Source organism: Lissotriton vulgaris, chromosome 3_2 (genome assembly GCF_964263255.1).
Source record: "Lissotriton vulgaris chromosome 3_2, aLisVul1.2, whole genome shotgun sequence".
In the NCBI taxonomy this organism is placed as follows: domain Eukaryota; kingdom Metazoa; phylum Chordata; class Amphibia; order Caudata; family Salamandridae; genus Lissotriton; species Lissotriton vulgaris.
This window is the reverse complement of record NC_141690.1, coordinates 49690222-49762310: the sequence shown is the minus strand read 5'-3', so window position 1 is coordinate 49762310 and position 72089 is coordinate 49690222.

Here is a 72089-nt window from a genome sequence, read left to right as displayed (position 1 = left end):
AGGACGTTTTCCTAAATTTTCCTCCAAAACCATGGGAAGGACCATGCAACGTGTACAGACTGATTCCGCCTTACCGACTGAGACTGGTTAACGCGTTTATGGGAGCACTTACTATAACTGGATCTCCCACATGTAGGGAGAATGATATTGGAAATTAATGAGCCCCATAGGTCATAGGTGGCTGCTTTACAAGAGAGTGACAGATCACCAGCACTGGCCAGAGGAAAAGTTAGGAAAACGTCCTGCTATTATTTTCATCCTGAAGAAGTCCTTGGGGATGAAACGCGTTGGCTACGGTCACGTGATTTGCAAGAAGATTATAAATAAAGAACCTGTATACAAAGACCTGCTGAATGGATTTTAATATTGTTGAACTTGATCATTGCTTACTTTGAGTGGCGTGCTGGACCATTGTATTTCATTATAAATTGTGGGAATTTTCCTTGAAAATTTAGAGGTATTGAGCTTCAGGTCCTTGGCACCCTGAGATTAGGATTACCTATACCAGATTATCAATAGGTGCAGTCATCTTGCCTTATACCCTGTGTTTTTTTGTTGTTTATAAAATGAGCCGAACAATATTTACACACTAAAATATTGCCAATAGATTATCCAGGGATACAATATCAAAAGTCTTATGGGCATATAGTAAAGGATTTACGAATCCTAATTCCACATACACATACCTTGATACGCGTAATGCTGCACTATCTCTACTCCCTACCATGATTTAAAAACACCTTTTACCTGCTTTTTCGATTAGAGGGCTTTTTTATGCTGTGAGTTTGGCATGATTTTCATTTGGAAAATATATATATATATATACACACACATGTACATGTCACTAAGCTATAAATGTGGAGTTAGGTTTAGAAAATCTATACCTACTTATCAGTTAATATTTTGGATTTGATATTTAGTCCTCTGTAATGTATTTGAATGCCTCGATATTCTGGATTCAAAATTCAGGCTGTACACAAACTGGAGTATTCATAATGGGAAACTATCTTTCTTACAGCACTGTTTCAAACATTATACTACTAGTGGCCATCCCCAATACAATCATATTTGTGCAGCTATCAATAGCCAATGCTGAAGGGTAAAAAGTCACTGCCTACATTCTGCCTATAGAGGTGCCCCAGAGGGAAGCATCAAGTTCATTTTCCATTCATCAGAGACAATACTTAGGATGAGATCTCTGAAGAAAACGAAGGCTGTTTGAGTAGAGTCTCATGAAATCTTGGTTATCCATGCTGTTCTGTGATTCTCTGAAGGAACTGGAGGAATCCTTGCCAAGGGAGGCAATATAACTCTTTGTATTGCTCAAGAAGATGAAGAAAAAGCTTTTGGTTGGTTCTGGATCTCAAAGAACTGTATAGATATATGGGATCAATATTTTTCAAAATGGCAATATTCCAATGCATAATTCAGTTGACCTCTAAGTAAAAGTAAATCCATTCAAAATCTCTGAACCTAATTAATGCAATCTTTTATAAACAAATAGGAAATTTCTGTCAGAGCTGTATCAAGTTCATCGAGATGGCCTGTGATGAATGGAGTGAAACGTGCGTCTTGCAAGCTCTTTTGCCGCCGGGCCAATTTGTTAAAAATTCTTCATCATTGCCTTGCAGACCTGAGGGGCAGGGACTGTTGGCATTGCACAGTGGAGTCTCAGACACAAAGACAACTGGAGGAAGAGCCACAGGAATGTGAACTGTCCATTCTCTCTGCAAACCAATGGAAGATGGCCCAAGACATGCTGAGCAGCATGTCGCAGCCTGGTGGGAAAAGCAGAGAAAGACCTTGCACTGCTGTACTGATTTACAGTAATTCAAATGCTCCATACCCTATCCATGGTCTTGCCTTGGGCCCTTAATTCCCCCATTCTAAACAGCCTGAATTACAGCTGTGTATCCATGCAGCTGGAGGAGCCATGCATGGCATGGAATTGGTAGTTGTGCCAAAGCCTAAAGGTTAAAGGCTGATCTGAACCTACTCCCACTGACGAGCCAATTCTAGATATCTGTTGATGACAGAGTGGGGTTCCCCTGGCATTGGTTGAGGCCAGTATACCTGAAGAGAAAGAGCAGGTCATTGAAGCCTGCAATAAACTCCGTCTTTTAGTATTCAGGCTCCAGGAAAGATGAACACGGACCCAGTAAGTTTTGTGCAAAAGATATTTACTACAAAGTAGTACCACGCACCGCCATGATGCGTTTCGACTTAAATAAGCCCTGCTAGCGCCTTGCACCTCTCACTGCTCCTGCTTTGTGCCAGTCTTATATCGTTGACTTTTCTGGAGGATTAGTTTTATTCTGTCTGTGTGTTTTTACCAATGATTACCTTGCTGCTCTGTACTGTGACCAATGTTACCGCTAATTTTTTTCCTCTGTGTGTGGCAGTGGAGGGTCTCTGTGCGCTGCAACCATGGCTATGTGTGCCAGGAACCAAACCGCGCGTGTCTGCGGCGCCAAATGGCACTCGTTTTTGGTGCCCTTCTGCCCTCTGTCCCACTCATTTTTTGTGCCCTTCTGCCCTCTGTCCCACTAGTTTTTTGTGCTTTTCTGCCCTCGTTCCCACTCGTTTTTTCGTGCCCTTCTGCCCTCTGTCCCACTCGTTTTTGGTGCCCTTCTGCCCTCTGTCCCACTCTTTTTTGTTTGCCCTTCTGCCCTCTGTCCCACTTCTTTTTTTGCCTTTCTGCCCTCTGTCCCACTCATTTTGTTGCCCTTCTGCCCTCTGTCCCACTTCGTTTTTCCCTGTTTTTCAGCCCTTTTGCCTTCGGTTCCGCTCATTTCCCCAGCAGCGGTGCACCCTGCGGCCCCGTCCCCTGACTGCCTACTGTGGCCTTTTGTTTAAGTATTGTTGTTAATCAGAGCCCCTTCACGGACTCCGATTAACATCAATACTTAAACAAAAGGCCACAGTTTCCCCCGCGCTTTACTAACAAAAGCGTAGAGACAGTACACGCTGTGTTTAGAAACTGTCTCTACGCTTTTGTTATTAAAGCACATGGCAGACTTTGGCCTTTTGTTTAGGTATTGATGTTAATCGGAGCCCGTGAAGGGGCTCTGAATAACAGCAGTACCTAAACAAAAGGCCACAGTCTGCCCCGCACTCACACATTGCCACAATTCCTACCAGGCCCCCGTCTCCTTACCTGCACTCCTCACGTGCCCCATGTCCGCTCTTCTCTCCCGCGATGTCCTGTGTGCGCGCTCCACGCGAGGCGGTGCGCGGTGATGTAAGGGCGCGCCCTAGAGGGAACGTAGACTGTGACCCTTGTGGTGATCTGCACTTTCTTCTGCGTGTTTGCATTCCTGGGCCGACCCCGTTCCGCTGTGGCTGACTTGTCGTTTGAGGAGGGGGCCGACCCTTCCATTCCAGCCTACACTTCCGGTAGGACGCGGTCTAGTCGTCCTCCAGAAATACAGTATTTAAACTCAAGATGGTGCGGGCACGCAGCGGACTTAAATAAGCCCTGCTAGCGCCTTGCACCTCTCACTGCTCCTGCTTTGTGCCAGTCTTATATCGTTCACTTTTCCGGATGATTAGTTTTTTTCTGCTTGTGTTTTTAATAATGATTACCTTGCTGCTCTGTTTTTAAATTTACCCGTACTGTGACCCTTGTGGTGATCTGCACTTTCTTCTGTGTGTTTCACTCCTGGGCCGACCCCTTTCTGTCGCGGCTGACGTGCCATTTGAGCGGAGGGCGAACCCTTCCATTCCAGCCTACACTTCCGGGAGGACGCGGTCTAGTCGTCCTCTGGAAATACAGTATTTAAACACAAGATGGTGCTGGCGCGCAGCGGACTTGAATAAGCCCTGCTAGCGCCTTGCACCTCTCACTGCTCATGCTTTGTGCCATATCGTTCAGTTTCCTGGAGGATTCGTTTTATTCTGCTCGTGTGTTTTTAATAATGATTATCTTGCTTGGTTATTTACAAGATGGTGCGGGCACGCAGTGGACCTGCGCTGCTGGCGCGCGGAAGGCGCGCCTAATGCAAGCCCGTCTGCGCCCGTCTGTGCCTGGACCGCGCCTAGTGGCCAAATTGCTGGTTCCTTGACCTCACGATTCGTTAATTATTCTGCTGAAGAGCTACATTTCCTCAATAAAACAAAGGTAAATTTCCATGTGGTAGGGCCGGGGGACAGCACTGTTTGTTGTGCATGCAGGTTTACGCTCCCAGAAGCAGAAAAAATCACTGCCCTAGAACATCCCCAGAAGGTTCAGACTGATGACTTTAGATAATTCCCAGGAGAGATCCATGATTCATGGGGGCCTTGTTAATGTTAGATTGTTGGGAAAGCACAGATACGAAGTAGCTTACACCGTAGAAAATCTGGGCTTGGACTTTCTTTTTATAACATAAACGTGGGCAGTTGCTGGTTCAGACCCTGACTTTGTCACTGCCACTCCCTCGGGTTTTAGAGCGATAAGGGTAGATAGGCCTTTAAAAAGAGGTGGTGGAGTGGCTGTTATATTTAGAGAACACTTCTCAGTCGCCTACCACCCTATTTCCACTCCAGTTTATGAGGCTCTTCAATTCACATTTGATCTTAGCGCTAAATTGACCTTTAAAGGCATTTTATTGTATCGCCCACCTAGCACGAGAAACACTTTTTTAACAAATCTTGATACCTTGCTTGTTAAATGAGGACTTTACCATTCTTGGAGATTTTAATTTTCATTTGGAAGATATAGATAACAGAGAGACGGCTATGCTTCTAGATACGCTAGGGCAGTTGGACCTGTCCAATTAGTGGCATCACCTACACATGAGACCGTTCACACATTGGATGGCGTCTTCTCCTCAGCCCATGGGCTTATAGTTAAAGACCTTTTTCCTCTGTCATGGTCCGACCATTCACTCATTAAGTTTAGTCTGCCCTATAGCACGGTCAGACAAGCTAGCAGTATGAAGCTGTGTGTCGCTTCCTGTAAAGCATGGAGTGAAGTAGATAAATCTGTCCTTCATTCCCATTTGGAAGCCTCATATCCTCAATTTCAGGACATGTGGATTTAGCGGTCACTAAGTACACTAATTGGATCTCTGAGGCAGTGAGTGCTGCGGTTCCTACAAAAAAGCTATCTGGTAATAGGACTTTTCCATCAGCCCCTTGGTTTTTTGACTCACTGAGGAAGGAAAAAAAGAGTTGTCGCCGTATAGAACCTCGCTGGCGAATACAATACTATGACTCAGATAAGCAAGCGTACAAGATGGCCTTAACGAACTACAAAAAACTACTTATAACAGCAAAGAGAAACTATTTTACACAACAGATTGAGTCAGCCAATAATTCCCCTAAGGAACTTTTTTCGGTCATTAATAAACTCACCCTGCCCAATAATACAGGAAAGAAGGGCAATCAAAAAATCTGTATCGACATTGCAGAAACCTTAAAATTAAAAGTTCTGGATATTTTCAAAGCTTTTAACAATGGATCTGGGCCTTGCTTCCTGCCCCAAGAGCATGGTCTGGACACTGACAGAAATACCTTGTTGAATTTTTCCCCTGTTTCTTCGGCAGCAGTCGGAAAGTACATCATTGAATCCATGTCAGGATCTCCTCTGGACCCATGCCCACCAGTTCTTCTTGGAGAAATAGCGAATTTGGTGAGTCCCGGGCTTGCGGACATTTTCAACCTGATGTTTGTGTCAGACATCTTTCCCATCAGCTGGAAGGAGACGTCCATCCTTCCCCAATTAAAAAAGCCGACATTAGATGCCACCAATCTGCTGAACTATTGACCCATTGCCCGACTACCTATACCAGCCAAGATTGTGGACATAATCATGAACACTCAACTGTCACAATTCATTAGTGAGAACAGTTTGTTGGATCATTCCCAGCTGGGTTTCCATAAGGAACAAAGTACGGAAACGGCGCTCATTAAAACAACTGAAGAAATCAGAGTGGTGATGGATGGAGGAGGCACAGCTGCTCTTGTGCTCCTCGATCTATCTGCCGCTGGATCATACTCTCTTGCAACATCGGTTGAAAAAGTTGGGAGTGGATGGAATGGCTCTGGCACTGCTGTCCTCTCTCCTTAAGGATCGGATATCAACGGTGTCACTTGATGGCTTTAACTCATCCCCCTATATTCTACCATGTGTAGTTCCTCAGGGCAGTTCGCTGAGCCCTGTTTTGTTAAACATCTACGTTTCAGAACTGGCCCCACTGATTGTGAATTTGGGTTTAATTTGACATCATATGTCGATGACACCCAGATTGTGGTATCTGCGTACAAACATCAAACCTCTCCTTTCCAGCAGTTTCAAAACTGCATGAGGGCGATTAAGAAATGGATGAGCACACACTGCCTCAAACTTAATTCGGATAAGACAGAAGTCTTGATGTTAGGCAATATGCAGCCTACATGGAGCAATATGTGGTGGCCAGCAGAGATTTAATTTAATTGCGGGTTTATATAGCGCTAGGATCGACTCCCGGAGGAGTATCTCCGCGCTTCGACCGCTGGGGAACCCGTCCTGGCTCACCCTGAGAGATGGTCCCTAATGGGTATCTCTAAGGTGCGACCAAGCATCCCCGGCGGTCTGGGGGGGCCGTTGTGAAGATGAGGCAAGCTAATGCCCAGAGTTGCCGAGTGTGGTCCCTGACTGGAGTAGGCACCGAGGCAAGAATTATCGAGCCCGCTGACCCTGGTCCACGACCCTGCCGCGTCGGGAATCGAACCTTGGTCCCAGGCCGTCATCTGCTTACGGGTCTGCTGCCTCTAACCAGTGAGCCACACCCCTGCCCCTCCTAAACCTGAGGCTAAAGTAAAGAATCTGGGGGCACTGATCGACAATAGATTAACACTCTGTCAACAGACTAATGCTATTGTATCAGCCGCATGTTTTCTTATAAAGAAAATAAGCAAGGTTCTTCCCTACATTCCAGCGGACACTAGGAAAATAGTAGAAACATCTCTTATTCAATCCAGATTGGACTACTGCAATGGGCTATACCTGAATGCCCAGAAGCAGTTCCTAAAGAAGCCCCACATGGTGCAAAAATCTGTGGCACGCCTATTGCTTAATCCTCTCAGGCATACACCGGTATCCAATCAAATCCTTGACTTTCACTGGCTACCGGTACGTCAACACATTAAATTCAAGGCGCTGTGTCTTGCCTATCAGGCCTTGCATCATTCAGGGCCAGCTTTTCTTCACTGGGGGGGCCGTGGTTTTCACTACGCAACATCCAAACTTTGGAACTCTCTTCCACCTGAGCTTAGGAGCGCTAGAAACTTGAAAACCTGGCTGTTCCAGGGCTAGGCGTATAGCTGGTTTATTTTAGTCCTCAGTGCCAAGACACAATTAGGTATTGGTGCGCTTTTATACATTTTATTAACAATACCAGAAAAGCCATGGCGCTTGAACCCTGTGGGTAAAATATGCCTCACCGGAAGCTGCGGGTGAAGTAAGGGATACACTTAAAATGTCCTATGTTTCTGTTGTCAGCACCTCCTGCCAGAGAGCTGGCCAACTATGCAGTCGATTTAAAAACTGAATTTTATTTTGAAATGCACTTATTTTAAAGAACCAAACTCTCTGTGTCACCACACATTTTTAAAACGTGAACATTTACTGTGTTATCCAAGTACTCAGCGCTACCTATGTTACTTCGCCTCAGCCCTGAGTCAATAGAGGGAGGACGACACCTCTGGTCAGCAAGGAAGCCTGGGCTCGATTTTCACTCCTGCCCGCCCGGTCCGACGCGGTAGCTAATACCGTTGTGCGGAGGGCGGGTCTGGGAGAGCCAGGCACTTCCTGTGGGGTGATTGCTGGAGCGGTTAGTGCTCTAGTTGCCTGCATTTCTCTGGGCTATATAGCCCTCGCCCCCTCCTGAGCGTGCAGCGGTCGCGCGCAAGGGAGCCGAAGCTACGCCGAAGAGTAGCCAAAGAGTTGCCTGTCTGCACCCGTCCGCCACTGGACGGGGCTAGGGGCAAAGGACTAGATACTCTGGTTGATCCGTCATGGACCCTACGGAGGGCCTCAGACTCAGGTACACCTCCCAAGCGTTGCATAACCTACGACCTTAAAGGGAGAGGGGCTGTGTCCGTGATCAATGGCCATGTCCGGAGGGTCCCTTTTCGTGCGTGCAATGTAGATTTCAAGCAACTCTTACCGCTATCTCCATTGGACGCGCGGTTAAGGAAACGCCAGTGTTTAAGGGCTGGAAAAGTTTTCTTCTCAATGTATGCTCATTGCCCAAACACTAACTTGAGATCTGGGATGTTATACATACCGCCAGTCCCGAAATCTGTTTCTTAACAGAAACCTGGTTAAAATCTCATGCCACTCCAGCTATAACTCTAGGAATTCCGGAAGGATATAAAATCCTTAGGCTCGACCGCTCGATTAAAACTGGAAGCGGGATAGCTATAGTATACAAAGAAAAGTCACTATAATTGAACAGAGTTGTTCCCCATCAATGGATGTGATGATTTTTAAGATAAAATCAGGCTCCAAACAAAATTGGAAAGGAGCCTGGGCCAAGTAATGAATTTACCCTATCCTTAACAGAACTATTAGCACAACATCTGAAAGCTAAAGAAACCTTTCTGTTAGTAGGTGATTTTAACTTTCACGTTGACATTCCCGACCATCCTGAAACTCTGTCCTTGCTCTCTGACCTTTCCTTGCTAGGATTCCAGTTACAAAATAATGGACCCACTCATATAGGAGGCCATACCTTAGATTTAATTTTTTCTAACGGCCCCACGATATGTAGTCGCCCCCCTACTCGAGTTAATTGGTCAGACCATTGCCTGGTCGAATTTACGCTTCCCGGACTAGCACAACCAATCAAAAAACAGTCTGCTCCTCCGACATGGCACAGACAATGGCACAAGGTTACACTAGAAGAGATCCAGAAAGTATGGAAAGAACCGCTTATTACAGCAACAGATAATGCGGAGTCAGCTCTTTCCAAATACAATACTGCCCTTAAAGAAGCTGTTGATCTCCTAGCTCCGCTGAAACTTAGGAAACATTATCCTACATCAAAACAGGAAGCATGGTAAACCGAGCAACTTAGGCTAGAAAAGCAGAGTTAGTACGGAGAAAGACACATTCTGAAGAAAGCCGGAAAAATCACTCAGAAGCTTTAAGTTCTTATTATAAAAACATCAGGCTAGCTAAAAAGAACAGCTTAACATCACAGCTAGCAGAAGCAGGGAACTCTTCTAGAGAGCTGTTCAGGATCTTACAGACCTTTGTAAAGCCCTCGGCCTGTGAGAGTCCTGATGAATTTAACCAATCATTATGTAATGGGATTTCTCTCTTCTTTGAGAATAAAATAGATGCAATTTACCAAAAGATCACAATGGTCAAAAGCTCTGGGGCTGGCATTAAAAGCACTCTGATACCTTTCGATAACAATCAACCTAAGTTGACTGAGTTTCCTGAAACCAGTCAAACTGAAATTCTATCCTTGAAAAGTAGCATCAAAACTGGCTCCCCACTAGACCTCATTCCAGCAAAAACAACAGCCTTAATAAGTAACCTTCTGTGCCATATGATACAGATGATTATTAATCTATCTCTCAAAGATGGACAAATCCCCCAAGAATGGAAAATGGCGGTAGTAAATCCCATCCGTAAAAACACGGCCTTGCCATGGTCAGAAATGTCCAACCTACGCCCCATCTCCCAACTACCACTCTTAAGCAAATTGGCCGAGAAGCATGTGAACATTCATGTGTCAAAATTTATAGAGGCCACAGGCGGTCTGGACCATTCTCAATCTGGGTTCAGACCCAACTACAGCACCGAATCTGCGCTCCTCTCCATGGCAGATAACATCAAAATGACACAGGATAGAGGAGGCTCCATGATTCTGGTGCTGTTAGACCTGTATGCACCCTTTGACACTGTGTCACATGAGATTCTTCTCGGCCGTTTGCAGCAGGTGGGGATTGGAGGTGTAGCTCTGTACTGGCCAGAAGTTTTCTTATAGGCCGCTCTCAAAGTGTCAGCTTGGGCTCCTATCGTTCCATCTCCAGGTAGCTCACTAAGGGGGTTCCACAGGGCTCATGCCTAAGCCCCACATTATTTAATGTATATGTGGCCCCCCTTGCTGACATTGTGAGGCCATATGGGTTTACCCCTGTGTCGTACGCCGACAACACCCAGCTCTTGTTCCCTTTCCAGACTTTAACCTCAGAAATCAAGAACTCTTTTGCTGAGGGCATGAGAGCGGTATCTCACTGGATGGCTTCCAATTGCCTCCGGTGTAACGTGGGCAAGACAGAAGTCATGCTATTTGGGAAAGCAAATCTCCTATGGTCACCAGACTGGTGGCCCATGGAGTTAGGACCTATTCCTTGCCCAAAACAATCAGTCAAGAACCTGGGACTCCAATTGGACCAGAATCTGGTTTAAAAAGAATATGTGAATCTGGTGACTGGATCCTGTTTCCGGACAATTGGTCTCCTAAGAAGGGTTTTTCCCTTTCTATCAGACGTTTACAGAAAGACCTTAGTCCAAGCACTTGTAATAAGTTGGTTGGATTACCGTAATGGCCTCCTTATTTCGGCGAATGAACATGTAATCAACCGACTCCAAGTGGCCCAAAACACCGCGGCCAGACTGGTTCTTAATGTCCGTTCGAGAACACCATCTAGGCCCCTTTTGGAAGAGCTTCACTGGTTGCCTGTACGCCAGCGAATCAAATTTTAAATTTGCTGTATCATTCATAAGAGTCTTTTCGGATCTGGCCCCCACTATTTGACTCAGAAATTTCAAATTCAAACATCGGAACGACTTTGGCGCTCCAACAGTCAACTTCTATCGAAAATTCCATTCATTAAGAAGGCAAGGCAGGGTGGCTGTGCATTCTCTTATGTAGGGCCTTTCCTCTGGAACAAACTCCCTGTGGACATACAACATAACACCAACCTTCTCACCTTTGGGAAGGCACTTAAAACTTACCTCTTTCGGGAGGCTTAGACTTCCATCTGCCTGCACCTAAGGCACTGTTTTTTCTCTACAGCGAGTTAAGCGCGGAGATGCCCCTTCGGGGGTCGAGTCCGGCGCTATAGAAGCAAATAAAATAAAATAAATAAATAAACGTGAAAACGTTTGGCTGCCCCCCACTCTACCCTGTAAATAATGTTGGCAGCAACCAGTAATGACAGTTAACACGTTCCATTTCTGGGACAGTAATGGAAGTGAAAGTCTGCTGCATTGCTGGCTGTCTGAGGGAAACCACTAATTACCTATTTGGCAATTATATGTCAGACACTTTTGCTATAATTATCATGTTTTCTCCTATCTAGGTACACCCCTTTATTGAGCTATATGTTGATAATATAGAGACAAGCGACAAATATAGAATGCATGCCTATTAATGCCATTATTCTGGTGTTGGATCTAGCCCTGATCTCTTGACTGGGTGAGAGCTTTCTGCTTAATTCAGAGACTCTGTCCCTCACCACCCCTTGTTGTAAATATTTTTGTCCACCCTAAGCGTGGAAGGGTATTCTCAGATGTGAGACCCTTGCTCATTGCACCATCAGGATTCAAGCAAACCGGGCCGAAGACGGCTGTAATGCCAGAAACCGGTCCCCGGGAGCTTGTTTCCTTCCCAGTGTAAGAATTGGCTTTTGTAGTTTGGTTTGCCCTGTTCCCATCATGCACTGGGACAGGAACAGACTAATTTGCATACAGCCAGGTTCTGAAACTGGGATGGTGCAGTGAGCTAAAAAACGGTGTTGGATCTAGCCCTGATCTCTTGACTGGGTGAGAGCTTTCTGCTTAATTCAGAGACTCTGTCCCTCACCACCCCTTGTTGTAAATATTTTTGTCCACCCTAAGCGTGGAAGGGTATTCTCAGATGTGAGACCCTTGCTCATTGCACCATCAGGATTCAAGCAAACCGGGCCGAAGACGGCTGTAATGCCAGAAACCGGTCCCTGGGAGCTTGTTTCCTTCCCAGTGTAAGAATTGGCTTTTGTAGTTTGGTTTGCCCTGTTCCCATCATGCACTGGGACAGGAACAGACTAATTTGCATACAGCCAGGTTCTGAAACTGGGATGGTGCAGTGAGCTAAAAAACGGTGTTGGATCTAGCCCTGATCTCTTGACTGGGTGAGAGCTTTCTGCTTAATTCAGAGACTCTGTCCCTCACCACCCCTTGTTGTAAATATTTTTGTCCACCCTAAGCGTGGAAGGGTATTCTCAGATGTGAGACCCTTGCTCATTGCACCATCAGGATTCAAGCAAACCGGGCCGAAGACGGCTGTAATGCCAGAAACCGGTCCCCGGGAGCTTGTTTCCTTCCCAGTGTAAGAATTGGCTTTTGTAGTTTGGTTTGCCCTGTTCCCATCATGCACTGGGACAGGAACAGACTAATTTGCATACAGCCAGGTTCTGAAACTGGGATGGTGCAGTGAGCTAAAAAACGGTGTTGGATCTAGCCCTGATCTCTTGACTGGGTGAGAGCTTTCTGCTTAATTCAGAGACTCTGTCCCTCACCACCCCTTGTTGTAAATATTTTTGTCCACCCTAAGCGTGGAAGGGTATTCTCAGATGTGAGACTCTTGCTCATTGCACCATCAGGATTCAAGCAAACCGGGCCGAAGACGGCTGTAATGCCAGAAACCGGTCCCCGGGAGCTTGTTTCCTTCCCAGTGTAAGAATTGGCTTTTGTAGTTTGGTTTGCCCTGTTCCCATCATGCACTGGGACAGGAACAGACTAATTTGCATACAGCCAGGTTCTGAAACTGGGATGGTGCAGTGAGCTAAAAAACGGTGTTGGATCTAGCCCTGATCTCTTGACTGGGTGAGAGCTTTCTGCTTAATTCAGAGACTCTGTCCCTCACCACCCCTTGTTGTAAATATTTTTGTCCACCCTAAGCGTGGAAGGGTATTCTCAGATGTGAGACCCTTGCTCATTGCACCATCAGGATTCAAGCAAACCGGGCCGAAGACGGCTGTAATGCCAGAAACCGGTCCCCGGGAGCTTGTTTCCTTCCCAGTGTAAGAATTGGCTTTTGTAGTTTGGTTTGCCCTGTTCCCATCATGCACTGGGACAGGAACAGACTAATTTGCATACAGCCAGGTTCTGAAACTGGGATGGTGCAGTGAGCTAAAAAACGGTGTTGGATCTAGCCCTGATCTCTTGACTGGGTGAGAGCTTTCTGCTTAATTCAGAGACTCTGTCCCTCACCACCCCTTGTTGTAAATATTTTTGTCCACCCTAAGCGTGGAAGGGTATTCTCAGATGTGAGACCCTTGCTCATTGCACCATCAGGATTCAAGCAAACCGGGCCGAAGACGGCTGTAATGCCAGAAACCGGTCCCCGGGAGCTTGTTTCCTTCCCAGTGTAAGAATTGGCTTTTGTAGTTTGGTTTGCCCTGTTCCCATCATGCACTGGGACAGGAACAGACTAATTTGCATACAGCCAGGTTCTGAAACTGGGATGGTGCAGTGAGCTAAAAAACGGTGTTGGATCTAGCCCTGATCTCTTGACTGGGTGAGAGCTTTCTGCTTAATTCAGAGACTCTGTCCCTCACCACCCCTTGTTGTAAATATTTTTGTCCACCCTAAGCGTGGAAGGGTATTCTCAGATGTGAGACCCTTGCTCATTGCACCATCAGGATTCAAGCAAACCGGGCCGAAGACGGCTGTAATGCCAGAAACCGGTCCCCGGGAGCTTGTTTCCTTCCCAGTGTAAGAATTGGCTTTTGTAGTTTGGTTTGCCCTGTTCCCATCATGCACTGGGACAGGAACAGACTAATTTGCATACAGCCAGGTTCTGAAACTGGGATGGTGCAGTGAGCTAAAAAACGGTGTTGGATCTAGCCCTGATCTCTTGACTGGGTGAGAGCTTTCTGCTTAATTCAGAGACTCTGTCCCTCACCACCCCTTGTAAATATTTTTGTCCACCCTAAGCGTGGAAGGGTATTCTCAGATGTGAGACCCTTGCTCATTGCACCATCAGGATTCAAGCAAACCGGGCCGAAGACGGCTGTAATGCCAGAAACCGGTCCCCGGGAGCTTGTTTCCTTCCCAGTGTAAGAATTGGCTTTTGTAGTTTGGTTTGCCCTGTTCCCATCATGCACTGGGACAGGAACAGACTAATTTGCATACAGCCAGGTTCTGAAACTGGGATGGTGCAGTGAGCTAAAAAACGGTGTTGGATCTAGCCCTGATCTCTTGACTGGGTGAGAGCTTTCTGCTTAATTCAGAGACTCTGTCCCTCACCACCCCTTGTTGTAAATATTTTTGTCCACCCTAAGCGTGGAAGGGTATTCTCAGATGTGAGACCCTTGCTCATTGCACCATCAGGATTCAAGCAAACCGGGCCGAAGGCGGCTGTAATGCCAGAAACCGGTCCCCGGGAGCTTGTTTCCTTCCCAGTGTAAGAATTGGCTTTTGTAGTTTGGTTTGCCCTGTTCCCATCATGCACTGGGACAGGAACAGACTAATTTGCATACAGCCAGGTTCTGAAACTGGGATGGTGCAGTGAGCTAAAAAACGGTGTTGGATCTAGCCCTGATCTCTTGACTGGGTGAGAGCTTTCTGCTTAATTCAGAGACTCTGTCCCTCACCACCCCTTGTTGTAAATATTTTTGTCCACCCTAAGCGTGGAAGGGTATTCTCAGATGTGAGACCCTTGCTCATTGCACCATCAGGATTCAAGCAAACCGGGCCGAAGACGGCTGTAATGCCAGAAACCGGTCCCCGGGAGCTTGTTTCCTTCCCAGTGTAAGAATTGGCTTTTGTAGTTTGGTTTGCCCTGTTCCCATCATGCACTGGGACAGGAACAGACTAATTTGCATACAGCCAGGTTCTGAAACTGGGATGGTGCAGTGAGCTAAAAAACGGTGTTGGATCTAGCCCTGATCTCTTGACTGGGTGAGAGCTTTCTGCTTAATTCAGAGACTCTGTCCCTCACCACCCCTTGTTGTAAATATTTTTGTCCACCCTAAGCGTGGAAGGGTATTCTCAGATGTGAGACCCTTGCTCATTGCACCATCAGGATTCAAGCAAACCGGGCCGAAGACGGCTGTAATGCCAGAAACCGGTCCCCGGGAGCTTGTTTCCTTCCCAGTGTAAGAATTGGCTTTTGTAGTTTGGTTTGCCCTGTTCCCATCATGCACTGGGACAGGAACAGACTAATTTGCATACAGCCAGGTTCTGAAACTGGGATGGTGCAGTGAGCTAAAAAACGGTGTTGGATCTAGCCCTGATCTCTTGACTGGGTGAGAGCTTTCTGCTTAATTCAGAGACTCTGTCCCTCACCACCCCTTGTTGTAAATATTATTCTTTGCAACATGATAATTAAGTATGCTTGAATATATTCACATTAATAAATCCAATTGTAATACACTGTTATAAATATTAGTTATTGAGTTATTGAAAAAGTTTAATGGAATTGATAATCTCATTTATGATCAACGTTATTTAATAGTGTGTACAGTTTGATTGGATGTAAATAAGTAAAAGGGTACAAGGGCTTTTTACTGCAATTATTTTCTTCTGAGAAAGTTCAACAGGAACATTGTTTTATGTAGACAGAACGGATTGCACTAGGTGAAAAAGGAACTTTATGCCAGAAGAGAAAGGTCATGCTGAATCCTATCACCTACTTTTGCTGAAGGCTAATCAGATGCACATTTTGCATTTGCTTGTTGTTTTCATAAACCTGCTTGCCAACTCAGACTAGAATACCAAACAATTCGATTGCATTTAACAATAGTTTTATTGTTCACAACAGGTATGGAGTGTTGTCCATCTTTGAAATTTAAATTAGGCCCTGCCTTTGGTGGTAAAATCTGTTTTGTTAGCTAGACAGGTGACTATTGGAAAGTAAATATATATGTACATTTTTTCATCAATCGAGTGCAGATACTTGCGTGCCGCCAAAGCACCATAACCCAATAATTTTCATCTTCATAAATCGAACGAGCATAGAGCAGCATTCAAAATGTTGGATCCCAAAGAATTTTGGTTAGGGAAGAGAAAAAGTCTAAGGGTTTCTGTTGTCCAGTTACAACGTTGCTCACAACAGTGAATGCCATTATTGTTTCTCCTTTTGATGCAGAAACATAAAAATAAATAACGGGAAGGCTCAATTCATTATGGTTGCAATCGTTTAACATGCTTTTTGATTTTTCATATCCAGTGAGTTGCACACTGTAATTAAATGAATCCTCAAGCATAAATCCAGAGAGAAATACTGGACAACTGGACAAGCAACACTTAATAAATCTCTGTCCAGCCAGTAATGTGTCATCTAAAAATTAAAAATACTCTGTTACAAACTCCACTGAATACCACATTAAAAGTACAAAATGGCATGTGGAAATAACTATGGTGACGCCCAATAAAATAAATACTTGCATTCAATGGCGGGGGCACAATAAAGAAAGATCTACAGGCCAGGTAGCCACTAAAATGTAACCTGGTTCCCTGAGCTTGGATCACCTTTAACAGTCTGTGTACCTGCAAACCTAAAAATACAATAACACCCCTGTATACCTATTTACAAGCCCTGTGCACCACTAGAACTTCACTTTCTGTGATGTTCCAGTGGCACAAAGGACTTAGCCACATCTACATAACCCTTTTAGATATTGAGTGAGGCAACAGAGTGCATGTCACTGCATTGCCTCACATTATGATGGGAAGGGATTTCATGGGCATTATGGTGGGTATTCCCTCATAACACCAATAGCATTCGACACATTCCCGGATTTACAACAAGCTGTAAACCTGGAAGAGAGTCATAAGCCTACGCCTCTCCAGGGGAGGAATAGGGGAGGTGCAGTGTGAAGAATTAACATTATTTCACCTTTTTTCCCTCTTTCTATGTGTGCTACTTCCAGCATCACACATAGAAAGCGCAAAGCACCTCCAGTAATTTTTTTGGGTGGGAAGGTGTCATTTCCTGCACCAAAACAATCATCCTTACAATGTGGATACCCTTGCACCATGGAGCAAGTGTACCTGTGTCGGCGCATGGCAGCCAATTGAGTGCCAGCACAGTAACAGAGAACAGCAATGTGCCATATCTCACAGATAAACAGCATATTTCTGCCCATTTCTTATCACGTAGGGCAGCGCAGCAGGAAGGATTGCAGCACAACCATACCCACAAATGTTTGTAAATGAGGCCCTAAGAGTCTCCTTCGTACCACTTGATTCCAGCTACTGAGACAGGAGAGTCCAAGCATTATTAGAGGGAGGTGCTGTTGGCTATAGATTCAGCACACAGGGACACAACAAGCAACACTTAATACATTTCTGTCCAGCCAGTAATTTGTCTTCTAAAAATGAAAAATACTCTGTTACACACTCCACTGCATACTATACACAAATTAAAAGTACACAATGACATTTGGAAATGACTATGGTGATGCCCAATACAATAAACTTGCATTCAATAGGTGGGGGTACACTAAAGAAAGGTCTACAGGCCAGGTAGTCACTTATATGTAACCGAGTTCCCTGTGCTTGAATCACTTCTAACAGTTTTTGCACAAGCAAACCTAAAACTACAATTACACCCCTGTATACCTAACACAACCTGACCTCACCTTTGTCAGGGTGTCACCACAATACATAGAGAGACAATTTTAGATCCAAAACAAAGTATAATCAATACTGAAACATTAAATTATGTGTTTCATTTACGGTTACAAATATTTGCATTAAGAAACTGTCAAATATGCATATGTCAACAAAATACAAATGTTTAACATTAATCAGTGTGACAGTTTTCCACTGCTTTTATATGAGCTGTAAAGGAACCAGAGAATCTAGAAACACATGTTTATGCATCCCAGAGCTATGAAACTAAAAATCATAACTCTGAAAAATGGAGACTAATCTCCCCACGAAAAATGTCTTTTTTCCTGAGAGACTAAGCATCCCAGTAGGACATTTAAAGGGGTAGGAGCTAACTATAACTTGCACCCCACCAAACGCTGCAAATGATCTCAAATATTACTTCACTCATTACACATTCTATGACATAATTTAAGACATCACTGATGCAACTCAAATAATAGTTAGCTTTGCTAACTATAACTTACGAATTTCTGTTTGCTTTACAGTCAAAATGTTAATGTTGTCACTGACATATTCACCTAACTACAACATTACTTTAACCTTTGTTTTTTTCAGTGAATATCTAAAGTTTTCTTTTAAACAAAATCAGATCTTTTTAGCACACCTAAGTTTAATGTTACTTTAGCCTTTGGCTTTTCCAGTGAGTTCATATGTTTTTTAACATAGTATTTTAGTTCCAAACTTAAAGCCAACCTGCTGCCTGCAGACCTGCTGCAGGCCCTGCAACGAAATCCCCAGCTGGTACCCATCCCTATGCTGCTCAAAGTCTTTCATTTACGCAGCATAAAGCTGGCCTTTGGGCTCCAGGGAATGCCATCTGGGGTCATAAACAGAAAAAAAGGGGAAGGGGTATACAACACCCCTCCCGAGCCTTATTAGGGCCCAGAGCTCCCATCCCCAGAGGCGATACAAACAAAAAAGGGGAGGCATGTGGCCATATCCGTGAGTGTCATTAGGCCCTGATGTTCCCATCCCTCAGGGCCTCATGTATTTGAAAGGGAAGGGGGGCCTTGAGCCCCTCTCCCTGAGTCTAAAAATGGCCGGCATGGTCTCATTCCCTTTTGAAATATTTAGTGCCCCAGGGATGGGTCCCTGGGGTGTTTAGAAGTTCAAAGAAGCATCCCATGCAGCCCTATCCCCTTCAATTGTAATTATTGGGGCTAGCAGTCAGCATCCAGGGCCTTCAATGGCTTGGGAGGGTCCCTCTCCCCTCAATTAGATATTCAGGCCCTGGGGGATGAAGTCCATGAGGCCTTTGAGGTGGCCAGGAGAGTTGTGTGTCCCCCTCCCCTTTCCTTGGTATTTTGGCCCTGGTAGTGGGCTCCCCGGTGCCTATAAAGGCTCAGGGAGAGGAGCCATGTGCCCCTCAATAAAGTACTATGGACCTAGGGTAGGCTTGCGGGCTATAATATTTGGGGCAATAGGGGCTCATGCCCCTGGGAGTCTGACTCCTCCAGGAGCAAATCGGCTCTTGAGAAATAAGGCTCCCTGGGCCAATCTGAATGCTTTATTTTAAAATTGGTGCTCCCGCACAAGTCTCTGGTGCCTCCCGCAGACCCATCTCTCTAGCTGAGCAAATCATTTCTATTTTGTGTGAGGGAGGCTGCGTGGCCCACTGCCTGATGCCCTGATGTCTGCCACGCCCAGACCCGGTTCCTGCAGTGTTCTGGGGGAAACAGCCATTACAACGCGGTCATAACCACGTGTGATCGTCACCACAAAGCCATTAACACGTGTGGCTTTACCACGCATGATTTTACAACTACTATACATTTATCACGCATGATAAAGGCATAAGCATGGTAATGACTTTGTGGTGACGGTCACACATTTTAATGGCTGTGCCTTACGTGCTTCAAATTAGTTTTTAGGTATGCCTGTGACCAAGTCTGATAAGATCTGAGGCCAAGGACAAACACTGTGGTGTCTATGGCAGCCAAGTGATGCTGTTCTCATTAGGAGCACCAAGGAAGAACTGCCATCAGGGTGGGGCTTTTGACGTACACGCACGCATTCAAACGGTGCGCGATGCGTCCTCTTCTCCTGGGTGTGGCTCAGCTATAAAAGGCCACACCCAAGATTTCTCGATGCTTCGTCTTCTGCCACGCTCCCGAGGACAACGCACCTGAGCGCTCTCTGGATTCAAGACGACCGCCAAAACCCGGAAAGCTCCAGAGGGATTTCGAGTTTCTGCACGATCTTCAGCGCGCATCCCTGCAGAAAGAAAAGACAAAAAGCTAAGTGAAAACCTTTCTATATTTTATTCAAGGCGCCCAACGCAAGCAAGCAGCAAATACTTTGAGACTTAAACTCACCTGGTACTTCTTCAAAGACTTTTTTTGGAGCATTTGAGAAAGGGACAATTCACATCCTGAAAGAAAAGAAAGACGCTTTGAGAAGAATATCAAAGTAATAGATAATTGTTGAGACAATAGTTTGGATATCGATATTTGCAGTTTGTTTCTTGTTAAGTATTGTTCCCATCTAGGTGGTGAAGGCGAGAAGGAATATCACAGAGTTGTATAAGTAAGTGTTATGTACAAGTGAAGTGGGAGTGATTGAGAATTTAGATAGAAGTGAAGTAGAAAGAAGTAACTTATTCATACATGGTTATTTTTACTTAGGAGAAAGAACAGATTTCTCCTTCTTGAATTCAACTCTTGAACTTCAAGAGTCCACATCACCTCAGCCCTCGACGACAACACGGACGCGACGCCTAGAATCCTATTGTCGCAGGTAGGCCTTTTACAAGTTTAAAAGGAGGACTGAATAGAGAAGTGCAAGCAATAGGAGAGTGCTGGAAATAAGGATTAAAGTTACATAAGTTTCTTTGTTGCCTCGCAGGTCGACAACCCAGCAACCAGGTAGCGTCCATTATCCGGCCCTCCTCCCTATTTTCTATTTAATTACCTAGGTGTTCTGTTGAAATTCATTAGGTGTTGCCTAGAAATTTGGGGAAGTTGGTCCATAACGTCTCTGCGAAATCACCCTACAAGCAACTCACAGGTAAGAGTGCTTGTGGTCTTGACAGAAGACGAAGCCCACAACGATTATTTCGCCCAGACGTTATGGAGGAAGCTTCCGGTCAAATTTCTTTGCAAGACATTGCCAACATGTTAACTGCAATTCAGGAGGAAAATGTGGCCCTTCGTAGGGATGTTACGGTAATTCAGCGTAGTATACAATCTGGACCCAGTACTTGGAGTTTTTCTCCTAGTCAGAAATCAGTATTGAAACCAGCTACCTTTCAACCAGGGTTTCAAACCTTGCACTCAAGCTCTGACTCTTCTACAACCCCAACTCAAATTCAAGTTGTAACTCCTGTGCCTGTTCCTTTAGCACCTCCTGAAAGGTTTTATGGGGATAATAATAAGTTTTCTATCTTTTTGAACCAATGTCAGTTACATTTCATCGCTAAACCAATTGCATTTCCAGATGATTCTTCCAAAATAGCGTTTATTTTATCCTATTTAGGTGGTGACGCAGCTCAGTGGTCAGTACCAATTGTTGAGCGAAATGACCCTATTCTTTATGACCTTAGACGTTTTAAGAACACAATGAGGAAACTGTTTGCCAAGCATGTTTTTGTTCAGTCTGCTGATCATGAACTTCTACATTTAAAACAAGGATCTTCAGATCTTTTACATTACATATCCCAGTTCAACAAACTAGTGATTGAAGCACGCTGGCCTGAGGATAAGCGAGTGTCAATCTTTTATAAAGGTCTAAAAGATGAGCTTAAAGACATGGTCACACAAATTCTGGATCCACCAGACGATATAGAGGATTTTATAGACTTAGTAGTAAAATTAAATCATCGGTTATCTGAACGAAGAGGGGAAAAAGGAAAGGCAGATAAAAAGGTATATTCCTTTAAAGAAAGATTCAATAGTGTTAAGGCGGACACTTCACCTAAGGTGGATTTAGGAGAACCTATGCAGATAGGAACTATAAAAGGACCATTGAGCAAGGAAGAAAAAGACAAAAGGAGAAAATTAAATCAATGTCTGTACTGTGGAAAGTCTGGGCATTTCGTTAAAGAATGTCCAGTTCGTCCAAATAAACCTAAAAGTAAAATCTCTGAGGTAGGTTTAATTCAGCAGTCAGAAAACTAACTGGCTCGGCAAATCAAGAGGTCAGATTGTCGAGTATGTTATTTAGTTTGGCCTCCGTCACTCCCGCGATAACATCTCACCATCTCAGTATAAAAATTTCCTTGCAGTCTCTTTTAACTAAAGGTAAGGTTTGGACAGTCGACGCTTTAATCGATTCAGGAGCTACGGGAAACTTTATAGACACCTGTTTCTTGAAAGACCTAAAATTTGGAACTGAGTCCAAAGTGAATCCCGAAGTTGCTAAAGCCGTGGATGGTAAGGAATTATCATCTGGGTTGATTCGATTCCATACAGAAATGCTCTTAATGACTTGTTTAAATAAACATGAAGAAGAAATCACTTTTGACGTTATCGATGCCCCTCAATTTCGTTTAATTCTAGGCATACCCTGGTTAGTAAAACACAATCCAAAGATTGACTGGGTGAAGTAGAAGACAGTGTTATTAGATTCCAAATTTTGTCAGTCTTCTTGTTGGTTATCTTCAGAATCTGAATTGACAGTTCAAGGCAGTAATTTTCCTTTCCACTCAAAGAGTATTTTGTTATTGGAAGGGGTTCCTAAAGAGTATGCAGATCTATATGATGTATTTGACAAAAAAAAGGCTAACACATTACCACCTCATCGAGACTTCGATTGTCGAATTGACCTTGTGCCTGGAGCTACTCTGCCTTGTAGCAGAATATGTGCGCTCACTGAGAAGGAAAACGAACATTTAAGAGAGTATTTGGATGAATATTTGGCCAACGGTTTTATTCGCCATTCAAAGTCTCCAGTGTCATCCCCTCTCTTTTTTATTCCAAAAAAGGGGAGAGAGTTGCGATCCTATATCGACTATCGAGCCTTGAACAATGTTACCATCAAAAACAGGTATCCTCTTCCCTTGATTCCCACTCTTTTGGACCAACTGAAGGATGCCACAATTTATACAAAATTGGACTTGCGAGGTGCTTACCATTTGGTTAGAGTCCGAAATGGTGACGAGTGGAAAACAGCCTTTCGTACTAAGTTTGGCTTATACGAATACCAAGTTATGCCATTCGGACTCTGCAATGCACCTGCAGCGTTCCAATTTTTTATAAATGAGGTATTACGGGAATTTTGGGATATTTGCTGCATAGTGTATATTGATGATATTCTCATCTATTCAAAAGATACCACAGAGCATGTAAAACAAGTAAGAGCTATTCTTCAAAAACTACTTGACAATTCCTTGTACATTAAACTTGAGAAAAGTATTTTTCATACCACCGAGTAGAATTCCTAGGATACATTTTAAGTCCCAATGGAATCGAAATGGACCCAAAGAAAATCCAAGCAGTTCTGGAGTGGTCTAGCCCCTCCTCAGTAAAACAAGTTCAGAGTTTTCTTGGATTTGCTAATTTTTATAGACGGTTCATCTGTAAATTTTCTCACATGATCACTCCAATAACTAGACTGTTAAAAAAGAATATTAAGTTTGAATGGAATAAGGAAGCAGAGGAGGCCTTTCAAGATCTTAAGAAACAATTTACCACAGCACCAGTGTTGATGCATCTAGATCCTTCCCAACCCTTCATAGTAGAAGCGGATGCTTCTCAACTTGCTATAGGAGGCATTCTATCCCAGAGACATAAAGAAACTGGACAGATGCATCCAATTGCATTTTATTCCAGAAAACTCACTCCAACCGAGCAAAATTATGCCATTGCGGACAAGGAATTGCTAGCCATAAAAGCAGTTTTCGAAGAATGGCGTCATTATTTGTTAGGGGCTAGGCACCCTGTAACGATTTATACAGACCATAGAAACTTGCAATTTTTGCGTTCTGTAAAAGCCCTAACAGCCAGACAATTAAGGTGGACATTGTTTTTTAATGACTACAATTTCATAATTACCTACCGACCCGGAAAAGAAAATTTGAAAGCAGATGCTCTGTCTCGCATGGGAATTGTGGAGGAAAAGGATAGTTCCCTTGAAGAGATTCAACCAGTATTATCAGAATGTTGTTTTAAAGTAGGTGTGATTGTTTCTGAAGTAATGGATGACATAAAAGAAAAGATACAAAAAAAGACAATGGAAGAATGGCATGAGTTGTATCCCCTTTTGCAAACTAAAAACAATTTGTTGTACATGAATGAACAAACGTTAGTGCCCACACAAGAACTCCAGGAAAAGGTGATACAATTACACCATGACACTTTAATGTCCGCCCATCCAGGAGTGGTCAAAACTTGTCATTTGATAAAAAGAAAATTTTGGTGGCCTACTTTGTTAAATGATGTTAAGTCATATGTTGAAACCTGTGCAATTTGTTCTCAAAATAAAACACAACATCAGGCTCCCAGTGGTCTTTTACTTCCCCTCCCGATTCCACCTCAACCTTGGCACACATTTTCTCTTGACTTTATTGTAGAACTTCCTAAAACTAAAGAAGGCTATACTACCATTTTAACTGTGGTAGACCATTTTACTCGCATGGCTCATTTTGTCCCATTGAAGAAAATACCTTCAGCCAAGGAGTTAACGCACATTTTCTCTAATGAAATTATTCGTTTGCATGGCATTCCTACTGTGATAATTTCCGACAGAGGCCCTCAGTTCATATCTCATTTTTGGCAAAACTTAGGAAAAACTTTAGGTATGGACATACGTACTTCTTCTGGTTATCATCCCCAAACGGATGGGTTAACGGAAAGCATTAACCAAACTATAGAACAATTTTTACGCTGTGCTTTAGTGGAAGAAGAAAGGGAATGGTCGGATATACTCTGGGTACTAGAATTTGCCTATAACAATATGGATAATTCCTCTACTACTTTTTCACCGTTTTTAGTACTTATGGGTTCCATCCCAGAAATATCCTGGATTCAGTACAAATTCCATCTGACATACCATCCTTAGAAGATCATATCAAAAGGATAACCCACACTCAAGAACAAGCTCAGTATCATTTAGCGCAAGCAAAAGAAAAGCAAAAAGAAGTTTCAGACTCACATAGAAAACCACCACCCAAATATTCTATAGGAGATAAAGTGTGGTTGTCTACGAAAAATTAAAAAATAAGAACTTGCAAAAAAATCTGTCCCAAATTTATCGGACCATTTCCTATCGAAAAAATAATAAATCCAGTCAGTGTAAGGTTAAGTTTACCAAATAGGTATAAATTTCACTCAGTATTTCATGTATCTTTAATCAAGCCTTGTGACCCAAGAACCAGATTTAAGGAAAAACCCACAAGCATCCAGGTAGATGGAGTGCCTGAATTCGAAGTTCAAAAGATTGTGGATTCAAAGAGAGTTTGAGGAAAATTGTTTTATTTGATTCATTGGAAAGGTTACGGTCCTGCAGAACGAACATGGGAACCTTTATCAAACTTGCAGAATGCTCCTCAAAGTGTAAAACGTTTTCATCTGCAGAACCCAACTAAACCTAGACCTGTTCCTCAGATTTTGGGAGGGCTCTTGAGAGGGGAGTACTGTCATGATTTACTAACCTATACCCCTTCTGCTCAGCAGCAAGGAGGTTTTCGCCCCATCAAGAAACCCACCCCTGTCCTGTGCACCCAGCACGCCAAGGTATATGTATGAATGCAATATGTGTTTAGTGCTAAAACGTCTTATTTATGTATTCTAAGGTGAACAATGGCTTTTGGTTTATGAATCATTTCTTGAGGTACTATGTTACTGTGTCGAGTAATTCAGTCAAAATGAGGTACTATGTTACAGTGTCGAGTAATTCAGTCATTGTTTAATTCCCAAATGTTTATTGTTGTTAAGCCAAGTGATGCTGTTCTCATTAGGAGCACCAAGGAAGAACTGCCATCAGGGTGGGGCTTTTGACGTACACGCACGCATTCAAACGGTGCGCGATGCGTCCTCTTCTCCTGGGTGTGGCTCAGCTATAAAAGGCCACACCCAAGATTTCTTGATGCTTCGTCTTCTGCCACGCTCCCGAGGACAACGCACCTGAGCGCTCTCTGGATTCAAGACGACCGCCAAAACCCGGAAAGCTCCAGAGGGATTTCGAGTTTCTGCACGATCTTCAGCGCGCATCCCTGCAGAAAGAAAAGACAAAAAGCTAAGTGAAAACCTTTCTATATTTTATTCAAGGCGCCCAACGCAAGCAAGCAGCAACTACTTAGAGACTTAAACTCACCTGGTACTTCTTCAAATACTTTTTTTGGAGCATTTGAGAAAGGGACAATTCACATCCTGAAAGAAAAGAAAGACGCTTTGAGAAGAATATCAAAGTAATAGATAATTGTTGAGACAATAGTTTGGATATCGATATTTGCAGTTTGTTTCTTGTTAAGTATTGTTCCCATCTAGGTGGTGAAGGCGAGAAGGAATATCACAGAGTTGTATAAGTAAGTGTTATGTACAAGTGAAGTGGGAGTGATTGAGACTTTAGATAGAAGTGAAGTAGAAAGAAGTAACTTATTCATACATGGTTATTTTTACTTAGGAGAAAGAACAGATTTCTCTTTCTTGAATTCAACTCTTCAACTTCAAGAGTCCACATCACCTCACCCCTCGACGACAACACGGACGCGACGCCTAGAATCCTATTGTCGCAGGTAGGCCTTTTACAAGTTTAAAAGGAGGACTGAATAGAGAAGTGCAAGCAATAGGAGAGTGCTGGAAATAAGGATTAAAGTTACATAAGTTTCTTTGTTGCCTCGCAGGTCGACAACCCAGGAACCAGGTAGCGTCCATTATCCAGCCCTCCTCCCTATTTTCTATTTAATTACCTAGGTGTTCTGTTGAAATTCACTAGGTGTTGCCTAGAAATTTGGGGAAGTTGGTCCATAACGTCTCTGCGAAATCACCCTACAAGCAACTCACAGGTAAGAGTGCTTGTGGTCTTGACATAGATAGATTATGAATATTAATATATTACAAAAATATAGCAGCGGATGAGGCACACGACCCGGCAGAAGAAACCGGCAAATTTAATACCTGAAATGAGGACAGGTTTGCTTGGCGAACTTGAAGAAAAACAAGGAAGCGTGGGCTTGGAAACGAGGCTGCGCATGCGTAGAGAGTATAACTGGTACAGAAGAAAAAAACAGAACGTTTTACATACTATCATAGAAATATAGCTCTTTTTTTGACCAGTAAATTTAGTTCTGAAAAGAACTGTTTTTCATGAGCCCCAAAGCTTCCACGGTCCCAGCCGGCTCCCCGCATCCTTCGAGAGCAGGCATTGCTTTTCATCACCCCGGGCACTGCAAAAGGCAGCACTGTAAACACCCCGGGACACTGCAGAAGCCTGCCCTGAAAGATTGTGGTCCCCAGGGCCATCAAAGGCTCCAGGAAGGGGGCCGCATGACCCCCTTCCCAACATTCAAAAGCCCCGAGGGGTGGTAGTCCCCAGGTCTGGGTAGTCCATCCCCACTATTTTCTATATTAGAGTCCCGGGGAGGTGGCATTCTCCGGGGTGTGTGAGGGGGATTGAAACCCCCCACACAGTTTTTTTAATAAAAAGAGGCCCCAGGGAGTGGCGGTCCCCGGGGCTCCAGGGGGCCATGAGCCCCCCCGCATACATATAATTAAAGCCCAGGGGGATAGCGATCCCCGGAGCAGGGGGACCCCTCTGGGCCCCCCAATATGAAAAAAAAACTGCCCCCGATATTTGGCCCCCCGGGAGCTAATTAACAATAAAGTGGGCTTCGTTTTTTTTCCTCAAAAACTCATACCATACATGTCCTGCGCAATTGAAAAAAAATTGGGGGGCCTAACAATCCATGTGGGACCCCCTGAGCAGGCCTAGGGAGTCAGGATGTTTTTACCCTGCCCCCTTCGTGTGTTTTTTACACTTCTTTCACTGCTTTCTTGTAACTCGGTTCTACCGAGGCACAACATGGCTGCCAACACTTCCTGGTTTGGCGTGTTGACAGACAGTTGACAGCCAATGACCATGCAGCTCGTGCTCGTAAATGTACGGTTTTCGGTACACTTATCGTACGCGTACTGTAGTTTGTCTCTAGATATCACTATGAACTACTGAACGGATTTACACCATTTAACAAAAAGCACAATCTGCGAGGCGAACTCTACCTTTTTGCCAAATTTGGTGCAATTCCGTTCAGCCGTTTGGGCTGTAAAGGTCCCATGGAAAATTGCATGGTGAAAACACGTTTTGGGACCCCCCTTTTTTCTCGGCCCCCACTTGACGAATCACCCCCAACCTTTCAGGGAAGGAGCGGAGTGGAGCAGGCCATTTTCTAGGAGAATTTTGCGAAGATTTGTCCACCAGCGCCAAATTTATTGCAAATAGAATGTTGTGTAATTCCTATGGAAACTAGGTCCTAAGTATAACTACCTACTGGCGACCGATATATATATATATATTACCTACTGGCGGTCGCCAGTAGGTAGTTCTAGTTAGGATTGGCTACCATAGGAAATCTGCAACATTCTATTGGGAATAACTCTGGCACCGGTTGAGGAATTTGTGTGTAATTTTCCAAAATTTTGGCCAGCTCCGCTCTGCTCCTTCCCTGGAAGTTTCGGGGGGATTCGTGAAGTGGGGGCTGAGAAAAAACGGTGGTCCCAAAATGTGTTTTCCCCATGTTAATTTCCATAGGACGGTCTGACAAGTCTACACCCCGAACCGCTGAACAGAATTACGCCAAACTTGGCAAAATTGTAGGGACTGGTACGCAGATGTGCCTTTGCTATGTTTGTTGAAAATTGCTTCAGTGGTTTTTATGAAAACTAACTTCAAAAACACATATATATATCTATAGGTGCGCTCCGAGCGCTCACCGGTACGCATACCGGGGAGCGCACCCGGTGCGCTACGGGAGTGCGCGAGCGGAAAGCTCGGGTGTCGGGTGTCTGTCAACATTCTAAACAGTCCGGAGAGTCTGCCATCTTGTGTTTCGGTAGAATGGAGACACAAGAGGTGAAAAAGAAAGGGGAAATGATTAAAAGGGGGCAGAGTAGACGCCCCCTGACCCCCTAGGTTTTCTGAGGGGGTTCTAGAAGGACCTTGAAGGGAAAAAAAAAGTGGGGGTTTTTGTGGAAATTTTCGCGGTGGCTGCGTTCCCCGGTACTTTCTCCGGTACGCGCACCCTGAGCGCACCATGGGGAAAAACTGTGTAAAAAAATAGAGTAAAAAAATAATGTAAAGTGTTTAGAGGTAAGTTCGCTCTCAAAAGAGCTGTTGTGTTAAGTGGGTGTTTTTTGTACCTACAAGTAGGTACTAATGCAGAGTCTTATATTCAAAAGGAAAACTCTATTCCCATCATCTGTAAAATGCACACCATCTCTCCTGTAGATTTCTTGCATGTTGTAACGCAAGTTGTTGTGGAAAATGGAACCCATACCATAGTCTAAAGGGGTAAGAAGAAACAGATGTATTTACATCTTTCCTTGCTTTTTCAATCTGTGGACAAAATTGGTTGGACCAGTTCCATTTTTGCCTTTGGCATATATTAGAAAATACCAAGGCAGTTTTTGGAAAAAGTGACATTAATTGCTCAAAGATGTCCTTTAAAAGCATTTCCAGACCTACCCCAGTCAAAGTGCCTAGGTCATTTCAACCACAGTGCACAATTATAAGGGCAGGGTGTGGTAAATGCATAAAGGATTTTACCAATGGTATCAATTGGTGACTCCTCAATCCTCTCTGTCCAATCCATACAATGTCCACATTTGGTAAATCAAGATTGTAATACCTCTGTTAGCTTCGTAATTTTGAATCCAGTGGACATAGCTATGACCCACAAACCAGACTTTTTTCATTTTGAAGGTGGATGTGCTTCTAGTCAGATGAGTTGTGGAAATGAAATGGCAGTTTGATTATGAAAAAAAGTGCTTGGGAATCAGTGCAGGTTAATAACCAGAAATGATTGGTGCTTTGTTAAAAATCTCCACTTAAAATTAGGATGCATGCTTTTTTTTGTAAGAAGTAATTTCAATGGTTGAGAAAAAGTGATTTAAAGAAATTTTGCATTTCATTGGCTAGTAGATTGAGAGGTCAAACAACCTTGAAGGATTGTTTTGCAACTGAGTATGCTGAACTTGTGAACTTGTTTTCTGGTTTAAGAGGGATTTACCATGGTTACTTGGTGAATGAGTACTGGGGGGATGGGTGAATGTCATGTGAGTTTCAAAGTCTTGAAATGTATAACCAATTGAAAAGTGCAGTTTGGTTTTGAATTTGTGTGGGATAAATTTTTATTGGCTATGTACAAGAATATGGCTCTGAAATTAAAAAGTATCTGTGCCATTATTGAAAGGCTCCAGTGAAGGAAGCATTGTTCAGAGATTCCTGTTTTAGAATATCTGTTGACTGTGACTGACACTATTTGACATCTTCCAAAGCATTTTTAAAGGTGAGTAATGATTCTTTTAAAAAAGATAGAGAGCTTAATGATATTTGACTAGTATCATAGTGAGTGTCTGTGTGAATTAAGGAATTTACAAGCTGTGTGCGCAATTTTTGATATAGCTGTGTGTTTATAAAGTAGACTTCTTTATAAATTGTTTTTTATGCTTGGATTGAATGCTGATTTCGAAATTGTGTAATGGTTTCATTGGACTTGTAAATATGCTCCTTTTTTGGAAGCGCCTTGTGCAACCTTTAGCATGGGTGGAAGCAGTGATTTGTTTGGGAGGGATAGGAATAGCAGATAGAAACCATATGAAATGGTGTGGGAGATGCATAAAGTATTTCAGGAATGGTATCAATTGAGATGGAATATAGGATAAAGAGGGACATTTTTACAAAACTTTTGCGCAATGTTTGACATTAAAGCTGATACAGAGATAGTGCATTAGTTTCATTGGCATATTTACAAGCTGTGTTTGCAATGTTTGACATTAAAGCTGATACATTCACATCCATTTAAAATCAAGCTTCACTCACAGTGTGATATTAAGCACATGTCCACGATATTACATGTAATCTACCATCTCTGTCATATAACTCCTTGCGACGTAATGCGTCATACATTAAATATGACGCATGAGTAGAAGACTGAAGGCCTCATTTATGAGGCCATGCGTCACTTTGATGCCGCCGGTGCGTCACTTTTTGTGACGTACTAGTGGTGTAAAAATGCAACTTGTTGAGTCATATTTACAAAGTGGATGCGTCACTTTGTAAACCCCTGCATCACATTATACCTGCGCCAGGTGTAATGTATGCAAAGGGGGCGTATTGACGCAAGAAAGGGTCTATGAGATTTCACTGCATCACTTTTAGGACACCGTTGCGTCTAAATCTTGCGCCTGCCTCACAGCAGGCGTAAGACTGACGCAAGCCCTTTCACATGGGGCTGGCCCCATGTGTAAGGATGGATTGCTTGAGTTGCGTCACTTTTGTGACACAATCCAGCAAAGCATCACTTTTGCGCTTACAGATACGTCAGAACTACTGACGTATCTGTATTTCCTTGCGACATAATGCGTCATACATTAAATATGACGCATGAGTAGAAGACTGAATGCCTCATATATGAAGCCATGCGTCACTTTTACGCCACCGCTGCGTCACTTTTTGTGACGCACCAGTGGTGTAAAAAATGCAACTTGTTGAGTCATATTTACAAAGTGACGCATCTAGGTAGATGCGTCACTTTGTAAACACCTGCGCCACATTATACCTGCGCCAGGTGTAATGTATGCAAAGGGGGCGTATTGACGCAAAAAAGGGGCGTAGAAGTGACGCAGTGAAATCTATGAGATTTTACTGTCTCACTTTTAGGACACCGTTGCGTCAAAATCTTGCGCCTGCCTTACAGCAGGCGTAAGACTGACGCAAGCCCTTTCACATGGGGCTGGCCCCATGTGAAAGGATGCATTGCTGGAGTTGCGTCACTTTTGTAACACACTCCAGCAATGCATCACTTTTGCGCTTACAGATATGTCAGAAATACTGACGTATCTGTAACTCCTTGCGACATAATGCGTCATACAATAAATATGACGCATGAGTAGAAGACTGAAGGCCTCATTTATGAAGCCATGCGTCACTTTTACGCCACCAGTGCGTCACTTTTTGTGACGCACCAGTGGTGTAAAAATGCACCTTGTTGAGTCATATTTACAATGTGAGGCATCTAGGTAAATCCGTCACTTTGTAAACCCCTGCGCCACATTATACCTGCGCCAGGTGTAATGAATGCAAAGGGGGCATATTGACGCAAGAAAGGGGCGTAGAAGTGACACACATGTCCACGATATTACATGTAATCTACCATCTCTGTCTCTGCAAGCAATATGTGTGTCTGTGCACAAATTATTTCTCTGTATCTACAGGCCAAAAACAGGCCACCTATATATAAACAAGATATAAAATTAATTAGTAAATTATATCTAACATTGAGGAAGCAGCTTGTAAGTATGCCAATGAAACCTTTACACTATCTCTGGAAAACAAGCATTGAAAATGCAATGGATTTCGTTTTTTTGTTGTTTTCCACAGATTATAATCATCTATACAAACAAAAAAAAGATACCTTCTAAAACAAGAAGAGAAAAAAATTATAAGAGAAAATTAAGGTCTAAGGAAAAAGAAAATCAAGAACCAACCAAAATAAAATTTTCAGAAAAAAAGAAAAATGCTCCTGGTAAGCAAAGTAAAATTTTTCTCAGGAAACTATTAAAACGTCAAGCAAAAAAAAGTTTTTTAACCAAGAAGAATGAAACACCTGTAATTTAAAAAAAGAAAGGATGTCCTTCTAGCTAAACTGCATGCAACAAATCATTACTCTGGATATAACTTTCTTCATTAAAAAAAGGCTCAACACTTGAACTGTTTCCATTCACCCAAAAAACCTCACAAAAATTACTTCAGTTAATTAGTCTTCTCCACTTACTTTTGAACTTCATTAAATGGATTCGCTTATCTAGTGATCTAACTCTATTGATTGCCTTAAAAACCCTTTTCTTCCAGCAAGCATATGTTTAGGGTCTTATGTTCTTCCTGATCATTCTCTGATCTTTTGGTAGGCGCCTTGATACCTGCGGGTTATTGTTTTGCGCATTATAAATTTTCTTTCAATTTAATTTTAATTCAAAATAAAGAGTTTTCTTTTTAATTCCAACGCTTTCTCAAATACATTTTTTATAGCTTTCTTTTTTTATAAAATAGTTTTTTTCTTATATTCCTTAATTTCTTTCATTAAATTTGATACCAATCTATTAAAAAACATTTTTTTCCTAATTTCTATGAATTGCTTTTTTCTCCTTGTACTATACACAGTTTTGTCTGCACTTGATTTTGCATTATTATTTTCTTTATTAGTAGTTTTTTTTCGTTGCTGATACACTAAAGAAATGTTTCTGTTTTCTGAACACTACTCTTAGTCTTTTCCTCAAAAAAGTGCTCCTGCTCTTACCAGGATTTTCTTTCTGTTTGTAAAGACATCTCTCTTCATGTAAATCTTCTTGGTGAGTTATGTTGAAATATACACTTTTCTTTTGTTGCTTTGTCTTTTGGTCCTTTCTTGGCATGATGCAGTATTTTTAGTATTGATAAACACAACCTATAATTAAAAAATATATATACCATTACAAAAAAAAATATCACATATTCTGTTATATTACTTACAAGAACAGAGGGAGGAGTATGAGGACAAACCTCGGAGTATGAAAATAAGAGGACATACAGCAAAAGAACAAGGAGTATGAAGCAAGGAAAATTTTATAAAAAATGATGAGAGTATAAATAGACACTGACAGTACAATATACCGGAATATAGAAAAAGCCGTGGCCTGTGGAGGGAGTTGCAATGGGGCAGGCAGGTGGGGCGGAGGAGAGGCAGGGTGAGGAGTAATAAAGAACGAAATCTGGGGGCAAATTACCAACAAGCAGCGATATTTATTGCTAAATAGGGTTAGCAACGATTTTTTTATTGCTGCCTATGGTTGGATATGTTAACGGAGAAAACATGCTATTAGCAAAATTTTTCTCTGCCATACAACTTTTCAATTCACCTTTCAAATTGAATTCTAGATTAACAAGAATACAACTCACACAGTGGATATTCTTCTACAAAATCTCTAGAGTACAGTGTTTGCAGCACAACCGTCAAATTTAACATTTTCCCTCTCATTTTACGCATACATACATATAAATACCCAATTAAAATCCTGTTCACATTATTTCAAAAGAAAACACACATTTCTATTGGTTTAATATTCGAAAGCTTTCGAACTAATAGAACTTTCAACCCTTCCCCGTTCCAGAATCTGCCAGTTACCATAGAAACACTTCAGGAAACACCTAACTCAGCACACAGGTGAAAAGTTCATCATACATTGTTGCAAATTAAAACAGCAAGTGTGCTTGACTGGAGAATATACTAGCTTATCTTGTGTAATGTTCTTTTTTTACCACTTTTTCTTAACCAATAAAAATAAGGCTTTTAAAAAGCAAAACCATGGAACCTAGTTTTTTAGTAAAATGTTGTCAAACGACCAATGATTTCTTTTGTTTCTTTTAAAACTGCATGTTGTCCACCATTTTAGAAAAATCTTACTTTTGAAACTAGCATTTTATTTACAGATGCCATCAGAGTACATCCAGACCTCTCTTCAAAATGCTTACAGTGTGGATTGTGGAACACAGCTATATTGTCTGGAGTCAAAGGTACGCACAACAGAAAAGAATTCACAAGGACCTAGGTTTACCAAATGTAGACATTAAATGGATTGAACAGGAAGGATTAAAGTTGTACCAATTGATGCCATTGGTGAAATCCTTTGTGCATCTCCAACACCCTGACCCCATAATTGTGCACTGTGGTGGCAATGACCTAGGCACTTTGAATGGGGTAGCTCTGGAAATGCTCTTGAATAACATCTTTGCCCAATTGATGACACTGTACCCGAAAACTGTCTTTGTATATTCTAATATATTCCAAAGGCAGAGATGTAAGTGGTCCAACCACTATTGTCCACAGTTTGAAAAAGCTAGGAAACATGTGAATAAATATCTTTCTGACCTTCTCCGAGACTACCGAATGGGGTCCATTAACAACAATAATCTGCGTTTCAATAAGCATGGCATCTATAGGAGAGATGGTGTAAATTTTTACAGATGAGGGGAACAGAGTGTTCCTCATAAACTTAAGACTCTGCATCTGTACTTACTTGTAGGTGCTAAAATCTCGCAATAAACACAATGGCTCTTTTTAGAGCCACACAACATATAAACAAATACACTTCATAAATATCAAAAATCATTTTTACTTTTCTTGCTTTCGTACGCTTACGTGACGACTTTCAACATTACAGCTGTACGTTGTTGGTACGCGTACAATAAATGTACCACCCCCTGAGCAACACTTTATGTTCAGAATGTTTCTATTGTGCCCCCTTTCCTTATTTGTCAACTTTGTTTTACTGTTTCCTTGTGACTCCGCTACAAATAAAATGATTTGCAACACTACCTAGTTTGGAGTATTGACACTCAGCATGCAGGTCCTGCTCGTAATTGTACATATTTCTGTACGCGTACGCTGCGATTTTTCTTTAAATAAATAGAGCCTAAACATGCATGTACAACCCCCTAACCACGTGTGATCATCACCACAAAGCCATTAGCATGCATTTCGGGACATATTATCAACAAAACGAGATGGATTATCACCAATTTATCGGCACTTTCCTGCTGATAAAAGCGGGGATAATGTGTCGCCTTTTGTTGATATCGCGTTTTGTTGAGAATATGGCCTGAAATTCGTTTTATTAATGTAATTGTTTAGTTACCTGCAATTATGCAGATTTCATTGTTTAACACCCCTATCCCTGCCCCTCCCACGCCCGTCCTGCCTGCCCCTTCGCAAGTCCCTGCACGGGCCGTGACTGAAAGACGTGGTTGCCATCTAGTCATTTACCACAGAGTTGTGTGGAATCGTTGGTGAACATAAAGGAAAAATTATGGAAAGTGAACAGCCTCATAGATTTTGGAAATTACTTTGAGTATAATTGAAGAACTAATTGTGTCTGTCACAGGCAATGAGAGTGAAGAAGGAGAAATTAGTGCTGCAAACATGAATTGTGATTTTGAAGACAAAAGCTTTGATGGAGATTTTCTGCAAGTTGTAAATTATTTTGACATTTTAGTACAAATGAAATCAGAACCTGCTGATGAGAAAAATGATCTAAATGAGATATCTGACGAAGTAGCATTAGAATGTCTGTTAAATTATGAGATTTTACAAGAATACATTTATTGTTCAAAAATAATAAAAGTTTGAGCACTATCTACTAATGTATTTATTGTACTAAAAGAGAAGCAGTTATAGATACAGGTATATATTCGAAAAATGTTTGTATTGATTTAAAATATAGAAAGTGGGTTTGAGGGTATCGATTGCTTAAAATCCGTATGGAGTATACATGCAGTCTTGTATGCAGCTGCAAACTTGTGTTCTATGCTTTCAATTGCCCAGTCTGTAACCTTAGACTTCCTGCATACACTGTGGCATTGCTGTTTTAGTATTGTAGTGAGCCAGTCAGCAGTATGTTCTTTTTCATTGTACCGTGGTAAAATTGAAGCTGTAATAAATTTAGTGAGGAACTTTTTTTGCAGAAGTGTAATGATCTAGTCAGTATTTAGATACTGATGGATTAAAAGAGGTCTTAGTGCATTGGCTGTTTCAAAGGTTTATAGACTGTGCATGCAATGTAGTATGCACCAGCTATTTATATTTTATACGTTCAATTCCTCAATGTGTATCCTAATACTTCTAGCAAACATTCTCACTGTACTGTTTCAATATTGTAGTGAGCCATTCAGCAGTATGTGTTTATCTGTATACTGTGGTACAACTGAGGCTGTTATAAATTCAATCAGGTTCTTTCCTAGCAGTCTTGTAATCATCAACTCACTATCTAAGTACTCATGCATTAAAATAGGCTTTAGGGCATAGACTGCTTCAAAACCCTTATAGACGATGTATGTAGTCTTCTATGTACTTGCAAATTTGTGTTTTATATGTTCAATTTACTAGTTTGTATTGTTACACTTCCAGCAAACACTCTGTCACTGTTGTTTTAGTTTTGTAGTGAATCATTCATCCGTATGTAGTAATCCTATCACTACATTAAAACACTAACGGGCAGATATACAATAACTGGCATATCCCCAAGAATATATCAGTTATTGTGCTACGTGACACCACCCCCATGGATGCACCGTATATATGGCCGAGATACCCGCCACCCCCTCTCAACACAATCCCCAAAAGGAGGGAAACCGGAAACAGTTCTTGAAGTTTTTGGAAGTGGGATGGAGTGACCATCCCGGCCGTATTTATTAAAACAAAATTAAAACATTAAACGTTTCTTGTTATGTACAATTTCATTACCATATTGCGATGTTTGGCTAACCTTAACAGATTCTCTAATACAGAGGTTCTCCTAGCCGAACTAGCAACCTACAAAACATTTCTTGACATATTGAAATTGTACAACCTAACGTTTAAGGGCCAACGGCAAGGTCATAACCGGTGTCAAGATCCCTAACCAGACTTACCCCTCCCACTTGGGATGGGCGACAGCACGGAGGCGTACCTCAAGTGCAACTACTACCAATTTCCCTTGACTTGACGGGGGCACCTAAAACTCGACGCCAGTTAAAGGTCGTTCGAATACTCGTGTGAGGTATCTAGAAGGTATCGTGGACCTTATCCCAACCCCACACAACTTACCGCATCTGCCGTCGCAGATGTCACTGGCCCCGGGAAATTCCCCAGGAGGGGGCTGTAACCCCTCCTACAAAGGAAGGGGCCTTGACCGCCTTTCCTTTACTTCCGGCGACCCATCCTTAGAAGGGACCGCCTCCCCATTGAGGGGCCAATGGCCACCTCTCCCGAGCGCTCCCATCCGTGTTGGGTGACGCCCACTCATAGGGATCTACTAATTAGTGCTCACCGATCATGACCTTACCGCCTACCAAAATAAATACGACAGTGCAAATTAACCTAAGAATACATTGGCCACTATGACCGAAAGAGCATGCATCAAAATTCAACACTAAACTGAATATCTTTAATGGCAAACATACTCAAAAACGACCATTCTTTATTAACTCAAAATCAACATGGCACTACAACCTGTAAACGAAAACAGAAACAAAATTAATCAACTTTATTATACACAACTGGCTGTCTTCAGGGGCTGGTGGGTGGGTCAAAATTGGCTCTTCGTTCTGTCCCGAGCTCACGTGCAGCGAGGAGGTGCAGCTTCAGAGCACAAGAACAAGAGGATGTCTTCTGGTCTTGCGTCCCTTTTTATCCGTCTTCAGGGCGGGCGTATACCCGCCCCTGCCTGCCCCTGAGGGCGTGGCTGGCTGCGTCGGTGTCTAGGCCAGCCCACTCTAGGGCGGGAACGAGCGCGCCCCGGCTACGCCGCTTCGGGCATACCAGCTGAGACGCGCCTCCCGCCCAAAAATGGCTTCCCGGGGGGATCGAGGCACTCGGCCATACGTTCGGGGGGACCGAGTCGGTCGCCCCTTTCCATATGGCCGAGATACCCGCCACCCCCTCTCAACACAATCCCCAAAAGGAGGGAAACCGGAAACAGTTCTTGAAGTTTTTGGAAGTGGGATGGAGTGACCATCCCGGCCGTATTTATTAAAACAAAATTAAAACATTAAACGTTTCTTGTTATGTACAATTTCATTACCATATTGCGATGTTTGGCTAACCTTAACAGATTCTCTAATACAGAGGTTCTCCTAGCCGAACTAGCAACCTACAAAACATTTCTTGACATATTGAAATTGTACAACCTAACGTTTAAGGGCCAACGGCAAGGTCATAACCGGTGTCAAGATCCCTAACCAGACTTACCCCTCCCACTTGGGATGGGCGACAGCACGGAGGCGTACCTCAAGTGCAACTACTACCAATTTCCCTTGACTTGACGGGGGCACCTAAAACTCGACGCCAGTTAAAGGTCGTTCGAATACTCGTGTGAGGTATCTAGAAGGTATCGTGGACCTTATCCCAACCCCACACAACTTACCGCATCTGCCGTCGCAGATGTCACTGGCCCCGGGAAATTCCCCAGGAGGGGGCTGTAACCCCTCCTACAAAGGAAGGGGCCTTGACCGCCTTTCCTTTACTTCCGGCGACCCATCCTTAGAAGGGACCGCCTCCCCATTGAGGGGCCAATGGCCACCTCTCCCGAGCGCTCCCATCCGTGTTGGGTGACGCCCACTCATAGGGATCTACTAATTAGTGCTCACCGATCATGACCTTACCGCCACAGGCCCGGATAGTTGACCGGCTATCCGGGCCCCCCACAAAACTCCTAGCTAACGGTCATGTTCCAACGTTTTTAACCATGCTAAGCAGTCTCCTATGAGTAACTCATTTCCCACCCGAGACAAATGCACACCATCCCCCAGATACATACTGTCATCATTAATACAACCGTGCGAGATAGAATGCAATGTCCTGGAACGGAACAACCTACTCATTTTGTTATTAAGTTTCCTAACAGAATGGTTCAAAGCAGGGATCGAAATAGCCCCCCGCCACACTTTTCGTGGGATCATATGAGACCACGCAATTATGCACCCCGGAACTTTCCTCGCCAACCAACTTACAGTGGAAAGCATTGCCTCCAGGAGAAGTCGTCTACCGGTGGTGACCAAATCATTGCCCCCTAAATGTACTATGACTATAGACGGCGGTGACCTCATCCGCCCTAACAAACCCTCAAAGAATGCCTGAAACTGGTCAATACAGAGACCGCCCCTTCCGTAGAAGGACATCCTGTACCCGTATTCCCCAGCTACGTGAATCATGTCACCTGCTTCGAATACGTCTGCGGCACGCCTCACGTATGAGTGGCCCACGACCCACACCTCCTTTCTCACAGCCGGTGATGTCTGACCGCTGGCCCGGTGTTGGGTCGACTGCATAGTCCGCCCCGCCTCGAAGGCTTGCGTAACTGAAAACCAAACAAAAGACAAGAAGCGTGAGTACATTATTACAGCTTCACAACATGTGCAACCGCACATACCTCTTATAACAATTGGAGGACCAACGCCCCACTCGTTTTACTTGTTCCACATTAAGACCCCTGGCTGTAGCTTCAGTGGCAGCCCCTATCCGAAAGGAATGGGTCCCAAACTCACCCGGGTCCAAGCCCGCTGCGGTAATTGACATCGCGAGCACCCGCTGAAACTGAAACTTCGTCAGTGGGGTGGCGTCCGCGTGTCTCAACAATGTCCCCCCCCATGATGCCACCCTTCGTGCTAGGTACTCTTCTAAACACTTCACCGGACACATGGAAGACCCTGGAATCCTGCGAATGACTATGCAGTCTCCCACCCCACTTTGATCGGTTTTTGACTTGACAAAGGATACAGTCATAGTCTCACCCCTGATCTGAACGTGTTCCCGGCACAAACCCCCCGCCAGATCCCGCTTGCTCCTTGCTACCAGCTCACTTATCCTCATAGCCCCGTGAAATGCAAGCGTAAAAGCAGCTCGGAACAAACAGGCCTCGAACTGAGACGAGCATATGGCGGGGAGTGTGGCCAGCAACTGGGACAACCTATCCAGACCTATCGGGCGCCTCTCATCTACTCTGCGACCCTCAAGGCGTTGCCACCCACGCAGCGCTTTCTGTACCACAAAAGACGCTGTCGGGTCCTGGATATTATGAGCCCTGGCAACAAAGGAGATGGCAGCACGATGCCTCTGGGCTGTAGCCACTGACTTCCCAGCCTTACGCAAGGACATCAGAAAATGTACTACCCAATCCTCATGCCCCCAAAGTCCCCCTCTCTCAGTCCCCAAAAAGGCTAAATAAGCCCGAAACGCCCCTTCGTATGCCTTCCTCGTCCTTGGTGCTAGACTCTCTCCCACGAGGTAACGAAGTTCGGGGCACCGAGAGACCAGAGAGCTTCGGGAAAGGGTGCTGGCTCTGGGTCCGCTGAGGGAAGGAAACCCGAGAAAGCCTGCATTTGAAAACGAGACAGTGCATCAGCAGCCTGATTCATCACCCCTGGGACATGTTTTGCTCTGAATACCACGTTCAGTTGCATACACAGTAAGACAATTTCTTTAAGCAGCCTTAAAATCATTTTACAACGTGCTGCCTGACTATTGATGCATTCTACAACGGTCATATTGTCAGACCAAAATATGACAGAGTGATTTTTGAATCCATCGGGCCAGGTTCTGAGGGCCACCAAAATGGGAAACAGCTCAAGGAAAGCAATATTACTCGTCAGCCCCTCTTCGTGCCACCATGTTGGCCACTTTTGTGCCGACCATTTCGTGCCGAAGATGGCGCCGAAACCCGTGCTTCCCGCTGAATCCGTCCATAGACCAAGCTCTTCAGAGGACAAGGCCGGTTTGTTCCAGACGACTCGACCATTGAAATCCGCCAAAAATGCTAACCAAATACGCATGTCTTGGCGGACCTCGGCCGATAACCTCGTGCGATGGTGACCCTCCTTTAGGCCGACCATCGCATGTGCAATCGAACGGGAGAAGGGGCGGGCCATCGGGATCACCCTTAAGGCAAAATTCAACTTCCCCACCAATTGCTGCAATTGATGCAGCGTAACTTTAGATGCAGTAATACACATTTGCAGGGCTGTCCTGAATTTCGACACTTTGGGAGCTGGTAAACGAAAACAACCCTCACTAGAGTCCAACTCGATCCCGAGAAACTCGAGGCAAGTCGTGGGACCCACAGTTTTACCTGGTGCCAATGGCACGCCAAATTGATTCATTAAAACACAAAATTCAGTCAAGGCCCGGGCACATTCATCATCCCCAACGGCCCCAAGGAACAGAAAGTCATCGAGGTAATGCATCACATTCCGAAAACCTGTTTTCTTCGTGTAAACCCATTGTAGAAAACTACTGAATTTCTCGAAATATGCACAAGATATAGAGCACCCCATCGGCATACACCTATCCATGTAATACAAACCTTGAAACATGAATCCCAAAAGACGTTGGTCTTCCGGGTATACCGGGAGCAAACGGAACGCTGACTCGATATCTGATTTCGCCATCAGCGTCCCGGGCCCCAGGCGATTCAAAATGGCTACGGCCTCATCGAATGATGCGTACCGCACCGAACACATTTCTGGATCAATTGCATCGTTTACAGAAAGGCCATGAGGAGCTGATAAATTGTGAATCAATCGAAACTCACCCGGGTCCTTCTTGGGGACCACCCCTAAAGGAGAACAAACAAAGTTCGGTACCGGGGGAACACGAAACGGGCCGGCAACCCGACCTCGGGTAACCTCTTTCCGGATCTTATCCTGTACTACAGTCGTATGCTGCAAGACGGAAAGTTGATTTTTGCACGTCCCGACACCCTGAAAGTTCCCCACCGGGATGCGGAAACCATATGAAAAACCGTTTCGTAGCACCCCAGCAGAAGTACGATCTGGGTATTCGCTGAGCCAGGGAATCATCGCCAGGGTATCAATCGGGGTTGGTAAAGGCGCCCCTCGGACTATATTAGACCTGTTTGGCGCCTCCTCTACCCCCATTTTCACCCGATTTGGCTCTGCACGAGGACTCAGGATGGGGTGCCCCACAACCACTACATTCGTGTTTGAATTTACAAGATCCCGAGGGCCTAGTACATTTACTTCTGTTGAAATTGAAACAGAAACCCCTCTTCCCTGTATTGCCGGCGGGTCGCGGGTAATCGTCTGTACCCGTACCCGACCGAAAGGGCGTCCCCCCATTTTGGCGGAAGGACTCACCAACAGTACTCCCCACCAACGGCACTTTCAACATCCCCGACTCTTTCATTTTATTCCATGTCAAAGAATCGTAACAGTCCCAGGTTAAACTTTTGTTATGCTCCATCGCTTTCCTGAAAAGGTTGTCATAACAGAACCATTGGTTACCTTGGTGCGATGTCGAGTACCCCATAATTCGTGACTGATATACTGGAAATTCAGGGAGCAATTCAGGCCTACGTTCCCCCAAAATTGACGTAAAAATTCCCCAAGCATTACCCCAGTTACCAATATTCTCATTCACTTTAAAGGCGGCCATTTTGGCGCGCCAAACACTCGGATGCATCAGATCCTTTTGACCCTTAACAGTTTCGACCTCATAGTGATCAACGAGCAGGGAGAAAATGTTTACGTATTCCCCCGCCCAAATCTTTTCCTTTATTGGCAAAGGAACATGTTGCCCCAATTTTTCTCTACGAGAGGGTGTTGACTCATCCCTTGCAATCGGCAATGGTCGCTTACCTGCACCGGACGCTACTTCGGCCCCTCGTGGCTTGTCTATCACCGCATCCGGCGCGGGCACCTTGGCTGCATCACGTTTCTCGCGCAACTGTTTCATGAGTGCTTGCGCTTCGGCAGCCGTGGCGCCCTCTGTACTGTCCCCCAACCACGCTGCTAGCTGTGCCGCCAACTCGGGAGGCATACCCTCAGCAGATGTCGGGGTGACTACGACCGGGATCGGGTTCCCTTCCTGCGGTACCGGGGCCGGTACCGGGGCTGGCGGCTCGAGCGGGGAACAGGGAACCGGGACGTCTCCCCCGACCGGCCCCCTTCGCGGCCTCTTAGGCCTCCCTCCGGCCGGTGGACGTCCCGATCCCTCCTCGCCGTCTCGCCCCGCCAACTGTTTCTTTATTTCGGACATTTCCTTCATGAGGGCCCGAACCATCTGGTCAGTCGACATTCTCTTGGCGCCTTTCTTGGGCATCTTTCAGACGAAATATCTAGAAGACAAAAGAAAGATTAAAACGCTCAAAATTGGCTCTTCGTTCTGTCCCGAGCTCACGTGCAGCGAGGAGGTGCAGCTTCAGAGCACAAGAACAAGAGGATGTCTTCTGGTCTTGCGTCCCTTTTTATCCGTCTTCAGGGCGGGCGTATACCCGCCCCTGCCTGCCCCTGAGGGCGTGGCTGGCTGCGTCGGTGTCTAGGCCAGCCCACTCTAGGGCGGGAACGAGCGCGCCCCGGCTACGCCGCTTCGGGCATACCAGCTGAGACGCGCCTCCCGCCCAAAAATGGCTTCCCGGGGGGATCGAGGCACTCGGCCATACGTTCGGGGGGACCGAGTCGGTCGCCCCTTTCCATACAATGTGGTGTACCATGGGAAAAAATGGCACATATATGTGATGTATCTGTGCTGTAAAGGTGGTGCATTGTTTGAGTTATGTTGCAGGTGCAACGCATCTCCAGCAATGCTCTGGGGGCCCTATTCTCAGACTGCTGTGTCAATCCTTACACCTGCTTCAAGGTAGTGTAGGGTTTTGACACAGCATGAGCCCAACAGTGACAAAGTGAAATCTTGTAGATTTCACTCAGCCACTTTTAGGAGGTGTTCCTGTGCCGGAACGCACCCCCCCTTTGTAGGAATGTCTCTATTAAGCATGGGCAGAAAATCCGTTCCGCTCGCGGATTTTGCGGATTTTTGGTAAATTCGCAATACGCGAACGCTCGCGAATTTACCGAAAATCCGCAAATTCGCACGCAGCGGATTTTTTTTTCTTGGTGATACAATTTTGCGGCGTTCACTTACCGTCATTCAGTGAGTGCCGAGTTGTTTTTCTCGATATTTTGCGAGTGCTGCGCCATTTTGGATCTTGCTGTGGGATTCCGCGAGAGTTTGGCGACGCATCGCGAGAGTTCGCAATTGCGAACATGTAGGTGCGGCGGGCAGCAACAATCACGCACTCGCGAAATTACAAAATTTGCAATTCTGCACAAGAATTCCACTACCAAGCAGCATAAACCTTCTGAAAATGATGATTTTTATCAGAAAAACTCTTCAGGTTGACATTTGCTTGCACTTTTTTGGATTTGAGGCCTTTTGACTCTCTTTGGATCACTTTTGGATTAGAAATCAACTTTCATAAGTAAGTTTGTTTGGGGCATTACAGTTGCTGTTCTGCAGAAAGCACTCAGCAGATGCAAAAGTTCACTCATCATTAGTAACCATTCCCTGTAGTACTTCCTGAGGGCCCCCTCCAGAGTTCAGTTGCCTATGTTTGTTTGGGGCATTACAGTTGCTGTTCTGCAGAAAAACGAATTTTGCAAACTGAAAGCACTCAGCAGGTGCAAAAGTTCAAACTCATCATTAGTAATAGTAACCATTCCCTGTAGTGCTTCCTGACTGGGGCCCCTCCAGAGTTCCGTTGCTAGTAGCAACAATTGTATGACCCTGCTCTGACCCTCACAGCAGGCTCATAAAATAGCTACAAGTAGGCCACAAAGGTCCTGGAAAAAAAATTGCAGATAAGGAAGCAGGTGCCAGACTGGAATTTTAAAACAGTGACACATTAATAAATCAACCCCAAATTAATTCATGTCAGTTGAAGCAGGGCAGGTGTGCTTGCTTTTCACCCCCATAATCTACAGTGATGATGAACCAGAGGGTGGCATTGATGTACCAGAGGGTGGCATGGGTGAAACAGAGGGTTGCAGTGGTGAAACAGAGGGTGCTGGGAACCTGTGATGATGAACCAGACGTAGAAACAACATAATCGCGACCGTTGCGAGCCGACAAGTAAGTTCGCAATTGCGAACTGGTACAAAACCCTTGCGAACTGGCAGAAACCCTTGCGAACACAAAAAAAATCCGCAAATTCACGAGAATTCGCAGATTTTGCGGATTGCGAGTTTGCAAATACGCAAATTCGCGAACGCCAGATTCGCAAAATTCACCCATGCTTAGTCTCTTTCTGGTACCGGGATTTACAATGTGACGCACCTTCCAGATACATCACATTCTAAATACCACATACCATGGTGTATCTTTTGCACCACCGCTTCATCAGAAAAGTGATGCAACGGTGGTGTAAAAGAGGAACAAGGGTGTTGTAAATCTGCCTCTAACAAAGACTTACAAATTCACGCAGGCAGTTTCTGAATTTACTTTTGTCATTATTTTACATTAAAAATATGAAGTGTAACTTTAAAAATAAAATATATTATAAGTATTTATAATAAAAATGTAGGAAATTATTATAAAAAGAAAGAAATATAATAGTTGGTACATTTTAAAATTATCATTTACAAAACCTTAGAAATTCACTGAAAAAAAATTTAGGTTTCAGGCATGTTATAGTTAGGATTTAGCATTTAAAAAACCTTAGAAATTCACTAAAAAAACATAGGTTTCATGCATGTTATAGTTAGGACTTAGCATTTAAAAAACCTTAGAAATTCACTGAAAAAAACCATATGTTTCACCTATGTTATAGTTAGCTGGACATTTCTCTCATACAAAACCATTGAAATTCCTCCGTTATAGTTGGTTCAGCTAACTATAACTCGCGCGCCTGCAATGCACTACTGATGATGTCACATATTACGTCACTCATGACATGGTCAGTGGCATCACTGATGACATCACTGATGACATCTCAAATGACATCACTGATGACATCACTGCTGACATCATGTTGTGAAAGAGTGGCAGACCTCCTGTCAGCGTAATATAACCCTTAATAAAGACATTAAAAAATAGAAACTAGAATTTTCAAAAAATGGAGATACCAATATCAGTTACAACAACCTATTCAGTAATTCCTAAATCTACATACATATCCAGTCATTCACTAACAGTTCTATATAGTCACTCTTACATGTACTGACTCATCATATGTTCTCATACACCTATACATCCTGTTACACACTGACACTCATCCATAGAGTTACTCACACATGTACTCACACATACAAATAACTTTCAAACATCCATTTGCTTCCATATACAGCTATACATACACCACTAAACTTATTTGTACAGAAATATACACATTCTAACTCTCTTAAACAATCACTTACAGAAACACATACTTATTTATACAGGAAGTCTTCCAAACTTTTTCTCTCATATATACTCATGTATATACATCAATATTCACATATAGTAGTTTAAAAGAAATGTAGTTACTCATAAAGATACTATTGAGAAAGTTATTCACTCTCTAACACTCCCATACACACACTCATTTACTGATACAGTCCTGCACACATGTTGTCTTCAAAACACATAGAAACAGTGAATCAGTCATTCATGCATCTATGCGCTAAGTAATTGTAACAACCGGATTTTCGGACCAGATAGAAGCAGCTCATCAGAGCACCACCAACCCAGCCGAAACGCAACCACCTCCCTCCTCAGGACCCATCTATCCAGGCACACGGGTACCTACCTGAGGATGGGGAATTAGCAATATACAAGCTCATATCATCAAAAACACCACTAAATCTATAGGGATTACTAGGAATACTCACTGATTACTAAGGACGTCCATGCCCTACACCACACTCATACAATATAGTCTTGCGACCACATGGGCCCAGACTAATCTACCCTGGGGCAGTTCTGATTACTTACCATTACACACTGACCGCAACCAGTGCTCTCATTAAACAAGCCACAATCTTGTGGGTATAAATACCAGTATCCCCCCTGGTACTCTTTCTATTTCATACATACACAAGCCACAATCCTGTGGGTATACACACTGACCACAATCAGTGCTCTCACTAACGCCACTTTCCCTAGAGGCAATCTCATTGCACACCAGTTTCCCCCTGGTGCTCTCTCAAGCCACAATATTGTGGGTATACACACTGACCATAATCAGTGCTCTCACTAACGGCGCTACACAACGACGATCACTTTCCTATGAATACCTTCAGCTCTCTCTCTCTATGTTGGGAAGTTTCTCTCACTATTCACTAGAGGTAAAATACTACGATATTATGAATCACACAATGATAGCCACATTAGATGATGTACAACGTATCCTCCACGTCAAGGGCTCCTCTCTCCCTCATTGTTCAACCACTGCTTACCTGATCGGGAATTGCGTCCGTTCACAAAACAGTACCTGACTAGAAGAACAGGTTACCTTTATGGTATAAGAATAAGAGGCACATGCCGGTTCACTAAGAACTGGGGTACTTTATTTATCAGAACAACAATAGCAATATAACACTATACTATAACACATAGCCTGAAAAGTAAAATGGGAATAGACACATACACAGATCTGCGGGGTCTCTGTAAAGCTTTATTACTATCTCACATCCACATGTAACTAACAGGGACTGTAAATAGTCTGCACACCGCTGAAAGAAAAAGGATTAGCAACACAATAGGGACAAGGTTAATGTTTAAATGTAAAGCAAACTATATAGCAGGAAGGATATCACCTGGTTAGTATGAAGTCTTGCTCTAGCTGTCATCTGTGTTCCTCTCTCGTCTGTGCCTTAGCTCGTCTTAGATCCTCCCCTGCACTCTTGGACACGCATCTGCGCTGATCACTCTGCACTGGATTCCTCTCCCCCACGAACTCTCCTCACCTTCCAGCTTCAGTCTAATAGTTTCTGCCGCTCTGATAACCGTGCGCTCCACTAGCTTCTTCACTCTGTCTGATTATCTCAGCTCCAATGTCCAATTCACCCCAGCTGCTCCCACAGACTAATCCACGATATAACTTCAGTCTCTTCCAAAAGGCATCACTTCAGACTCCAGCTGATCACAACTCCTTCTGATAAGTAACTGCTTCTGACTGCTTCCTTCAGTTCCAAACATCATCTCACTTCTCTCTGTTCAAAACACCATCTGCTCACAACTGCTTCTGACTTCTCTCTCTGGTTCCAGCTCACTGACTATCTGTCTGTCTTCTCTCTGTTCCAAGCATCTTCTTCTCTCTCTGGCTCCAACTGTCTCACTGACTAACTGACTTCTCTCTGTTCCAAGCATCGACTGTCTTCTTCTCTCCTCTGCACCAACTCAACTCCTTCTAACTGACTCCGCCTCTGCACTTCACTAATATGGAATGCTCTCTCCTCATGGAAAGTTCCAACAGAGGGCTGCCTCCCACCGAATTCCTGTGCCAGCTCCGAGGCCTCTTGCGCAGCCTGCAGTGACCATCTGCATGTTACGTCTAGGCCCAAGAGACAAACACATTCCTCCGATAAGAACCAGTCTCGGCTGGTTTTCCCCTAGCGAACAACACCTCATAACTAAAACATCACCTTTACCCTGCAAGCATCTCAGTCTGCAGGGACAGAAAGCAAAATGGAGTCTCTCTAGTTCTGGGCCTTGAATGCCTGAGAAGGATGAAATAACACTTAGCTCTGTCAGAGTACCTACACAAACCATACCAATATGTAATATAAAGTCAGGACTACAGGATCCACCCTCTACTATAGGTAGGATGATGAAAGGACACATAATTATGTCAAAGCCAATAGGCAATAGATGGATTAGAGTCAAGAATAAGGGATCTATCATCATATTAAGCAGCTACCCTCTAGTTTATGCTTCCAGGTTCTGAAAAAGGCCTGAAAAGGACCAACACAAGGCATGAATAGAGATTCAGGATGGTAGCAAGCTTAAAGTCACCATCACTCAGAAATAGAGCCAAAAATACGGTCACTACAGTAATATACCCCCCACCGAACCATACAGACACTCATATTGATACTCAAAAATCAACTAATAGTCCATATAGACACTCATATAGCTACTCACCAAACCATGCAGCCACTTATACACAAAGTAAGACACTGATACAGATATTTATATTTTTAAACATTACTCGCTAATACATGATACACTTAATAAGTCAGTTATACAATCAATTTTACAAAAAAAAACATCCATTTAGACACTTATTTACCCATTTATGCTTCCATCAACCTTTAGATATACATATATAAAAAATATGTATTTTTCAGAAAGATACACATTCACTGGATGATGTCATCAGTGATGTCATCAGTGATGTCATTTGAGATGTCATCAGTGATGTCATGAGTGATGTCACTGACCATGTCATGATTGATTTAATATGTGACATAATCAGTAGTGCATTGTGGGCACGCGAGTTATAGTTAGCTGAACTAACTATAACGAAGGAATTTCAATGGTTTTGTATGAGAGAAAGGTCCAGCTAACTATAACATGTGTGAACATATATATATTCACTGAAAAAAATATTTATTGTGATGTCAACCATCGGATGACTTTGATGTTCTTGCCGACCCACCTGGCGATCTATTACTTAAACAGATGCACCTAAATAAAAATGAAAAAATGTCTCCAGCATAGGCACAAACTACATAGTTTGCAACTGTGCTGGAGACTGTGCTGCAGTGAAAGACAGACCAGTGAAATGATTACTGAATGGAGGAAGGGTTTAGTGTTTGAGTGTAGCCCCTAGCTGGGTGGCACACTTATGGCCTCTTCTATGGGATGTTGACGTAGGGCAGAGCAGCTTTAATGCACCTTTCTGCGCTGCCCTATGCCAAAGTGAAAGGACATGAATACCCCTCATTTAGGCAATATGTGGCCTTTCTTTTCTTTCCGCCTGCACTGGTACCGTTTCGGCAGCCTAACACCAATGTTAATACCTTTGCACCATGGTTTACAGGTGCCTCTTTTGCAGACAAGAATGTTTTATGCATGAAGTTAACACTTTCCTGCACATATATATTATCATGAGAGGTGTTTTCCTCTGTTTTTTATGATTTCTAATTGTCCAGGTCTTGAGCCCTACTTGGCCTTAGTTAACAAACCCTATCACAGATTTCTTTTAACGCGCTTTCGCTTAAATTTAATTCATTTTAACCTAGGTCAACTAACGGCACGGTGTACCCCTGACCATGCACCCCCGTGTTCCTGTGACAATTTCTCTAAGCAGGACACGATGCATTTTTTAATGTTCTGTAGCCATTACATGGCGGTAAGGAGGAAGTTTCTTGTTCCTATTCTTAAGGAAGCAGGGTTTATTCAGGTGAGGCCTGCTCTCCTATATTTGCAACTATTAACCTCTTGGCTGCTAATGACAAGGGTAACTCGTCATGCCCCTCCCATTCATTTCAATGGAAATCCCATTATAAAGCGCTCAAAGCCTTAGCAGCCAAGTGGTTAAATAGCCCCAGGTCATCTCCTATGTTGCAAGTTTTTTGGTGGGGGCTGCTAGGGAGAGGAAAAAGATAATGAATCCCCACACTTGACTGTATTTTTAAAATCTGTGTTTATGCTGCTCTGTATAGTACCTACCTTGTATATGTATTGACTTTTCTTAGATGTTTTTAATATTTCTCTAACCATTTTATATTTATGAAACTTGTGAATTTTTGTGAATTTTTTAAGTACGTAACTGTAATTTTTAGATTGATCAATACTGTCTTTTTATGATATTGAATTATCGAATAAAGTACTTTGACTGACTGACTCTGTCTGTGTGTGCTGCAGAATGCGGCAACATACATGGGAAGAGGAAAAATCTATGAGAAATAAACATATTTTTTATTGTTATGCTTCAACGTAGGAGGTGTGCGGATTTGATGCTTCCCCTGGTTTACATCACTTTGTAAATCTGAGGCAGTGTCAAATTCCATGGCTGTTGTGTGGGGAAACCCATTGCAACTCACATGGAACATCTCCCTGGCACAGAGTTAGGTGATGCAGCGATTTGCGCTTGCACATGATTCATGTGGCATTTCAAAGACCCTCAGAGTGGCTTTGGTGGCTTCATAAATCAAAATGAGAGCCCCGCATCTCGCATGTAATATGGCTTAGATGCAGTGCCAAAGGTGTTGCTCATCTGCATGGGTCCATTTCCATTCACAAATAAGGGCACATCCCTTTGATGGCGAGTGCTTGTTAAGTGTAAATGCATTTAATCAGTGTTATAGAAGACATTAAGCGGCACATGCATCAATCTAGGCTTTTGCAATTCCTGAATTGCGATTATTAAGGAATCGCAATTAAGGAATTGCAAAAGTTAATGCATGTAGGAATCACTATAAAATTAGCGATTCCCAAACATTCCTTATTTGCCTACAAGCCCATAGGAATGAATGGGAAATTGCATGTGCAATTTGCGAGTACCCAATAGGTACTCGCAAATCGAGCATGCAATTTCAAAGGTGCAAGGGTGTAAAAAGGACACCCTGTTGCACCTCTGAAATTGATCTGAGCACACATGTTGCGCACACACATGCCCTCGGGGCATGTGTTGTGTGTAACCTAAACTGTGAAAAATGCAGTTTAGTGCATTTTTTTACGTTTTTGCAAATGACCATCAAGTTCAAATCGATGGAAATTTGCGACCCCTATTAGTGACATAGCTATATGCGAATTCATCATGCATTGCATTTAAGGAATCGTAGTTTGCGATTTCTTTAGTGGAATTACAATTTAAGAAATCGCAATAAATCGCGATTTCTTAAATCGCGAGAGGTTTACAGTTTAATGCATCGCAGAAGTCCTTTTTGCGGGCGCAAACGGACGATTTTTGCAAATCACACAGTTTGCGCTCGCAAAAAAGGTTGATGCATGTGCCTGTAAGCATGTATCTGCTGTCCCTTCAGTTACACAGAAAAGTGCCTCTGGATAAAAAACTCCACAGCCACATTTTACTTTCCGCAGCACTTCCGTAACCATGGCCCTCGTCACATCTTTTCACCTCGTATTGCACCCTCGGTTGGATGCACACTGTTTTAAACCCAGCTGCGGTCAGTAGTGGGTTTTCCTGCAGGGCGGTGACGTGGGGAGGGGTAGTGGCAGGGTGGGGTGTTGTAATTTATGGATTACGGAGTTTACAGGTAAGTAAACATATAAATAAAAAAATAAATAAAACGAATTTCGTTGTGTGCACTGCATCCCCAAATGCGATGCAGTGCACGCAACGAAATGCGTTTTATTTATATATATGTTGACTTACCTATAAAGCTCCGTAATCCATAGATTACAAACCCCCACCCTGCCCCTTCCCCTCCCCGCGTCACCGCCGGGCAGGTACACCCACTTCAGACCGCGGCTATTTAAACTGTCTAACAGACAAGACCTCACCTCACTTGAGCATGTAAAACGTTATTTGTTTACAACAATAACATACCATGAATAAAATAATTGGCGAATATACTGCTATTCAATTCAATTCAATTCAATGAATTGAAAATACTGCTATATATAAAATAAAATAAGTTATTGTTTAATATTTCTTTCACAGGACTGTTGTTGTTAACAATAACATGCAAGCATCAATAAAACAATATGTAGAACAGCAGTAACGTTTTATCGAACCTTGCATGGGATAATTTAATGTCATTACTTAAAGGTAAGCATACTAATTAGGGTGCTATTAGAATGTCTTAAATGTGTTTGGCAAAGTCAATTATGAGCTATATTTACAATGATTTTCAGCAAATTTTAAATACAGACTTGTGCCTTGTGATATTGTGATACCTTAATTTATTTTATGCAGCATTAGCAGCCCATTTACTTGTAAAATATTACTCCCAGTAAATTTCTCTGATCAACTGACCCTATTGAAAGGATACAGTAGTCAATTGTAAATCCTTCTACTAAACCCCTTAATCGAAATGGACTCTCTATTTCGAATCATGAATCTTTCAGTCCACGGGTCCTTGCAGAAAATATTAATCCGTCTTGCCATTAATCTGTCAAAGATAATACTTCCCACAAAATTGACTTCCTTAATTTATAATCCTTTCCACGAATGAGTAACCTATATATCTGCCCAAAATGAATTGCATTGTCTCGATCTGAAGTACCCAAACTAACTCCTTTGCAAAATCCCAAATCCACGCTTCTTTAGGAAAATATGTCATGTTTTAAAAATGAGGCATCCTTCACATTCATAACCCTCCTAAATTATTTATTTGGGTAATAATTCCCTGTGGACCAAACTGTCAGGGATTTAGTGGACATGTTAAAGGCATGAAGCATTGCTGAAGGCCCTTAACCTAAAAATGGACCTTGACTGACAGTAGGCGATTACTATTGTAAAACATATTTTATGTTAGATGCCTTTCACGAGCTTTACATTATGTTTATGAAAATTGCTTTCTCAAATATGAATAAGGGTCTTTTCCTCGGAGGAGAATGCATATGATACGCAGGGAAAGCAGCATCATGAATATTGGTTATGTGTGAAAAACTTTCATTTAGCGGTTACCTAGAAAAACAAAATGCTTGAAATAGATTTAAATACATGATCTGCAGAGAGTTAGAAAAAAATCCTTTAAATGGTATTTACAATTAATGAAATTCAAAAATGCTGCCATTACCGTTTTTCTGTAGTGTAGGAAAGAACCCTGCGTTATTTCCAATTCATTTCAAGGAGTTTTGTAAAAAAAAAAAAAAAGTGTATGAATATGATATCATTTCACTTAACATAATGTACGAATAACGTAGTGATTCTTCAACATAATGCTACATAGCAAATTTGATTCAGCTAAAAAGGTTTTACAAAAATGTTATGCAAACTATGTGTCGGATTTAGAGTTTGGCAGGCAGGGTAGTGCTACGGAGCACCCTATCCGCCAAACTCTCGGTCCACCCATCCCCTTAGCTATCCATTGATAGCGCCTTTGGTTGGCTCTGTCCAATGGAAGTTTCCTCCGATTGCCCTACAGAGTTGGAGAGTCGATAGATGAAGAACATTACACCCTTTTTCCATCCCAATTAGGCTGGTAGATGTAATGTGCTTTTTTCTGTCCCTCACTACCAGGAGGAATAAAAAACATAATGTACGCCTTGGTTCTGTGCAGGCAATATTGATTACAATTAAAAAATAAACTCTTGTGGCATTGAAACAAGTCAGCCTGCTTAGCACTCAGGATGTAGCCTTTAAGGGTCTGACTTTTGAGGGCTCTTGAATTTTTGATCATTTGCATTTTTTCTCACCCAGCTAAATGCAATAAATAACTACAGGGCATATTACCAAGCAATAGCGATAATTATCGCTGTTGCTTGGTTAGAGACAAGAAATTATCGCAGACCTGCGGCGATTTTTATCGCAGATAAACCTTGGTATTACCAAGGTTTATTGCAAATGCGATAAAAATCGGCCGCAATGCATGAATATCGTTGAAAAGTCAGCGAAATTCATGCATTACCGAGCTAATGCTCTTAGCCATGTTATCCACCTCCCATTGGATAACATGGCTAAGAACTGCTCAGGGCAGGTGTTAGCTTTTGGAGATATTCGCGCTTAGCGCGAATATGTCCAAGAGTTGGCAATAGGAGATAGCGATGTTAGTGACCGTTTCCAAGCACTAACATCTTGGCACGCCCACTTTGCATGTCATTAGTGATAAATTTCTCTGACATGCAAAGTGGGGCCCAAGATGGTCGCTATCTCCTACTAGCTGTTGCTAACTGGTGTTAGCGACAGCTAGGTAATAGGGAGATCATTTTATCTCCGCTTTCTTGGCTTTTAAAGCCAAAAAAGCGGAGATAAACCCCCTTGATAATATGCCCCAACATTTTTATCATTGATACAAGTGTAAGATGCGGTTTTGAGGTTCATCATGAAAGTACTCAAAAGAATGTATACTTTTTTAGTTGTGCAAATGAATATATTTAAAGAGATGCTTAGTATTTTATTGTATTTGCCAGACCCCCAGCACAAAAAAGGTTTTAAAATCATAAAACACCCATGAGGTCAGGACCACATCAAGCAATCACATCAGTCCACATACAATAACTGCTTTCTGAAGCAATCATCTTTTTGTCTTCTGGTAGTTCATAGCTTCCAACCACTCAACTGCAAAAATGCTCCAATTACTTACCAGTAATCTTCATTACTCCTAGTCGTACTCTTCCTCGTAAGACATCATTACGTATTGAGGGGTCTTCCTCCCAGGGCAGAAAGAAAACACAGGAGAATTCTAAAGTAATCCCCACCCACCCAGTCCTCCTATATTATCCAAGCAACTGTCAAAGGCTAAGTATTGTAATAACTGTGATATGGAGGAGCAGATCGAGGAGTAATAAATATTGCTGGTAAGTAATCAGAGCATTACCTGTACTTCTCTTGTCCTTGTCCCAACCATTACTTCATGAGGTATACCAAATCACATGACTTTGACAATGACAAAACAAACGATAGTATGCATACCCAAAATGGCATACCACAAACATAACCATCCTGATTAACCCAGTGCTGACTTCAGGACCCCAACACTAAATTTTGTGCTCCCCTCAAGAAAATTATTCAGTCTGTATTGCTTAGGGAAAATAGAATCACAAAACGGAGTAGCAATCTGGCAGATTTCAGTAATAGAGACTCCTTGAAACTCTGCCCAAGAAGCGGCCATGCGCCTTGTTGATTGTCCCTGAACCATGCCACCACCAAAGGATTCCTGATCAGCCTGTAGAATGGTGTATTTTGACCACCTGCTGAGAGTAGACCTAGTTGCTTTTTTACCTCTCCACACTTCAAAAGTCAAAAACAGATGTCTTCCTCCGAGGAAGGCGAAGGATAAAAAGAAGGAAGAATCACCTCTTGAGAAAAGTGAAAGAAGTAATTAATTTTCGGGAGAATGGAGGGATCTACTCTCAATACCACTCAATTACCTAACAAATAAAGGACAGGATTACTACGGAGAAGAGCCAACGGTTCTCCAGTCTGTTGAGTGATAGCAACTAGAAAGAGAAGCTTGAAAGAAAGTAATTTCAAGTCTACCTTGTCCAAAGGCTTTTAAGGATGAGATTGCAATGCCTAAAGCACTATACAAACATCCCAAGCAGAGGAAGTAGCTCTAGGTATAGGGCTAGAGATAGAAATGCTCTAAAAGACCTTAGTGACCATTGACTCAAGATTTTTTTGAGGCTCTGAAAACTCCATGAAGGCTTCAAAAGCAAACTAGTGATTCTGTCTTGAAAGTTGATATTGAAAGATTAGGATACAAAGTGTCCACCAGAAACTGTAAGGCATCTAAGAAAGGAGCAGATTGAGCAGAAAGATCATATCCTAAACACCAATTTTGAAAAGCTTCCCAGTGCCAAGAATTTGTTTTTAAGGTTTATAGTCTTCGAGAACTTTGAAGAATGTTATCCAGAGAAGGGAAAAAACCCTTACTCACTTACTATCTGGCTGGCTTCTGTTGTGATGACTACTGGAGGACCCGAATGCATGCACATTCCCTTCTACAGGTTTTCTGCCACCAGCTGATTTCCTTCTTGACCTGGCTGAATAGACTAAGTAGATGGTCCAACTGGTGAATGCTCAGACAATAACAAAGAAGAAGATGCCACAGGAAGGGGCGTATATGCAGTCAAGCTAAACAAACTGTGAAAACTCATGCTGTCATGTATCCCTGAACCTTTAGGCAATGTTTCGCTGACACTTTTGAGCTGGAGAGTAGACTCTTGATGTAAGAGTTAAGATGAAGCATTCTCTTTCCTGAGTAAAATAAGTTTCCCTAGATCTCTTCTGAAGACAGCTCAAATAAATCTGATTTGTTGTGAAGAAGAGAAATAGCATTTTGAAATGTTGAGCAGCAAATCGAAACCACCAAGGTCTGATATTGTGACATCCAGAATCCTGCAAGTCACTTTGAAAGAAGGAGCAGGAAGAAGGTAGTCGTCGAGATGTTGGTAGACAGGAATCTCTTTTAGATGAAGAAAAGCAAACTGTAGGCATCATTTTTGTGAACCATCTTAGGACAGGTTTTTTTTTTAATGGATGAACCATAAATTGCCAATGCTGATCTACTGCAAATCGGAGAAAATGCAGTCTGTTTTTGCTAAAGGCATATGGAGATAAGCATTTAGAAGATCAAGTGCAATCATGGAATTGTTTAATGGGATAAAAGGAGAGATCCTTCGTAGTTTCTCCATCTTGAATCTCACACCCAGAATTAACTGATTCAGGTAGCTCAAATCTATGGCCAGACGATAACACCATGAAGTATTCTTGATTGGAAACATAATATAGTGGACTCCCAGGCCATTCTCCTTGGCTGGGACCAGAGAAAGTGCTCTATTCTTCACCAAAGAGGCAATCTCTGTTATTGATGCCTGCTACTTGGTCAGATTCTTTGGAATAGGAGTCCAGATAAGTCCTGATGGAATTGGAAGATAGAGAAACTCTATCTGATAACCTGCCTTGACAATATGGAGTACCCAATTGCCTCTTGTTATGTTTTGATGTTCTGAGAAGAATCCAAATACAAGACCATTGACCTTTAATGGCAATGATGTCTCAGCATAGACAGGAATTCTACTGTTTTGGACCAGAACCTTGTTTCTGTTTCTGGAAAGAACAAAAGGAAGAAGACGTCCGCTGAGATCTGGAATATTGGGTAAAGGGCTTACGTGAAAGCTGGTGAAAAACATTTCAACTCTAACACTTGGCTGGTTTTGAAGATTCTCCTCTGAATGAAGAAGAATGCTTCCTGCCTAGAAATTCAATGCTATTTATCCTACAGTTCGGCATCAAACACTTGAGACCCATCAAAAGGCATCCCGAAAAGAAACAGAACATTATGACACATCTGTATTCCATTAATCAGAAATAGGTTGCGCCTGGTAGCATTCAAGGCACTCCCTATCAAAGCCACTGACCAAAATTCAATCTAACGTTCAATAGACTCCAGTAAGGGAAGACAGTCTCCTTCTTCCTGTACTGTCCGGAAAAACGTCTTAAGAACCATAATATGAGATTGTGTTGTCTAGGCACTGAGAGCACCTACTCTGAATGCCACATGGGATCCTGAATAGATCTTCTTCAGTAAGGCATCCACGTTTTTATCCACTGGATTCTTCTCAGCCATAAACAAACTGCCCACCAGACTGGTGGCACCAGAGCCCACATGAACCAAGCCTGGTAGCTTAGTATTCATCTCCTCCAAAGAATACAACTTTGACATAAATCAAAGCAGATCATTTTTTCAGGATCCTTCCATTCACTTATATAAAACAAATTACCTTATATAAAGCATATAAAACAAACTGATGAATTGGAAGAGCTACAAACAAAGGTTCATGAAATTACAGAAGTAAAGCGTCTTTCGAAGAAGAAGGTTGCTCAAGTGAAGGAAACTCTATATACTCCTGGGAGGAGTGCTCTAGAGCCCTTAGAGTTGGCAGGTACCATGACCTACCCCAATATGAAGGAGGCTCCTATGTCGCAGGTATGGACTCACTCCAGAGCAGTACAGACTGCAGTTTAGAAACTCTAAGAAGAAAGAGTCTGAGACTTGGATGGAGTGTGTGAATTTGAACTCGGGGGCACTGGAAGGTTGGATGAAGGGCAGCAAAGTAACTGATTATAAGGGGTTGTTTTATTTAATTAGTTGGGAGCACTTGAGTAGTCTTTGTGTTCCAGAGCTGTGCCAGCATCTTTTAGACAGCAAGCTGACAGACTCCATTGAGCTTGCTAAGGAGGCGGACCGCTGGACAAGTACCAGGGTCCACAGAGGAATTGTGGGTACCACAGCCAAATGTGGGCAGGGTCCCCCGCAGAAGAGTGGGGGGATAAGGGTAACCAAAAGGAGTTCTCTCAAGGTCCCCAAAATAGTTCCCAGGGAAAATAGTCTCAACCCTCCAAACCCAAACAGCCAAGGCCCTCTATGGTCAGAAGGGATAACAGAGGTCCCTCTACCTGCTATCACTGCAATGAGGTGGGACATGTTATCAATAGGTGCCCTAAAAAATCTTCAGCACCCACTGGTGCTCCATCCCCAGGGTTAGCAAGTATAGCTTTGAGAGGGGATTTGTTTTCAAGTGGGGAGGAGGGATTAGCAGTCATGGCCCTTGTGTCTCTAGGAGACCCAGAGATGGTCCAGGATACGTCTCTGCCCCTTAACACTAAGAAATACGGGCAGAAGGTGACCATCAATGGGAGGGAGGTAGAGGCTCTGAGAGACACAGGAGCCAGCGTGATATCTGTGAGGTGTCAGTGGGTGTCAGAAGAGCAGGGCATCCCTAATGTACTCCACTCAGTAGTTGCAGCTGACTGCTCAGTGCGCCTCTGCAAAGTGGTGCGTGTTCCCTTTGAGTGGAGGGGGTCTCTGGTCTCTTGGAAGTTGTTGTATGTGAAGCCTTTCCTGTAGACTGTCTGCTAGGTAATGACCTGGAGAGTTCCCCATGGAAGGATGTGGAACATCAGACTCATCTGGAGTTGTTGGGTTTGCCTGCATAGATCTGCGTGACCACGCGGGCTATGGCAGTTAGTAAGGGTGCTTCAGCAGTACTGAACCCTGATACAGTGGCCCAGGGACCTGCCAGGAGAGGAGGAGGCAGGGGGCTTGGGAAACCCACCCCAGCTGTTCGCACGGCCCACGAAGGATCAGAACCTGAGGGGGATGCCCTGGAGTCTACCGGGGAGCAAGTGGCCAAACTGGTGGACCTACCTGAGCTGACCCTTTGGAAGCAAGAAGGTGGCCCCTCCAGGGAGGAATTCTGCAAGGTCAGAAAGAGGGCCCTTCCCACATTGGTGTGCGGTGACAGGCTGCAGACCCGGCAGCAGGTGGAGAGTCCAAGGATCATATCATTTACTGGGAGGATGAGTTGTTGTATAGTGAGCCTAAGTTCACTGAGCCCGGTGCAGCCCGTGTGCTGGTGGTACCCGAGTGCTTCAGGAACTTCCTAATGGGTCTGGCTCATGACATGCCTCTTGCAGGACATGTGGGGCAAGACAAGACCTTTCAAAGGCTTGTCACCCATTTCTTCTGGCCCCAGATGAAGAAGCACATTGGGACATTTTGTAGATCTTGCCAAACATGTCAGGCCAGTGGTAAGAGTGGAGGGAAGTGCAAGGCACTCCTCCAACCCTTTCCTGTGGTGAGCACCCCTTTTGAGCTGGTGAGCATCGATATTGTGGGGCCACTGGCCCACAAGACAGCCTTAGGTAACAGGTTCATCCTGGTCTTGGTGGACCATGCAACCCGGTACCCGGAAGCTGTCCCTCTCAGGACAATCACAGCCCCCGTGGTGGGCCGTGCACTGATAGGAATCTTTTCCCTTATGGGGTTCCCAAGAGAGGTGGTCTCCGACCAAGGTACCAACTTCATCTCGAGGTACATGAAGTCTCTGTGGAAGGAGTGTGGGGTAACTTATAAATTCACCACTCCTTACCACCCTCAAGGAAATGGGTTGGTTGAAAGGTTCAACCATACCCGGAAAGGTATGATTATGGGCCTAGCGGAGCCCATGAGACGGAAGTGGGACGTCTTTCTATCATGTCTGTTGTTTGCCTACAGGGAGGTGCCTCAGAAGTCCTTAGTGTTCAGTCCCATTGAACTTCTGTATGGCCATGCTGTTAGAGGACCTCTCACACTGGTGAAGGAGGGGTGGGAGAAATCCAGTGGGAAAACCCCCCAGGATGTGTTCAGCTATGTGCTGGCCTTCCGCAAGCAGACACAACGCTTCAGGAAGCTCGCTCAGGAGAACCTAGAAGCTAGCCAGGAAGAAAGGAAAAGATGGTATGACCAGAATACCACTCTGGTCGAAATTCAACCTGGGCAGAAAGTGTGGGTGATGGCGCCAGTGGAGCTTTGTGCACTCCAAGACAAGTGGACTGGGCCATATTAGGTGGTGGAGCGCAAGAGCGAAGTAACCTACCTGGTTAACTTGAAGACTCCCAGGCAGCCCTTGAGAGTCTTGCATGTGAACCGCCTCAAACCCCACTTTGAGAGGTCTGAAGTGACAATACTCCTAGCTACAGATGCTGGAATGGAAGAAGAAGGTGACCCTCTTCCTGACCTCCTGCCTGCCAAGGTGCAGGACGGGTCAGTGGATGGTGTGGTCCTCTTGCCCACCCTGACCCCAGAGCAGCAGAGGTACAGTAGCCATATGTTGGGTCAGTTTGCCTCCGTGTTCTTCTAGACCCCAGGTGTCACTAATTGGTGCTTCCATGATGTGGACACTGGAGAAAGTTTACCTGTGAAATAGAAATTTTACAGGGTAACTGACAAGGTCAGGGCCAGCATCAAAGAAGAGGTTTCCAAGATGTTGGCGCTAGAGGTAATATAGCCTTCCAGCAGCCCCTGGGCTTGCCCAGTGGTCTTACTGCCAAAAGCTGCTGCGCCAGGTGTCACACCAGATCTCCGGTTTGGTGTGGACTACCGTGGGCTCATTGCAGTCACCAAGACTGACGCACACTCCATTCCCAGAGCTGGTAAACTCATCGGTCGGTTGGGAACTGCCCAGGACCCCAGTATGTTTGATTTAACTTCTGGGTACTGGCAGATTGCCTTAACTGAGGGGCCAAAGAGACGTATGCGTTCTCAACACCAGAGGGGCAATACCAGTTCAGAGGTATGCCTTTTGGGTTGAAGAACGCCCCTGCCACATTCCAGAGGCTGGTCAACCAGGTACTGAACGGGCTGGAGGAATTCAGCGCCGCATACCTGGATGACATTGCTGTGTTCAGCTCCACGTGGGAGGAGGCGGACGAGTAGGAAAAAAACAAAGTATTGACTAAAAAATAAAAAAACGAAAAAGAAAAAAGAGGGGGAAGTAACATTCTTTTAAAAGAAACTGAGCTGAGCGAAATAGAAACCGCATATTTTCACATTGTGTCTTGAGACAGATAGTAACAAGCAATCCCCAGAGAAACAGCACTGTTTTAGGTATTGTGCATATCTGTGGGAGTCCCCCACGTAAGACCACACCATGTTTGTCTGCTGTACATCCATTGCGATCAACAATGGATTGCAATGGATGTACACCAGATAAACATGGTGCGGTCTTTATTTTTTTAGTCAATACTTTGTTTTTTTCCCACTAGGATTAATAGGGGATCGCTATGGACACGCACAATACAAATATGGTGCAGTCTTACGAGGGGGACCAAACTAAAATGGTGCTGCTTTGTTGGGGATTGCTACTTCCAATCCGTTTCGGGATATATTGTATAACTATGAGGGTTTCAATATCGTTCCGCTCCGTTTCACTGAATTTAAGTTACCTTCCATACACCACATTTTTCTGTTTCTTTTTCGTTCCATTAAATACGTTTTTTTCACACATACTCTTCTCGATCCTGTGAACCTTGATTTCCCCTTCTTTTTTATGTTTTCTTATTTTGGGGCTTTGATACTGCATATTAGTAGTTTAGTATCGTAAAACCCCTTTCTTTTCTTGTAATGCTGGTTGTTTAACATTGCCCATAGATGCAAGTCGCTGATGATAGCTAGACAAATTGGATATGCATTACATTTCCAACATGGTGCCACACTCAGGCATGTTACATTTGAAAATTCCTCTAGTCCACACACACGACAGCGCCGTGCATGGCGGGATGACGCTGGCTATTTGAGCTACCTAACTGACATGGCAGGTTTCTTCGAGTCTACGGAGACTGTGGTGCCATTCTCGTCGGCAAGCTAATTGAGAGACTTTTTCTGGTCTCAACGTAGTCGTATGCATGGTATTGTGAGAAGGTGGGGATCTCCAGGATGACACTGTAATGTTGTTTCTTTTCGATGTGACAATCGTTTTTAAGCCGGTTTCACATCAATATGCACTTATGATACTTTACATCATAGGATTATCGTAGATGGCATTTCTATTATCCGACTCAGGTATTCGCTGTGTGTGAGTTTTGTGACTTTTTGTGATTATGTGTGCCTTATTTATTGTTACCAACTGTATTGTTGGCTTAAATTCTAAGATGAGCCACACAGTATTTTGCATAAGATGGTTTGTTGTTTGTTTTTTGTCTCCTAATGGGTGGCTTTATACTGACTCATATAACAATTTTCCTCACGGGCCAACTTGCCATGGGGGGTTTTTTTGGGGTGATATGGGTAAAAACTTTGATTTCTATGTGGATCAACTCATTAAATGGGGAGCCGACATGGGGCGACTTACCCTTTTTGTGTCTTCTCATTGATAACTACTATATGCACTGTGTATTTTTACTAAGGGTACCGTTTCTCATTACTACTCTTCTCCCCCCCTTTTCTCATTAGAGAGAACAGATGTAGAAGGGCGTGCCCCTGAGTTTTCTTGCTCCAGGGGTTTGTTGTTTGTTTTTTATCTCCTAATGGGTGGCTTTATACTGACTCATATAACAATCTTCCTCACGGGCCAACTTGCCATGGGGGGTTTCTTGGGGTGATATGGGTAAAAAACTTTGATTTCTATGTGGATCAACTCATTACATGGGCAGCCGGCATGGGGCGACTTACCCTTTTTGTGTCTTCTCATTGATAACTACTATATGCACTGTGTATTTTTGCCAAGGGTACCGTTTCTCATTATTACTCTTCTCCCCCGTTTTCTCATTAGAGAGAACAGATGTAGAAGGGCGTGCCCCTGAGTTCTCTTGCGCCGGGGGTTATATATGCCCCGTTATACCTTAAGGTAAGAGTATGGATGTGGTGTTTGCTATTTTATGGGTTTTTGGGAATATTTTAATCCTCCTCACGTGCGATCTATCTTCTTGTTTTCATCCACATAGGACAAATGACCGTCATTTCAGTTGTCATCCAGTCTAGTTGAGATAGTGGGTTATATATGTCATGGTAGAATAATAAGGTGAGTGTATCTGTTGCTGTGCCAACCAATGCAAACTTTGTTTTTTCTCTCTTCTTTGCTAACCTTACGACTACTGATGGGTCTTGCCTTTGTGTATCTTATCTTAATTTTTATATTAGAATTCTTGGACCCACTACGGACATAATATTCGAATCATTTTGAGGCTCAACCCTGTACATACGTTTGCTTTTAATATTGTTCGGAAAAAAGAGGTAGGACATTTATGTTAGCATTTGATATAGGCTAGCTATACCTATAATCGTATTGACGGGCCAACTTGCGTTGTCTGTTGATTTATTTCCTTTCAACATTTTTACATAGATACATGTGCCAAGACTGTGTGCCAATTAAACACCCTCTGAGCCTGGAGGAATATGGTTGCTAAATCGATGCCCTTGTAAAGGTTGTCAGTAAGGTGAGAAAGTCCTCTGTTAGATGTGGCAATTCTTAAAGGGAGACTGCCATCCACTTAATGCAGCGCTTATTAGACAGAGATTGTGTCTATGACTTCACTGGTGTTAGGTTCCGAAATACGTAATGGACTAACAAATCTGGTTAGTTGACTGTGTGAGTATCTAGTCTTGTAAATTGTTTAAGGGAACCTGCTACATTTTGGGTCCACTGGCGCAATATCTGGCGCAATATCTGATGTGTTAATATTTCTTTTTGACTCCGTTGACCATGATATCTTAATTTAGGTACACAAACATTGAACCATTCGACTGTGATTTGAATTCTGAGAACGTTCCCTCTTGTCCAAATGGGAAAAAAGAAGGACCAATAATATTTTGTTTGATGAGGTGAGATTTACCCTTAAGATACTATGTTCTATTGATTAGGGGGCAGCCTACCTACTTTGAAGGTTTGATCTCTCCTCGCTTATGGATTATGTGACTTTGCTGTTTTTCTTTAGACCGCAAACTGAAAACACTTGGATTACTATATTTGTTGACCTCTGTGCTGGAATTACTAGAGACTATTGAGGTGAGGTTAATGGCAATTTGTCTTTGGCCCTACTGTGTTGGTCCTTAGTCGTAGGGTTTCCTATTATCTCTAGATAGACACACACAGAGTTACCTCTCTGTACCTTCTGCTCTCATCAGAGATCACTCTTGAGCTTTCACATAACTTATAACCCCTCATTTGCTATTCCAACTTTGACAAAGGACGAGCATGATATGCTTAATTGTAGATGCTCTTCAGGTTTCGCCTGCATAATCAGGTCATATATTGCTAAGTCTTTCTCTCTTCTTCTCTCTCCTTGGCCTGTCTTCTTCATCATGTTTTAATGAAAGATAAAAACTGTGTAGACTTTTCTTCCTAAACACATATGTAATAAGTGACATGGTATAAATCTGACTGTAAACATATGTCTTCACTTCATTTTTTCTCTGTTTTATGCACATGGTTATAATGTAGTTAGTTAGGTCTTATGGTGTCTTTATGTGCTTTGTACCCCCTCTATCTTTTTTTCTTCATATATCATTTGCATGGGCATGCATGTCATTCAAGCAATGCCTACATACCACTTCTCCACTGTATGATATATATAGTTATTTATCTTTAGCACACACCGACTCCTCGGACTCAGGTTTTTTAACAATCTTTTAAGGTGTTGTATTTTATTTTGTTACATTTTACATGTTGTGTAAAAAACATATTTTGTACATATTTGTGTTGTATATATATATCTATGTAGTATGTATTACATATTTGTGTTGTATGTTTGCATACTTAATGTGTCTTTTATATTTGTACTATTTTCAGCCCTGAGGAAGTTCTAATGGAACGAAACGCGATGGCTGAGGCTTTTTAAAGATTGAAAAGAATAAAGGACTTTATTTTGGCAAAATTGGAAGTTTTCATTGAACTTTTTTCTTTGGTGCATCATCCTTGTTTTAAAAAATATGTGGTTTACTTTTTTTTATTTAAATATGTAGATCTCCCTGTGGAAGAAACAGTATGCACAAATGCACAAAGTCATCAGTGTGCATGCACAAGGCCGGCTTTTCCAGAGAACATGTTCAGACTTGTGCACTATTCCACAGTCTTTCAGGATCGGGAAAAACTTCAAATACTGATGCCACCTAATCGCTAGCAGATGTCAGCCATCTTTGAAAACTAGCCCTTGCGGTACTCTGCCTGGGCAGAGCCTTGCCTCTAAAACTACAACATGCTTACTACCCACTGAAACAATCATCCTGGGAGAAAGCAAACAGCCTGTATCCAGGCGCCCATCAGCCCCCCGGGTTTGACATTCCAGGAGAGTCATGGACCTGCAAAGGAGCTTAAAACTGCTGTCCCGCATGGTACAACTCTTGGCAATTAGGCTGTTGAAAGTCCCTTGACGGATAAAAAAACAGGCCCGCCGCACCACTGACAGACCAAATTGCCTGTTGCCTCATCCTTCATCATCCTCCTGGACAGAAAAGAATATCCAACAGGAGGATTCTGGGTAAGCTACCAACTATATGGCACCAAGGTGAGTGGGAGGGGCTCACGTTTGAATTCTCCTGTGCATTCTTTATGTCCTTGAAGGGAGATCCCTTATGACTTATTGACTGTGACACGAACGAGGTACATAGAAGTAACAGCTCATTACCTTTTATCTCCCCTAATTGCTTTTAATTTTCTTTCACCCAAAGAAACCCTAACGGATGGAAATTTTGGAGCTTCCCAGATCCCAAAATCGCAAATGGCTAACTCTTTGCTACCAGCTCCCTGTCCTTCACTACACTGCAGGCCCCACCCCATTTCACCTGAAAATACTACGCGAAACCTAAAGTAATTTATCAGCAGCCTCTCGCCTGAATGAATAAGTGGAAACATAACACCATTCTCCTGTGGTGATTCTTCAATTTCCTCTGGAGAAGAAGCCATTTGAGAAACTGATGTCCGTGCTCAGTCATCCTCTTGTTTTTTCTGAAGGGGAAGTCCAATCGGCCAAAGAAAAAAGGAACCGCTTAAATAAACTGAATTATTTTTGTTTCTTTAATTTTTTTTCTGTGACATTCCGCTTCAGAAAAGCAAGCAGAGAAGCCCAGAGAGTTAGGAAACGAGACTGACTGAGCACCGCATTGGAATGGAGTACCTTTTTAAATTTGTTACCAAATATTTCAGTTGACAGCCAGCTTTTGGTTCTGTGCACTCCCTGTTTTGAGTGTGGTGTGTGTGTATGGGGGAGGGGGCGGGGTTAGCCTTTTTGCATTAGCAGCTTTAGACGGCTGTTAATTGCCCCCCTTTCTGTACACTATAACAAATTTAGATAATGGCTACGGCTAAGGTGGGAAAGGGTAGAAAGTCATTGCCAGGCGGGTCTATTGTGGGTACACTGAACCAATTTTTAACTGGGCATCCTCAGTGTTGGCACATGAAATTGAAATGACTGAAAAAAGGCTATCCGTGGAGCAGGCTTTTGACAACCAGTCATCAATGGGCAGGCGGGCCCTGGCGTCGTCACCAGTGCCACAACTAACCTCTGATACTGTGTCTTCAGGCCATACTGGTGAGGTTAATTAGTTATCACAAGCTGCCGGAAGCTTGTCTAGTCCCCCAGCTACTGTGGACGTTGTATTAGTTGATCCATGTATTTCTTCACAAAATCACGAACTTCCTGGGCGAACAATACCGAGACTGCAAACCTCGTCCGCATCTAGTTCTAAATTGGGGGCTACTAATCCGGCATCAGATCCAATAGTGAAAAGAAAGCGTGGTGGAGCCACACTGAAGTAATAGGAAAAAGCAATAAAGGACCTCTAAACTGACCTGTACTATTTTTCACATGAATCAATCTCTATTTTTTAATAGATTCTGCACACATATAGAATTTCAAACAATCATATTCTTTTTATTGTATTTATTTTTCTTTCAACAGATTTTTTATCATTACAATATCTTTTTTCAAAGGGAAGTTTTTTTTAGAATTTTTTACACTCATTAATGTGACGTATAAAAATACATTGTTAGACACATTTATTATATACAAAAATTCAAACAGAAAGCTCATAAACGCCCCCAGTAGACAATAAAAGGTTCAGATTTCTCCAAAACAAACAATCATTCCTAACTATCTTACCATCACATATACTCATACATACTCACTCTCATACTATGCAAAAGTACTAAAAAGCAAACAGAACAAAACATCTGAGATGCAAGGGACAATGTCAATTATTATCATCAGTGATTTGATGGCTTGGAATCCCATATATTGTATTTTGCTTTAGTCCTGATTTCCTATGGTCTTCTCTGGTAAGGTTCTCAGATGTATGTGGCCTACGTACGTTTCGGTGAACAGCAGATTATTTATACCACATTCATCAGGGCCGACATAAGCATACAAATATTCATATGAAAACTGGGGGATCTTCTCATCTGCAAACAAATTGATAACAGAATAAGTGTGTGTGCTGCATCTATAGCATCAGAACAATCTTTATAATAAACATTATAACTAAGTATGTGTGCTCAAACTCGAGGAGGAGGAGAAGGGGTTAGACCTACAGCGAGAAGAATTTCAATTATGTCTAGGGCTTTTAAGTAATCCACTTAGAATGAAAGATCGGTCCAAGATGCTTCTAACCAAAGGTTGTGCGGGCAGATACAAATAAGGGATAGAGATGAGATGGACAAACACCCAAGAGTGCAAGGAATTTTTCCATACAGTGTGCTATGCTATCACCCAGGTAGAAGTTACAGATACTGACATATTCTTAGGGAGATACATACATGAAAACTGATGTTGTAGTATCACTGGAATTAAACGTAGTCACCCTGACTCTTCATAAATATAGACAGCAGCTATGGAGAAAGATATACATATATATATATATATATCTATATATATATATATATATATATGTAACGTGTCCTACATATTGGACCTGGTTAAGATGTCCACCATCCTGTTAACATGAGGCAGGTAGGGGTTACCGTTAAACTACTTACAAATAGCGAGGAGGTCTTCCATATATAGATTTCAGTCTTTCTTTATTTTTGTTTTAAAACCTACTTTTTAAGAATGCCTGGTTTCAGAATCCTAGAGGAGAGCAACCAAAGTGGTGCATCATCTATCTGGCTGTATATATTGCTCTTTACCAGAGTTTTGTTCGTAGGTATATCTTACCTCCAGACTCTATATATAACTCTGCAGTGGATTGGCAGTCTTAACAGCGCATGCTATCGGTATTACCATGCCGTCGTAGATGCTGGGCTCCTATTGGAGGAGAAAGACACCATGGTTTAAAAATAGCTTGCTGGAAAATTACGTGCAAATCTCCAAGGACTCGTTTTAGTAGAGTCTCTCAGGGGTGCGAATTTTGCCTGAAAGACGAGTTATTTTTCTGGGGGGCATCATATGTGACCGTGCATTATCCAACCAGAAAACCCAAACTATCTTGCCACATTACACGCTTCGTGCAATGACCTTTTGGCACTTTAGCTAATATTACTCCTATCGTGCTAGCCCCGAGGGTCCCCTTTGGATTGTTTGCCCACCGGTCTTACCTTTCAGATTTTAGCCTGGTCCTCCAGAAGTGGGATTCTGAGTCATCATGGCAGAGACTGCGGAGTTGTGATCCGCTTTCTATTGATATGAGATGTACTCGCGGGACGCGCGTTTCCACAACTTCCGGATTGACGCCATACGCGGGTCAAGGACATTAACAACGGGCTAAGGCTTTTCTACTCGGCATAATCCTATCCAAAATGGATTGTGTTCCAACAGTCAGAATGGCCAGAAAAAGACTAAAGCCTGGATATATGTATACAGAGATACATTTACTTCAGGGAAATACAGAAAAAATATAAGGAATATAAGATAATATATATAGAATTCCCTCAACTATATATATATCCCGACTAGGAGATATTAGTTATATGGTGATCTACACACTGTTGGAAATATGGTAGCATATATGTTGATATTTTCGTATATCTCAATCCTAGTGACATCTATATCTCTAAAGCTATTAGGGAGAGACCAGATGTGCCCTAATTATGGGGCGTACCATACTATGACTGTCAGGCAGATATGTCTGTAAGTACTTACTTTCCATGGGTACAGATCATCTACATAGGGAGTGTATCATGTGCATTAAATAGTCACTATCCAAATGATCTCTTCGTTTAGCCCATGTCGGACAGTGTCCAGAGTATAGATCCAATAAGATTCACGCTGTTTTCTTAACTTAGTTGTGTCCTTTCCTGGTATTGTATGTACACGTTCTAAGATGAGCCATTGCATATCTCTTTCTGTATGTTTCTGATACTGGTAATGTTCGACCATTGATGCATTCATTTTCCCTGTCCTAATGGCTGATTTGTGTTCTGAGAATCTTACACGAAATTCTCTTGCTGTTTCCCCACCATATCCCATGTTGCACGGACACAGAATCATATAGATGATGTTTGAACTTTTACAGTTGGACATTTCTTTGAGATAACCTGATTTTTTCCCATATGTCCAGATTTGACTGGTGATAGCTTGATCACACGCGTGGCAGTTACAACATCTGTAATTTCCCTTTGGTAGTGGGTGTCCGTCTATGGTAGTTTGTCTGGGTAAGATGTTTTGTCTCATTCTATATGGACCAGTTTGTCCCTCAGATTGGGATTTGTTCTAAACGCTATCAAAGGTTTAGGCAACATAGTTGCCTCTTCATTTGTGTTTACAATCTTCCCGTTTTTCCATATCACACATCTGATTTTGTCATTTAGCTTGAATGGTTCAGCACACATACTAGTTGTTATGTGGTCTGTTTCGGAGTAGCGTTGATCAGTGTGTCTCTGTTGTAATATTTTGCTCTTTTAAGAGATTGGCTAACCAATCTCTTGGGGTATCCTCGTAGCAGCAGCCAGTCTTTTAGCTGATCTGCATTAAACAGGAAGTCCTTCATGCTTGTGCAATTTCTCCTAATCCTTAGGAATTCCCCAAAGGGGATCGAATCTTTTTGACAGGGAGGATGGTAACTGCTGTTTTTAAGTATGGTGTTTTTCACTGTTGGTTTCCTAAAGAGGTTTACCGTAAGCCACGATAGGTCTTAAAGGTGGGTCTTCCGTATTTCTATGTGTCTTAGGGACTCTGTAAAGTGCAGGAATCACTGGGTTTGGTTTAATAAGGAAATCCATTTCTCTCTGGCAAATGTTTCCATCTGAGAACGCTCTGTGGACCGTTTCTTCTATTTTGGTTTTCAGAGTCAACAGAGTTCTACTGTTGGTCTTCTTATAGTGTTCCGCTATTGATAACATATGGCTAATCTTGTTGGTATATTTAGCAGTGTCCAATATCACAATGCCCCCTGCTTTATCAGAGGGTTTAATAGTGATATTATGGTTTTCTTGTAGCGTTTTCAGGGCTTGTCTCTCTAATAGCTCCAAATTGGTTTGAGGTTTGGGGATAAATTTCAATATCTTCTCTGACTCCTTGATCACATTCTTTTCAAAGATTCTTATTTCAGGGCCTACCATATCCAGCGACAGGGTAAAAGTAGACAGAGGTTTCCAACCTGAATTATTTCTTTCTTCCTCTCTGGTTTCCATTCCCTCAAAAAATGTCTTTTACCTAACTTTGTGAAAGAAGGAAAAAATGTCTTGGTTCAACTTGAACCTATTGACAAAAGTGCTAGGAACAAAAGATAATCCCTTACTTAATACACTAATTTCATGTGATGACAGAGTGTGTTGCGATAGACTAAAAATAGGAATTTTAGAGTTTTATTTTGCCCTCACTGTCTCCAGTACGGGTGGTTCCTGGTCCGCATGTATGGTTGCGGATGTGGCGGGTCTATTGGAGGATAGTAACTCATATCCGTTTGTGGGAACCGAGATCTGCTTCTGCCTCTGCCTCTCGATAAAAAAGGCTGTTGATTTTGTGCTCTAGAGAATTGGCCTGGGAAATGGTTTCTTTGGTTCCTTTCCTGATAGTTGTAATCAGGCTCTTCGCCCGTTACCTGGCCTTCAAAGTCAGAGTCAGAGGAGTTGGTTTCCGAGAAGTGAAGGATTTTTCCCCGTCTATTAGCTCTTTGATTATACTGTACCTGATCAAATGGTCTAACGTTATATTGTGCCTGGTCATTAGGTCCCTCCTGATAGAAATTGGTTCTTAAATATGGATAGATTTTCTCCTGGGAGAACCATCTGATATCCTGTTTA